General features: G+C 40.3%; 2 protein-coding genes across 2 annotated transcripts; one reads left to right on the top strand and one right to left on the bottom strand.

The window, feature by feature from the left end:
* Positions 1-24,647: 24,647 nt before the first annotated feature.
* On the bottom strand, positions 24,648-31,348 carry RPS28 (ribosomal protein S28). Its single transcript, XM_075204871.1, has 4 exons — positions 31,237-31,348; positions 28,422-28,469; positions 25,558-25,693; positions 24,648-24,742 (listed from the first exon to the last, which is right to left on the bottom strand). The coding sequence occupies exons 1-3, from the start codon at positions 31,273-31,275 to the stop codon at positions 25,571-25,573; spliced, it is 210 nt and encodes a 69-aa protein (XP_075060972.1). The 5' UTR covers positions 31,276-31,348; the 3' UTR covers positions 24,648-24,742; positions 25,558-25,570.
* A 288-nt stretch (positions 31,349-31,636) lies between these two features.
* Positions 31,637-56,936, top strand: NDUFA7 (NADH:ubiquinone oxidoreductase subunit A7). The gene is made up of 4 exons (XM_075204868.1): positions 31,637-31,775; positions 39,335-39,384; positions 41,115-41,264; positions 56,763-56,936. The coding sequence occupies exons 1-4, from the start codon at positions 31,725-31,727 to the stop codon at positions 56,857-56,859; spliced, it is 348 nt and encodes a 115-aa protein (XP_075060969.1). The 5' UTR covers positions 31,637-31,724; the 3' UTR covers positions 56,860-56,936.
* Positions 56,937-72,089: the final 15,153 nt, after the last annotated feature.

Here is a 72,089-nt window from a genome sequence, read left to right on the forward strand (position 1 = left end):
TGCGCAGGTAATCATCACACTTGTGTTCACCTGTCCCGCTCATTCATTGGTTATCTCTCATTTATAAGGCTCCTCCCAGCACCTCTCAGTGCTGGTTCTTCTCATCAGACTCCTAGCCTGGAAGCAGCTCATGCACTCTGCTGCTGCTGCAATCACATATTGCTTGCTCCACTCGTTAGTGGCAACTCCTGCAGTTCATCGCTGTCATCTCTCCAAGTGTATTGCTGAAACTCACCTATTACCTGCTCCACTCGTTAGTGGTAACTACTGCAGATCATCGCTACCATCTCTCCAAGTGTATTGGTGCAACTCACCTATTACCTGCTCCACTCGTTAGTGGTAACTACTGCAGATCATCGATACCATCTCTCCAAGTGTGCTGCTGGAAATCACCTATTACCTGCTCCACTCATTAGTGGTAATTACTGCAGATCATCGCTACCATCTTTCCAAGTGTACTGCTGCAAATCACCTATTACCTGCTCCACTCATTAGTGGTCACTTCTGCAGATCATCGCTATCATCTCTCCAAGTGTGCTGCCACAAATCACCTACTATCTCTCTGTGGACTATCACTGAGCTTCACTCAGTAATCCTACTCATTTGTGGCTATCTAGTGCCTACATTCTTCTCTGTACTAGGTTTTCTATCACCGCTCACTGGGAACTCCCCTAGAGGGCCGCAACCTGTAGGGTGGAAGCTGCCAAGCCCAGTGGTGAAAACCTTCCACTCTGTTAGATTCCGCACCTCTGGGTGAAGTACCATCAATCCCAGGCAGAACAGAAGGATCCCAATCATCCTAGTGAATCCTGACATAAAGAGAGCTCACATCAGTCCCCTCCTCATTGGAGTTTACAGCCTAAATTCCCTAACATACACACAGAACAAGAGAGACTAAGGTCAATTTTAATAGAAGCCAATTAACCTACTAATATGTTTTTGGAGTGTGGGAGATAACCGGAATACCTGGAGGAAACGCACGCAAACACCATGAGTACATACAAACTCCACACAGATAAGGCCATGGTCAGGAAGTGAACTCCTGACCCCAGTGCTGTGAGGCAGAAGTGCTAACCACTAAGCCACTGTGCTGCCCAAGTGACTTCAGGTTTCTCTCTGCCCAGGAAATGTTCTTCACTACTTCTACCATCAAGGTCCAGCTTCTGGTACATTCCTGACTGTTAGAGAAGGCTAACACTGTCCTGCTGTTTGAGAAGATTCTGAGACATTTCTGCTTTACATGAAGATGAAAGTGTTGAATTGCTTTCCATACTGCTCTCCTTTTCAAGACATCTATGTGACGACTTTTCTCTTTCCATGACCAATTGCCTTGTTCCTAAAGATGAGCTCACCAAACTTTGGCATTAGCGTCTGTTGTATTATCCATTCTTGCTCCAAAAGTGACATTGTTTCTGTCTTTAATCTCTGACTTTGCCACCACCTCAGAGACTGATGGCTTTTGACAGGATGATGGCCTAATTCAGAGACATCTTTCCGTGAAAAGCACCTGATGACTTTCTGACAAAGAAGAGTCTGAATAAAGAAGATTCCTTCGGATACTGATGGAACTGTATCTTGTACACTTTTCTTACAATGTCAAACACCCGTTGATCTGACGGAGTGAGACACTTTTAGATATTTTACTTTGTTGTTTGAGGTAATTTATTTTAGGATATTAATATTAGGTTTGTTTTTAAGTGAGTTGTAAACATTGGCCACTTATACATGCTGTGCTATTATGCTCCCTACTAATGGTAATGGAGGCTGATCTTGACAACAGTCATTGTGGAGTACTTTGATTTGACCTCCCTTCTTTGGGTCTAAAAGTCAATAAGGACTTTTCTGGAAGTGGTAAGCATATTTTTTTATTCCACATTGTCTCCCTGATTAATAACTATAAACTTCTCTAAAGTGTGGACAAGCTGAGGAAAAATACTTAGTCTTCCTATCTTGTGGCAGGAAGTTAGACCTAGCTCCCGAGGATTTCTGTATAGCAGGGCCCTATTTGTCTCCAAAAAGCAAGGATCCTCCAAATGGGAGATTGGTTACAACCTTTTTATTGACTGAGCATCTGCTGCCCAATGGTGTAACCAGAGTGCTCCCCTTGCCACCACCATTGTCCTTGCTGAAAACCCAATTGCATCGAAGGATGCTTCACACTAATATGATATGACTTTCTCTATAACCATAATGCTTTTGAACATGTGTTGTCTACTAGCTTTATTTTGGACATCTGTATAAAATGTCTCACCTCATTATCAAAGTGCTCTTGCCACTGAAGCCATAGCTACACTGTTCAATGTAGTTCCTGAAGAAAATTAATTAAGTTTGTCTCCATCTTCCTATTCATGGATATATGAGGGGACCTCCATCTTAAATAGGAATAGTAGTTCTGGATGACATAATAGTCACAGGTATGTCTGCATTTGGTACCATGCTCCAATTCTGAGCCTCTTCATCACTAAATAGATACATATGTTCTAAACTATTTACGTTACAGTGACACTTATCCACCTGTGCCCATTCTTCTTAATCAGTTTGTTCACCGCCTGATGTACAGGGAACCCTTTTTTTTTTTTTTACTATGGTCTTCGAAGTTGGATTTTTGTATTTCTGTGGAAAACTCTTCTTCGTCCAAACCCATAGACATGTAAATATGCTTACGCAAACCTTCCACTTAGTCCAGAGCAAAAATTCTAGATGACTAATTTCCCCCAGATTCACCTCTGGAAGAATCATTCAAATCAACTGGAGATTCACATTCGATTGTGTCCTCTACATCTATGCTTGTCCCTTGCTTTATTTAACTCCTGTATAGCACACCTTCTTCAGCTACAAAAGCCTCTTTCATCAAAGGTATAATTTCCTTATACTGCTACAGTGCAATTTTACCCTTTGACTGGATATTGTGCAACAAAAACCCTCCAACTTTATTCACTAAAGGCATGTCACAGGTTCCACAGATTGTTTGCATATTGTCTCCACAGGCTCAAAGAGTACTGAGGAGACCTAGGGGTATATTTATTAAACTGAGATGTTGCCTATAACAACCAATCAGATTCTAGTTATAATTTATTTAGTACATTCTATAAAATGACAGTTAGAATCTCCACTTTTTCAGACCCGCAGTTTAGTAAATATATCACCTAAAGTTACTAAAATACCATGATACATAATGCAGCACCCCTTTATTAGAGGCATACTTAGAGTGGCTGTTTAGGTCTGATTCAGACTCCATTCCTTTGTTGGGTGTAGCTTACTCAATCAGTGTCAATGCAAAACATTTCTCAGATGCAGGAAAGGTCAGAGCAGCGCCGTGCCACCTATAAGCCTTGTCCTCCATCTTGGTGCGCATGCAGACCAGCGAAGTCCAGGAAACTATACAAGATCTTTTACTGGATGTAGCCAAATGGGTATCCAGTATGGTCCTCAGCTTGCAGCACTTATGGGTGCATTGCTGGGATCTCAGAAAAGATAAGCCCCTACACTACAATAACTGTTGAATAACTGAGGCTTGCAGGGGCAGAGTCCACATAGTCATTAATTAAACAGACACAGATTTCCAAATAGTGTCTTGGGAGACCATAATCCACAGCACACTAAACAAAACAATAAGGCCATATAAAAATGTTAATTAAGGCAACAAATATCCTAACAAACAGAAACTTTTGACTGTGTTCCTTAGACTGTCAGAAAGACATGGGGCCTGAGTCATTAAGGAGAGCAAAGCATAAAAAATGAGTAACATTTGCACCTGGGCAAAACCATGTTGCATTGGAGGTGGAGGTAAATTTAAATTGTGGGGACAGATTTATAGTTGGGGTAGAGCATGTCCTAGATCAACTTTAAATTTCAGTGTAGTAATAAAGCTATTAAGTATTTGTGTGCTAGATGAAAAAACAGCCAGTATTTAACTTATGTGTAAAATAATAAACTAACTTGCACTCCTTGCATTGTAACATGGTTTGTCCCAGAGAACATTTACTCCTTTTTTGCCTTAATGACTCAGGCCCATGGAGAACAAGGATATATCATAAAGTATAGAATATATTACTACATTCCACCTTGGTTCATTGTGACAGAGACTTTGTTGGTTTTGCAAAATTAATTTATAATTTCGTAAAAGAACTTCATGCAAACTACTCATTTGTGCTGTACATTTTCTTAAACTACTTGACAGCAAAGTTAAAGAAAAAACACACAAACACTTATTTCAGTACCTTATATATCATCCAGGGTGTGTTTAACCTACCTCTCGTTACACTGGAAAGGGAATCTACAGAGTTATGGGTAGAATACATACATGCTATGCTTCACCTAGTTTCAGATAATCATACAAATTCTACTGCTCTCTAAAAACAGTTTAATTTCCTAGATGCATAGTCCTGTTAAATATGATTTTTTGTTAAGGCCTCATAAAGCCTTTGTTCAGCCATTTATTGTAACTTGCATAGAAATATTATTTGCTAAAAGAGATTATTCATTTTTTTTTTTACAAGATGTAAGCCCATGGCCTTGAGTTTAAGCTGACATAGAGAACTCCAGAAGAAGAAATCAAGATATGAGAACAATAAGTAGCTTCATTTTCAGCTCGTAGTGGGGGAACTGTGCCCTTGATGTTGGACATGGCACAGGAGATAAACCTCCAGCTCCCCTTGATATAAGAATAATAGACTCATCTGTCCTTAGAAGGGTGAGAAAGTAAACACATCAAGAATACGTGAGATAGTTAATTAGCAGCGCTTCCCATAGACTATTGTATGCTTATGACGTAGGATTCATTTATTCAGTAGGCTATAAAAACTTGTATCTTTGTATCAATAAATCAGAGAATATTCCTTGTATACAGAACTTGGTCTGTGTCAATTCTCTCCAGCTGATTGAAGCGCTTCCAGCTATACTTGACACCACAGGCAGACTTGGATCAGAATTTTAGATCTAACAACTTGGAGGTCGCCACAGAGATTCGCTGTCCAGCAGACTACAAGATAGACAACGGAGGATTCCCAGGACATTGAACCCTGACAAATCCATGGTGAGTAGATTTCTACTCGTTGGTCTTCCTATTCTGGGTCACCTCATGTCTGTATGAGGCACCTGACGCGCAAATTTGTGAGTCTCAAGTATAATCTGATTAATATAAAACAGTATTAATCCAATTTGTTTACTGTGATTGTATTGTTAATTAGATTTTTGAAAGATGAGAGAATTTTGAGTGCATGTGTTTGTGCCTATTGTATGATGTATGAAGGATAAAAAGTCAAATAAGATATTGATCATAAGACCTCACTTTGCGGTTGCTACTGAGGCTTGCCCTTGTTTTCCGCGAACTGTGATAACTGGGTTATGTCTTAAGACTTACTAGCTCATACAGGGCTGAATTAAGTGATGACTAATAAAACACGGTAGAAGTGTTAAGAAAGTCGCCCACTGTGTCTGGTCAGCGTCCTCCGCGTTTTCTTGTTGGTACTCGTGAAACGGGCGCCAGAGGCTGGAGGGTCTTTGTCTAAACAATAATTTGTTGACAGTTTCCCAATATCTAAATACTAACAAAGCAGATGGACATAGATTTCCTACTTTTTTAATAGTGATTGTTTTGGTTATTTTGGGTGCAATATACATCTTTTGGAAAGCACGTAAGGGAATAGAGGGAATCAGAGAGTTACTGTTTTGAACATCTATTCATGTCACAATTTGTTGGTCTCTATCAGTGTAATCAGTGTACAGGACTACTCATATTACAGAAGACCAGTTGTTTTTTTAAGTCCCAATTTATTGACGGTCATAGACAGTTTTGGTAGCAGAAGCAACATATATTACTCTGGTCATAGTTCAGCCAATTATATTGCTATAATAGGCACTCATACAGACGTGACCTATGTCAAAACAAGAACAGGAGAACTTTGGTAGACATATTACAGACCATACCAAAAATGTATGGCTTGTATTTTCATTGCTTACAAAAAGCCATCTAAAAAGGGACAGTCCAAATATAGGGGCGCCACAGGCTCAGTACAAACCAAAGACAGCATAGGAAAACGGCTCCCAGAATCACCTACTCCCCAGTCTAACTGTATTCTCCGGTTCCCATTGTACAATACCTCTAAAAAAAAGGGGACTAACTGAGACAACTGCATTGATAGATTCTGGGGCTGCCACTTCAGTCTTCCAAACTAAACTCCTACCACAGTCATTTATTTTCCCTGAAACAGTGCCCGCCACGGGACTAGATGGGAGAATACAATTACTACACAAGACCAAACCTCTAACTATAGAGTTAGATGACAATCGAACTATAGACACACAATTTTCAGTGTCAGACAGCTGCCCCATGAATCTATTGGGAGCAGATCTTTTGTCCGCCCTTAATGTCACCATACAATACAAAGATGGGCATGTGGAGTTGACAGTGAGTCCCGGTAAGATGGGACTCATAGCTTTTGACACTGCCCAGTTCCTTCTTAATGTAATTATCACCAACCCAGAACCTACTTGGTGTTTTTATGTAAATCTATATTATCTCTTTGCCCATGTAAACCCAGAGCTATGGGCAAAAGGAAAGATGGATGTAGGCCTTATTCCTGTACAAGCTGTACAAATTAAACTGAAACCAGGGGCACAGCCAGTAAAGGTTAAACAGTACCCCTTAAGACCTGATCAGACAACTGCAATAGGTTACCAGAACAAAGTCTACCTTCAGGCAGGAGTTTTACGTGAATGTCGATCGAGCTGGAATTCTCCACTCTTTCTCATAAAAAAGAGGTCCCCAAATTCAGAAGGTACGCCATCGTTTAGAATGATACATGATCTGAGGGAAATTAACAAACAGATAATGATCAATACACCAATAGTTCCTAACCCTCACACTCTGCTAAATCAAATACCTCCTACATCAGAATGGTTCACGGTAATAGTACCCATTACTGAAGAAAGCCAAGAACTTTTTCCATTTACTTACCAAGATAAACAGTACACTTGGACCAGACTACCACAAGGGGGGGCAACCAGTCCTAGTGAATACTCTGAAGCCATGGCCCTGATTCTAAAAGACTGGTTGCCAATCAATTCCTCTTCTGTGGTCATACAGTATGTTGACAATCTGCTGTTATATGCAGACACACAGGAAACATGTGAACAAGACACTGTCTCACTCTTGTAGTTTCTGTATAAAAAAAACTGCAAAGCATCAAAAGAAAAATTACAGGCAGCACAAAGGAAAGTTGAGGTTCACATCAGGCCAGACATTTAACAGAACAAAGAAAGGAAGTCATACAAAAAGTGCAGGTACCACATACCTACAAGGAGCTCAGGGCTTTCTTAGGCTTATTGACATACTGCAGAGACTGGATTTCAGCTGCGTCCAGCAAACTACAAGTATTGTATGAAGTCTAAAGGGCCCATGCAACAAGGACCTATACAACTCACACAGGTACAAATACACATGTTCCAAACATTAAAACAAGACACCCTAACAGCTCCTGCACTGGCATTATGACAAGCCCTTTACATTGTTCTGCCATGAAGTTAATGCACATGCAAATGGAGTACTGACACAAGAACATGCACGTTATTAAGGCAGGACCAACATGCATAAAAGCAGTTGCAGCTGCAGCAATAATACTGGAGAAAAATACAGATATTGTTTTAGGCCATCCAGTAACACTGATGGTCCCACATGCTGTCACTGAAATTCTGAACCAAGCACAGACAAAACATTTGTCAACTGCTCGACTAACCTGATATGAAGTAGCTCTTTTGACCCCCAGCAATGTTACTTTAAAAAGATGCACAGTTTAAAATCCTGCTACATTATTTCCGCAAGATTTAAAAGATGGGGAAATGGAACCAGATAGTAAAAATGAGCCTGAAGGGTTAGAAGAAGTCACAATAGAAACAGAAACTGAAAAATGATGCAAACAAAACTTTTTTTCTGATCATGATTGTGTTGAACTCATACAATTAGAGGCTTTGGGCCTAACAAACATAGATGATACACCACTCTCTGATGCTGACATAGATCTATATGTAGATGGGTCACGCTTCTACATAAATGGCACACCATATACAGACACACATATTGATTCAGCAATTCGTCAGCACAGGAAGCTGAGTTAAAAGCATTGACGTTTGCCTGTATATACGCCGAAGGACAAAAAGTCAACATTTACAGACTCACACTATGCCTATAGTATATCTCATGATTATGGCCCAATATGGAAAAGCAGAAACTTTATGGGGTCATCGGGCAGACCCATAAAACATGTAAACCACATAAGAGAATTGTTTACTGCCTTTCAGATGCCTACCAAACTATCAGTGATTAAGGTTAAAGCACACACCAAGGAAACAACGCCCGCAGCAGAGGGAAATAGACTGGTAGACCGAGCCGCTCGAGAAGCTGCTGTAACGCCAATTCCAGAAGGGGAAGTTGCCTACGTGGTAGCCCCAGATCCCAAGTTTGACCGTAACATACTCCAAGCTATGTAAAAGCAAGCAACGGAGAATGAGAAAAGAGCTTGGGCTAGACTAGGTGCACTAGAAGTGCAAGTGAATGGTGTAAAGGTCAGCAATTATGTCTGCCAAAAGCACTTTACCCGATTATGGCCAATATAGTACATGGGAAAGTGCATCTGGGGAAGGATGCTATGGTAGCACTAACAAATAAATACTGGATAGCACCAGGGTTTGACCAAGCAGCGCAGGCAATAGTGGCAGGATGCCTAATCTGTGCACAAAACAACCCGGGTAACTCTGTTCCAACTCCACAGAAAACCACCCCTCAGACACTGTATCCTTTTCAAAGGATTCAGATCAGACGCAGGCTGGGATAGGGAAGCCCGGGGGGCACACAGGCGGCCGCATCACATGACAGGGGACGCAGCCGCATCCCCTGTCATGTGATGCGGCCGCCTGTGCGCTGACGCGGCCTGATGTCATCAGATGCGGCCGCGGGGGGAAGTGTTGAATTTTGCATCCGGGGGCGGCCCGGCCGGCCTACCCCCCCAGGCCCGAGTAGCGGTCTGACCGAGCGGTCCGGGGGCCAGCCCGCCCCTCATTCAGATAGATTTTATTCAGCTTCCCAAATGCTCAGGGTATGAAAATGTGTGCGAGGACCTTTTCAGTCGTAGGTTGGAGGCATGGGCATGCAGAAAAGCAAATGCTAAAACAGTGGCAAAGAAAATAACAGAAGAAATAGTGTGCAGATATGGAGTGCCAGAAGTGATATGTCACTCCCCCAGTACGAATACTAACTACCCTTTTTGCCAAGAAAGTTGATTTTTGCATAACTATACTCCCTGTCCTAACTTGAAACACCTCAAGAATATAACCAGAGAAAAATAAGCCCGCGCTCGGTATATCCCACATTATATATGGTACCAGCTGCTTGGCAACAAGCCCGCGGTCGGTATATCCCATATTATATGTGGTACCAGCTGCGTGGCAATATAAATGCCCATATATGTATACAAAACAGAAAGAAAGTTGTCAGCGCTTATCCTTTAAACTGCATATCTGTGTGTGTCTAGCAAAATGAAAACATGAGGTATTAGTTCATATTTTGATCAAAAGACTTAAGCCTGCATCCCACATCAAGGGTACCTCATTATATGCAGGTACTACACCCACCTATATGCTTTAAACACTATTAAAATCCTCAAGAATACACTTTACAGGGGAAGAATTTTAACAAAGATTGAGGGACATGGGAATTACCTCTGCTCTCCACACCCCCTATCGCCCCTAGAGCTCAGGATGTGTAGTGAGGCTTAATGTTACTCTGAAATTAAAAATCCAGAAAATAAGGGCTGAAACAGGGCTGACCTGGATATCATGCCTGCCCATAGCTCTACATTCTGTCAGAAATACACACAGGAAAGGCACAGGGTTAACACCCTATGAGATATTGTTTGGTTGCCCCTATAGAACAGGATACTATTTTCCACAACAACTGCAACATTCTTATGGGGATTTATTAAACTATGTAACTCTGCTATAAAAGCAATTAACCAAGATACACGGACAGGTGTTTTCCTCTATTCCAGATCCCAATCTTGACACTGACATGCATGCTTTGCAGCCTGGAGCCTGCGTGGTCATAAGGAAATACGTAAGGAAAAGCCTTGAACCCCGATACAAGGGTCCACACCAGTTTTTATTGACAAATCCCACGTCCGTGAAACTAGAAGGGAAGGATACCTGGATCCATGCATCGTACTGCAAGATCTTCTTACAAGGGGAGTCAGATTCTGACAAGTAAAAATGTGTAAAGAAAAATTATTGTAAAACCAAAATGCACAATAATAACTGGACTACTATTGATGTTGATAAGTATCATGGGTATAGTCTATGCTGTTGGTTTGTCCATAAAACATGGGAAAGATTCCAGACATGATGACGTGAAATCAAACTTGACTTTCAGAACAAGGAGAGAATTACATAAGACTCTTAATGACCCATGGGATAACGCTTTTGTTCAAATGCATTACACAGCAGCCAAAACATTAAATCTTACAAATTGTTGGGTTTGCGCATATTTCCCACTGTCAGCTAGAACCACGAATTGGATAGCTGTTCCCCTCACACTTGAGGAAGTGGCAGATTTAAATATAAATAAGGGAAGCAAGGTGACCCAATGTAAATATGTCACTCTCCCAGTACCAATACTAACTACCCTGTTTGCCAAGAAAGTTGATTTTTGCATAACTATACACCCTATATCGGAATCCTCCACTATGCAAGCTACTCAGAAAGGCAAAAACATCACAATAAAGCATAAGAATTATAACCTAGGGATGGCTCCCTGTCAAGCAGCCAGCCTAATATTTACAGATAATACAAACCCTGATAAAAGGAGAATACCTCCAGTCTCCGTTCATACCTGTAGGAATAACAGTATACCTTTACTGGGAGTCTGGATACAGAGCTCCTATCCAGACTGGATGAATCAATCAGACTGCAAGGGTAACATGACCGCAATCACTCCTAATATGACTAAAATACATGATATATTGAAGGCCATAAGCCACCTGGTGTTTAATATACCTTATGTCCTCCCAGATGATATATATTACCTATGTGGAAGAAGAGCATATAAGTGGCTACCATATGGAGGACATGGTAACTGTATATTGGGAAGAATATTACCAAGTACATATTATGTGGATGAAATGCTCCCTGAATATTACAATATACAGGATTTAAGAGAACACAGTATAATAAAACGTTCTCTGTCTCCATCAAAAAAATCAGACACTAATCTAATCAACCTCCCTTGGGTAAACAAATGCTGTATAAAGAAAGCTTTTTCATACATAATAGATCTGGCCAGCCTTATTGATAACATAATGGATCAATATGATGAGACCTTCAGATTAATGGTAAAGGAAATGAAAATGATCACAAAGGAGGTTGAGGCACACAGATTAGTATTAGACTACCTCACAGCCAGAGAAGGAGGTATGTGTATGATTGCCAAGGAGGCACGTTGCAATTATGTAAACCAGACTTATGAGGTAAATTTAGCTATAGAAGATCACCTCAACGAAGTCAGGAGACTAAAAAAGGATTTTGCAGAACAACATAAAGAGGAACCATGGTTGTTAGAAACCTGGTTCTCCTGGCTTAATCCTGCTAATTGGTTTAATGGATTAGGGGGATGGATATCTGGTATATTATCAATAATTGCAAAATGTATGGTTCTTCTGCTAGTCATATATGTGGTAGTGAAGATTGCTATATGGCTGATTAAGAAATTACTGATATTTGATTGTTGTTCATGCAGGAAAAAGAATGAGCTTCCTGAACCAGTAATGATCACAGACATTTTTACAAGATTAATGCCTTTACAAGATTTTTACAAGATTAATGAGACAAACAGTGAAAATTATGAACAATGGTCAGCGATCAAACTAAAGAATTGCACAGTCTGCAACAAGAGATTATCGACAACTGAACAAAGGGCATGCAAGGCCTGCAGAACTACTATAGACTCATTAAATACCTACTAAGAAACCACCATCTTTTCTAGACATGGACATTTGCCAAATTGCATCTCCTCATAAATCAAGTTAGGACAGGGAGGATCACAGGCTTGCTATTAGTGGGGGATGAGTTGACAGCCCCTAAGAGGAACAACTCTATACATGTGGCCTTCTAGGACACATGTATATACGCACCTACTTAATTGACAATAAGAATGTGGTTCTACAGATAGGCTAGATAGGTAGGAGGAGAAAAGGCCAAAAATTGAATAAAAGATGGGAAATGTTAAAAAAGATTTTTTTGTTAACGCCTCATAAAGCCTTTGTTCAGCCATTTATTGTAACTTGCTTAGCAATATAATTTGCTAAAAGAGATTATTCATTTTCTTGCTGATATTCAGTTTTACACGATGTAAGCCCATGGCCTTGAGGTTAAGCTGACATAGAGAACTTCTGAAGAATGTATCAAGATTTGAGAACAATAAGTAGCTTCATTTTCAGCCCGTAGTGTGGGAGCTGTGCCCTTGATGTTGGACATGGCAGAGGAGATAAACATCCAGCTCCCCTTGAGATAAGAATAATATACTCATCTGTCCTTAGAAGGGTGAGAAACACCTCAAGAATACGTGAGATAGTTAATTAATAGCGCTTCCTATAGACTATTGTATGCTTATGACGTAGTATTCATTTATTCAGTAGGCTATAAAAATGTGCATCTTTGTATCAATAAATCAGAGAATATTCCTTGTATACAGAACTTGGTCTGTGTCAATTCTCTCCAGCTGATTGAAGCGCTTCCAGATATACTTGACACCACAGGTAGACTTGGATCAGAATTTTAGATCTAACAGTGCCTTAGGCTTGTATAAAATGATTTATTTAAAAAGTTACTTGTGGATCCACAGAGCATAGTGATTTTTACAGAGAACTCAACTAAATAGAAATTTTTAGGAAAGTTCTGCTTACTAATGATTTCTGAGCTTAATCTTCAAATATCTACTTACAATGCAAATTGTTAATGTCACATAAATATTAATGCTATATAATGTAAATCCTAACTTTAAAATTAATGAGCAGTTAGTGCAGAGGCACACTACACAAGGTAGTGCAAAATACTTTTGTTTTGCATTGTCTCGATGGTCTGCCTAGCACACACCATCTCCTCTGTAGTCAACAGTAGTCTTCACAAAGTAAATGTGCACCTCTTTGTGCGGAGGGTTAGAACTTTTTTTTAAGAGGTGCAAGAGAAAACATCACACCAACGGCCAGACTTGTATTAAATTAGAGCAATCCCTTTCAATTGAAAAACTTTTCAGAGTTTCTTCTGAAATACTATTTAGTTTAGATGTGTATGAGGAGACATTGGGGTAAATTTATCAAGGTGCGTGTTTGATAAAGGGGAGATGTTGTCTATAGCAAACAATCAGATTCTCGTTATCATTTATTTAGTACATTCTGCAAAATGACAACTACAATCTGATAGGTTGTTATAGTCAACATTTTCACTTTTTCAAACCCGCAGCTTGATCAATATCCCCATTGAGTTTCTACATGCATCACTTGTGTGAAGCTTGCTTTCTTACATTGCTCTGAGTAGACTAAAGCTGGGTACACACTACACTGTTTTCGTCCAATAATCGGCTCAAACAGCCAACATACGACCGCTTGTTCAAAAGTCGGGTCAGTGTGTGCAGTGACACGAAGGTCGAAAGTCTGCCCAAATGGACGATTGTCGCCTCATTTGGTTGGTCGTATCTTTTAATATTTTTGTTCCAATCTCGTTACCGCTGTGTAGTGTGTATAAACTTCCGACAGATCCACGACAATCCTCCAATACTTCCTTGACCTGGGGGGCGTGTGTATGTAAATTTTTTATGTAAATTTTTTATGTCAATCCCAGTCCCACGTGGTGCGGAATCCGCACATCACATGCTTGTCATTTGTATAGATGTGTATTGCACCTGTCTGGCTGTAGACCGTTACACGTGTATAAAGCACGTGGGTTATTACCCTTTGCATGTATGTTGACATTAATTTCTCATTTAACCTTTATAAAGTTTCAAAACTATGAAAGTTATAACGCCATATTAACCTTTATTACATAATGAATATGCCCCAATATGTCTAAAATACTCTGAATAAAGCAACAGTTTTATTGCTGGTAAAAAAAATAGCAATATAAAATTTCTCTAGTACAATATGAAACGTGAAAAAAAAGTAGTATTACAGTGAAAGGGTGCTACTGGTTTGTGGCACAGCAGTTGCAAACAGCATATACATATCATCAAAAGTATTATCAAGGTTTTTGATTTTTCTATTAATGTTCGCAATATTGGCTTTCCTTTTTTTTAAATGATCGTAGAGCTCGGCGACATTTTTTTCCTCTTCCGAACTTTCGTCTGATATGACGATGGTATCTATGAAGCAAGAAAATACAAAGGTTTTACCATTTCGTTTCTATATCTGTAATAAAGTTAATACAAGTTTTATTCCAACACCAGAAATGTGCTGACCTTGCACACTGCTCGAGATCAGTTTGTGTTGTGGTCCCTCGGCACATTTATTTTTTCTTGTTTTATAACAGGTGTTATTACATCTATGGTATCTACAGTGGGCTTGTCACCGTTAATTCTTGCTTCTGACAAAACAATAATCATACATTTGCATTGGTTCATATGACAGTAGAATGAAATACATAAAGTCCTTCAAACAGGTACATTACACGACTACACGTGCTACTCACTTTTTTTTTGTTTTTACGGATGCGCTCCAGTCTCCTAGCCTCTTTATTTTTTGACCACCTCTTCTGGACTTGGAATTTATTTCTTTTCTTTCCAAGTTTTTCCTTCAGTAATCGCAGTAGTTTTTGCATTATCAATTCCTTTTGATTATTCACTTTTCTGTACTTTCGCTTTTGACAGTCGTAGTCGTACTGGTCCAGTACTTTTACCATCATCTCCATCTCTCTTGGGCTCATTGCTCTTTTAATTGCAGTACATTCTTCTTGGGCATCTCCATCCCCCTCTGTAACTTTTCCTACATTTGTTGGCCCTTCCGCCATTATTTGTGCCTGCGTCTCCATCTTCATTGCCTCAACCCCCACTAACACCTTCTCTTTATACTCCATCTTCTCACGTTCCTCTGCGCCAGACAGGCTCCTCTATAATTTTATACACTCAGATATGGGTGTTTGTTTAGAGAATGGAGCATTGTGGGTGATGCCTATTCGTGCATAATAACCTCATTTATTAGTGTTTTTTCTCTATAACTGTAACCTGTTCATGACCATTACATACGAAGGGATTTTACGATTCTTCGGAGCTGTACATTCGTTCACATATACGGTAAGTTATTTCTGATTGATACATACATGTGTACTTGCATTGGTGTAATTTACAGCACGGATGGGACTTATGTTTCTTTTTATTATACCCAAACAGATAATCATAATGGCATATGAAAGAAATGCTGACCTAATGAAGGATTTTATTGAGACCTACAGGGCTCACCCATGTTTGTGGAAAGTTAAATCCAAAGAGTATTCTAACAGAATGATGCGAAACATGGCGATGCAAGAGCTTGTAATAGCATGTCTGCCATATCACCCTGGAGCAACTGTTGAATGGGCAAAAAGCAAGATCCAGAATCTTAGGACTGTGTATAAAAAATAATTAAATAGAGTTGAAGCATCCAAAAAATCAGGATCTGCAGCTGAAGACGTGTATGTGCCAAAGCTATGGTACTTTGATATGTTACACTTTGTGAGGGACCAAGAAACACCACGTACGTCCACTAGCAGCATGCCCACAGACAGCAGTTCATCCCCAGAGGTAGAGCAAGCATATGATATACCTGCAAGCGGCACAGTAAGTACAGTACATTATGATGTTGTAATGTAACAGATTTATTAATGTTCAAACAATCAACAACACAATAACAATGCATAACATGTATATAAATAGTCATATACAATCATTTTGCCATGGCACGGCACCATCACCATTGAAATACGTAAGGTAGGCCTCACAATTTAATTTTGCCACTGAACTACTGTTTTTAGAGTGTCCACACTCTAATGGTGTTAAGCCCACTACCTGCATGTCCTCGGCATTACTTTCCACATTGACCTGAGTGGTACGTCTACTGTTGCTTTTACGCCGCAGAAAGTTATGCAGAACACAACAGGCCATCACAACTTTGTCGATTTTGTCCAAACGTAGGTTTATTGTTGAATGAAAAACTCGGAACCTGTTGCTTAGAATCCCAAAGGCATTTTCAACGACATGCTGAGCGCGTGACAGTCTCTAATTAAATATACGCCTTTCAATGGTCATATTTCTTTGAGGGTACGGTTTTAATACATTGTTGTGCAATGCAAAGGCGTCCTCTGCCACAAACGCAAAGTTTAATCCATATTTTGTGCTGCTCCGCGATGGAAGGTTTAGGGCAGTTTTTTAGTTTGTTATGGAAGGCAGTATGCTCCAATGCACCACCATCTGAGAATCTTCCATTTTTTCCAATGTCCACAAATAGGAATTCATAGTTCGCACCACGATGGCCATTAAAATAATGCTGAAAAACCCTTTGTAGTTGTAGTAGAAAAATCCACTGTTTGATGGTGGCATGATTCGGACATGTTTGCCATCAATAGCACCACCGCAATTTGGGAAATTCCACAGTCTCTCAAAGTCTTCCGCTATCACTTTCCAGTCTGCTTCAGTCGATGGAAACTGAAACATAAAGATGTGTAAATAGTTTACATTTGAACATACATGCAATTGCATTCCCTCATTTGTTTGCTCTTTTTCAGCCTGCCCTACTGTATGATGGGCTCTTGTTGGAAGTTGAAGACCCGGATGCTACAACAATTAATCCCACTCCACGTGAAAGCCAGCTAACTGCAGACAGGCAAGATGTGACCCAAGGTGATACACCAGCAAAAATAAATCAGAAGCGAAAGAGACGCAGAATAAATGAAATACAAGAAACTGATGCACTAGCAGAAAGGATGCTTGATTGCGCTAACAGTCTGCTAACACCAAGAAAGGAACAGGACACATTTGATTTACTCGCATCAACAATAGCTAGCAAAATGAGAAGTAGTAGCAAGCGCATACAAACTGAAATGGAGCGGCTGCTGTGCGACGTCATGTGTAGGGCTACCGCTGAAGATTTGTGGCCGGACACATGTCTTTCCTCAACTAACCAAAGACAAAACCAAGCATACACATTTCAGACCATGGGTGGACAAAGCGGCATGACTCAACCTTGTATGACATCCACGCCATTACCATTAGTAAGGATGCCACATTACGTTGGGGACACACCTGGTATGGACACAAGTGAAATTTTGCACTACCAACATTTATAAACTATTGCTCTGGTCCTAACAATTTATGCTTTGCACAGTCCAAGTTAAATGTATTTTTACAATGTTATATATGTTAATATGTAAAACCCTATTTTTACAATAAATACTATTTCTTTTCACCAACCTTCATATACTGGTCACTGAGAACTTCGATGATAGCATCACAGGTGTCAGGTATTATAATGCCAAGAGCTTGAGGTGAAATAGCCGTGCTGTATTTAAGATCTGCCAGTGTTCTCCCTGTTGCCAAAAATCGTGGTGTTGCCACCAGTCTTTGCTCTGGCAGTATGGGTCTCCTTAAATGGGTGTTCTCCCTCTGGATGAGAGGGGTTACAAGTTGGAGCAGTTCCTGAAAAGTTGAATCATTCATACGAAGAAAATTCTTGAAATCATCGGGGTTGTTGTCCCGTATCTCCTGTAGCAGGGGCATATGAGAGAACGTGTCTCTCCTCTTGAACCAATCTTTGCTCCAACAAGATCTATTCTTTCTCCTTCTTTCTCTTTGGTTCCGTACCAGCAGTTTTCTTGCCACAGCAAGCATGAGAAGTGCAGCTGCTTGTTCTTGTTCTGTAGCCATTGTACGTTTACAAATGGGAATGAATGAAGGGACAGTGTAGCCTTCTGTTTTTAAGCTGTTTTGGGAGTTAACTATAGTGCAGGGTCTGGTCCTTTATGCTAATGTCTTTGGTATCTCGTACATTTCCCGCAAATGTCGCTGCAGTGTGTATGAAATTTAAATCATTGTTCACGACAACATGGCAGTAAAAAGTCGCTAAAGGGACGTCCGCTCTTCCCTTTATCGTCTAAAACAAGGTTAGTGTGTATGCAGTCCAAGGACCGAGCGATCAGAACATCGATCGCATGTAAAATCGCTCGGCATAAAAAGTTGGTCGAAATTTCTGTAGTGTGTCCCAGCTTTACAGTGCAGTTCTCTGCTGATGGCTGGGAGAGATTGTTTCTTGTACTAAATTTTGAATGGGAAGTGGATTTGCATATGCATGATTTTGATTCCCGATCATTGCCTTATCTGTGTGGAGTTTGTATGTTCTCCCCGTGTTTACGTGGATTTCCTCCCACATTTCAAAGACATACTGGCAGGTTAATTAGCTATCAAAAATTGACTTTAGTATCTGTCGGTCTGTCTGTGTGTGTGTGTTAGAGAATTTAGACTGTAAGCACCAATGGGACAGGGACTGATGTTTGCTCTCTGTACAGCGCTGCAGAACTAGTGGCGCTAAATAGCCGATAATGACGATTGTAACCTCTAATAAAACAGTCCCACTGTTTGCACGAGAACACAAACTAGGCTGGTCCTTTGTGATGAATAGAACTGGGGCTCAACCAGACCAGAAGTGGGGGGCAATTTAATCAACAAGACTAGGACCAATGGTGGGTCAAAGCCTGATTATTTCAGTAAAATGGGCAGGTCATGCTATGCCCTGTGTTAATTACTATTATGGGCTAAAGAGTATACCACTTAAGCTACATGGTCTTTTCTCCATACCTTGCCAAGTTTAATATTTTCTCTTCAGAAAGTAGCCTACAGGCTGTAGGATAAAGGTATGAGCACATCAATGAGCTTACCATTGGTTCTCATGGAAATTTTCTCTATAGGACCTAATGTTCATCTTTTTCCCACCCATTTGAAGGACAATTTTGATGTTTCAGCATCTGAACTAACATAGGGCTTATACAAGAAAGGTATTTTACACACTGTTAAAATCTTTCCTCTCAGGCCCATACTTTCAGTGCACATCAATTCACCAGTTAAATGTATGCAAAATGTGGTGCTTATATGGATAAATATTTTGAAATCCTAATTTTAATTTTACCTTCAAATGTCATTATGCTAATCTAGATTCACCAGGCAGGTAGGGGGAGCTATCCTTTAATGTTATTTTACAGTCCTACCTAAACAAGAGCGACTTGTGAAATACAGATAAAAGGGCTATGATGAGATCTGTGTAACGGCCGCCCACTATTATACAAGGCACAGTTCCCAGGTATCCAACTGATGCAGCCACAGTACCAGCAGAAAGCGGTATGAGTGGCAGTCATGCTGTAGAGGTGCTCCTCTCGCCATACTGATAAGCTACCAGTGCAGCAATCTTAAAATGAAGGTGGACTAAGGAGCACCTGTGCAATGTAGCACAGGAACCTCTGCCCCAGACTACCTGCCCTCCAACTATAACAATAAGGACATGGAGCTCCGTATATGAACTAACCAGCTACTCCAGACCACCCACAAACTTTTTCCGCCAACCAGATCCATGATGCAGAGCTCACATAATGCCCACCGGACAAATCACCCACCCTCCATTTTAGAGCTGCCTGTCCACAATCTGTGTAGGAAAGTATTGCATGTGAGTGTTCTCCATCCCATGTTTAATATGCGAGTCTCCCCCTTCTGTTTCTACATTTCCCCCTCAGTATGCAACTCTGTATCCCTGCTCTCATCCTTAGCATGCAAGTCTCTCTCCCAATCAGCTTGTCAGACAGGCAGGGGTATGTGGGGATATTGTCACATGCAGAGGGCTGTTCATTTAATGATGTGATGAGGGTTATTAATGAAAAGGTAGGAGCTATTATTTTATTGATGCATCCTAAATGCTGCTCCAAGACTGATTTTCTTCTCTCACCACTCCATATCTGCTGCACCACTCCGTGTCCTGCATAACCCAATTGAAATTACTCACCCTTACCTACAAAACCCTCAACACTCGTCAGTGTATGTCCCTAACCCAAGTTGGTTATCATATCTAGATCATATCAGTTATGATAACCAACTTGGTATAGGGACATACACTGACGAGATATTTATTCTGATTTTTACAAAGGGCAGTATAGACTCAATGGGGGGTATTCAATTGTTTGTTTTAACGCGCTAAAACCAAAAATAAACGAGCGCTCTAAAAATATTACCGTTAATACGGTAATTACTCGCTAAATTTCATCTCGCAGCTCCCTGAGCAGCGAGCTGAAATTCAGCCCGCTGGCAGCGAGTAAGTACCGTATTAACTGTTTACGCGCGCAAATTTACCGTATAATATGAAGTTTTTTTAGAGCGCTCGTTTTTTTGGGTTTTAGCGCGTTAAAAGAAACAATTGAATACCCCCCATAATATATTGATCCATTCAATTCACACGGCTGTGAGATTGTTTGAGCAGTGCAGCTGTGACTGCATTTTAATTTACACATTTTATTATTTTTTCACACTTTTTCCTTTTATTTTCACTAATTGTATGGCAATCATATTTTAATATATACCAATAAAAATTTATATTTTAACCTTTTTCACACATCCCGGAGCGCCTCTGTATATATCTCTCTTTTTCTCTACCTTCAGATCTAAGCTCTCTAATGAGCAGGATCCTCCATGCCCTTTGCTTTCATGTGTGTATTTATTTTGTCTGCCTTGTATATCCTTGTTTTATGTATGTCCTGTTTTCCCTACTATACAGTGCTGCAGACATTATGGCACCTTACAAATCTATGATAATTGGTAAGGACATTGTTCTGCCTATTAATTTAAGGTGTGGTGATAGGACGATTTAGTACTACAAATAATTACGTGCTTTTAATTAAATGGGTAGTAGTTGTGGAGAAAAAGGCCTCTATGAAATGTGAAGGCTATTTATTAAATGTAAATAATGTTAAATTAATATCATGAAAGGCCTTATTAAACATTGCTTATTGATTTGATGCCAGGGTGGTTGGGGAATAGGGAGTCCTAGATTATTCACTAGTTTCTTTCAGGTGAATATTAATGATCTCTTTTCCAAATGAGACCCCAACAGGATCTAGCTAAGCAGCTTTTTTTTTACAATTTTAAGCAGCAACTGAGCCAAGATACCAGCAATAGGTAGAAAAGCCTGCAATAAAAGGTAGGGCAGAAATGTTGTAGAATGGGCTAGAGCCCTAAAAGGCTAGGCACAAATTCACAGTAGGGTGGCTATATGTCCTTCTGCAGTGTTCCATTTTTTAGAAGTAGAGCCTTCCAATGGTGGGAGGGGTGCCAGTGGTCTTGACCAGGGCACTAACATTTCTAGTTAAGGCTCTGCCAGATAAAGCCCACAAATCTGCACCAAAGTAGGGCTGTTTGCAATTCACTATGGGCTGTAGTGTCTCAGGGCTCTGCTCTCAGCTCTTTACTGTACACTATTTCCCTGGGTGCTCTCATCACTTCCTAGTCTCCAGTATCACCTTTACACCAACGACATTCAACTCTACATCTCCTCCCCTGGCCCTCACCCCTTCCTCTCTCTCGTGCATCGGACTGCTTCATTGCTATCTTCTCTTGGATGTCGGTACAACACCCATACTTAACAAGGCTATGAGACGCATCTTCCTCACACCTTTCTTCTGCCGTCCCTTCTCCTACAAGATTCTTTTAAAACTCATCACTTACAAAGCTTGCTCCAACTCAACTGCCCCTTATATCTCCAACCTCCTCCCCATTCATTTTCCCTCTCGCTTCCTGCACTCTGTGAATGACCTTCACCTCTTTTCCACATTGATAACCTCATCCCATTCCTGTATCCAAGACTTCTCCCAAGCTGCACCGCTCCACTGGAACAACCTCCTACGCTCCATCCAACAGCCTCGATTGTGCTCCTTCAAATGTGCACTTAAAAAACGCAACTTTTCATTAAAACCTACCACCCACCACTCCAGGCCCCTTTACTCGCTCCTCCTTCACTGATCCCCTCCCTTTAGGATGCAAGTTCCAATGAGAAGGCCCCTCCTCCTTCCTGTCTATACCTATTGCAACAGGATGGCCTGCCTAAGCCACCCTGTCTGTTGCTGCTGGGCTTACTTTGCCACCGTTCCCTTTTGCTGCAAGAGGGGCTTACAAATGGTGCCACCACTGGACTCCTTACCAGCTTCTAGTACTGGATTTCTTCTGGGTAACTGGTGCTGCGAGTGTACCCCGCTAGTGGCATACCTGGGCTGGTACTCCTGACCTACTATGGATCAAGGGTGCTGTGGATGATCTCCCTGGCCTCTCACACTAAGCAGAGCTGCAGGCAGAGTGGTGGTAAAAACTGGGTCCAACCACAGAAACTGCCAGAGAACGGATTCGATTTAGGGTCTAATCTGTAGATCACAGGAATACAGCAATATTAAAGATGTTTTCAAGCAGGTCTTTGAAGCAAGTGTTTATTTGCTCTCAAACTGGTTGAAGGTACCAGTGATCAGGTCAGGTCAGATGAAACAAGAACACTTCAGTGCACAAGACGGTGCTTTTTATACGGATTTGGACACAGGCTATTTTTAGAATCAGGATGCAATGTGTTTACACAAACATGGATTTACATACATTGCAAAGCCAACAATATTTCATAGATATAACACTTATCTATGAAATTCTAAAGATGCTGTGATGTCCTGCATCTGTGTTTCAGATGCAGAGAATCTAGGAGCCAGTCTTAATTAAAAGTTCCTGAATTCAATGTTGGACCTTCACACATCAAAAGATCTAATTAGCATGTGGCCCCTCTTCAGACAGTGCAGAATACACATTCCCAAAGAAAGGTATAAACCCCAAACAAGCCATTTCCCCACATCACAACACACACGAGACTTCCATCCATCTTATTGTATCAGATATATACCTAAGAAATCATGCATTCCCTCTAGCAAGGTTAAAACAAACAAGTTTTTTCCCTGGTCTCAGAAATAAGGATTTTCAATATCAAAATATACACAATATCAAAAATAAGTGCATTGGCAATTATATAAATAAGCGCCCTGCATTATTTCCTTTAAATAAATTTATACCAGAAGTTATTTATCAGTGATCCAGTCACACCTATTATTCTGTTCCAACTGTACTATAATTGCCATGTCTGGAGCTTCAGGAGTACTGGTATTACTCATTTATTGTTCTGTACTGTTTTATCCTGTATGGTCTACGGTTTGTACTGTGCATGGCGCTGCAGAAATCTGGTGGTGCCTTATAAAGAGAATAATAAAGGGTGAAATAAATTAGGTGCTAAGTCACAAAATATTACAATATTAAAACACCTCAGTGGTGTGAGCAAAAGCAGTGTTTTATGTACCATAAAACTAAAAAATGCACATAGGAGAAACTCACATGAGACAAAGGGACCTCACTTTTAAATGAACATGCCCCTTAGGGGGAATATTTTTGGTGCTTTATTTGCTTAATGTCAGACCTAACAAAGCACATATAACAAAGTTAACAAAACCAAAATTCTGATTTTTGTACACTGAAGGGATAAAAACTGACCCATGGTTGCTATGATGCAAGCAAATCCTTACTAGTAAAAAAAAAAAATGGTTCCAACAGATCATGGCTAAAATAGCATGCTGTTTGAACCACCTTGCCTGCCAGAACTGGAACAAAAATTAAAACCAATCCCCTCCCTTACAGTTTCTAACAGCACAGCCTAATCAGCAGACTAACTTCTAGATGAGCCCAATAAAATGATTGGCCCACTGCACCAACAGAATATTGGCCCAGTGCTGTTCAGCACTCTGCACCCTATGACTCCACTAGTGGTTGGGTACTAGGGTTAAAATCTAGTGCAACCATTGATAGCCCATTGGTTTTATTGCATGCTAGCACTTTTATTCATTTTACTACACATGACCAGATGAATGAAGTAGACGATCTAGAATCAGCCAGATTACACGTTGCATACACTTGATTGTAACGGCTGCTTATGTTAACCCCTGTAAATTGTATTTCAACCAATAACCTATATTTGTGGACCTTGTTTCCCCCATGTGCTCATTTTCACCACTTGCTCCTCTACTGCCAAAATTTTTTTAAAAAAATTAAAGCCAGTAGGTTAATTGTCTTTAGAATAAATTGACCGGTAGATGTAGAGCATCAAGACTAAGTTCCATTGGGACTGATGTATAGTGTTTTACAAAGACTATCTTTAATCATTTACAACAAGGCTAAGAAACCTAGCATATAGCATTTAATTTCCAGCCTCTTAGTTGCTAAACACTGGACTCCTATCTAGTTTATTAGCAGTCTTGATATCATTAAGCATAAATTACATCTAATACATAACATTCTCATACAGATATGAAGGGCAGATTTAGTTAAAGGTTTTTTACATTATAATGCTTACAGACATCTGTGTCACCATTTGTCACATTTAGTCGAACCGTTTTCTGTTACTTTACCATTTTTATTAACTAAGTTTGAGTATTGAAGCCATATCCTACAGTATGGCATCTGATCCAGCACCAACAGAACAGTTTGTCTACCACTACTCTATGGAAAATCATGAACACAGATTAGCACAAATAGACAATTTTCTTTCCAAATCTTTATTCTCAACCAAAAAGCAACGTGTAGCAAGGTGTATCAAGTCCATCTCCAGTCTTAAATAGACCAATCTCCAGGTATCTGCAAAAAAAATATAAAAAAATAATAATTTCAGAAATTAACACAAAACTACTGCATAATCACAGTATTGCAAAAGGTCAGACTAATTAAGACTAAATGCATTAAGGCCTGGGGTCTCCTTGTGCCATGCATTTTCCAAACCAAGGGGCCAAGACACCAAGCCTTGAAATCCTTTGCGTTTGTCTCACTTCCTAAGACTATGCAAGTGTAGAGCAGGAATCATGGCAAACTTACAAATGACAAAGTGAGTCAAACTAAAGAAAACTTGAAGTCTAACCCTTGCTACCTTGTTAATTTCATTGTAGGCAATAATGCTTGTCCAAGAATTTCTGAACACATTACTATGTGTTTGTGGACATCTGCTGGCTGGAATGGGTCCCTTAATGTAAATTAGTTCTAAAAAAAACCCAGGTGCATGCAATTGGTCTTTTGGTGAAACAGCAGGACTAGTTCACCCTGTGCTGCCAACATTAGTGGTCTTTATAGAACTATTTAACAAAACTTAAGACCCAAATTGTTAATTTTTGTAAACTGACATAACTTGCATAATAGATGGTTAGACACCCTTTAGTAGTTTATAAAAAGTATGAGAGAACATTTTTGAGATGGTGAAAGACCACTGTTTCTGCATAGGCCCTAACCCTTCATCCAGACTAGAACAAAATCATTATATTTTAATAGATAAATGGAGAATTGCACATTCAACCACCATGCATGTGGTTTTTTTTGTATTCAGTTCTGTACATAAGGAAGGCTGTCTGACCAAAATGCTTACTAGAGATATTGTGAAAAGAGCAAGAGAATAGGAGTTTTACCTAAAAGGCATTGCTAGCGTAATCTTCTAGCTTCACGTTCAGATTCCAGCAATGTTAGAACATCTCCCTCTCGAACTGGGCCCTTTACATTTCTTATAATGGAACGGTTGCTGTCATCCATGAACTCAACACGAACCTGTAATCAAAAGGGATTACTGACGCTTGATTAATTCCAATATTTTTAACCATCAACATTTCTGTATGTAAGCTTATAAATGTCATAAGCTTACATACATACAGAAATTAATTAAAACGTGTACAGGCATTAACACATTTGTTCAAATACAAGTGCTTAGTAAATGAGGCACCTACAGCAAGATGGATGCTTACACTTTCATTATGTACTATGTTGCTGCAGATTCAGGGTGCTGGAGCAGGAAGACAGGACAGAGGATTTATAATTGTTGGGACACCTGACAGACAACATAGCTAGTGTGTTTAGTTCAAAGTGTGAGTTACAAGTGTATTAAGATTAATATAGCATAACTCAGAGTAATATCAGAGAGAGTAGAACACTACCCGACATCACTACTACAAGAGGACAAAATCTAGCAGCACAGCTCTGGGGCCATAATTTTGATTCTCTACCATGGCCTTATCTGTGTAGAGTTTGTATGCTCTCCCCGTGTTTACGTGGGTTTCCTCCCACATGCCAAAACATACTGGTAGGTTAATTGGCTGCTAACAATTTGACCTTAATCTTTGTGTGTGTATGTTAGGAAATTTAGACTGCAAGGTCCAATGGGGCAGGGACTGATGTCCTCTGTACAGCACTGCAGAATTTAGTGGCGCCATATAAACAGTTGATGAGTACTATTACCCTCCACCTCAAGCACCTGCCTTGAACACTCCTTACTGATTTGCTAGAATTGTTGATAAGATCACTTCTGATTTAATGAACAACCTGTAAACCTTTTCATTTAAATTCTCAGTATGTCCAATCTGTTCATCAGCATTACCATGTTGTTCTACCAACTGCTTTTTGTAGGTCTATCCACACAGCACCATATTCCTCTCTGTACTGCCCTCCTACCATGTTATCCTCTTCCCCATTCTTCCAGTCCAATATCCTCATTGAATTCGATCTCCCCCATTGCCACTTCAACTCAGACTCCTTCCAATTTGACCATTTAACCTCCTCCTCCTGTTTCTGTATGCCATGCAAGTTCTGTTAATTATATCCATGCATGTATTAAACTGCTCTGTTCCATCATACGAATCATGTCTGTCATATTTGTAATATTTTGTGCGCCACAAAACCTGTGGTGCCATACCACAGGTGGCATGGCGCTTCAGCTGTAATAAACTATAATAACTTGGGGCTTGATTTAGAGTTCAATGCAATTTATATTGAAATCTTAAGTGTAAATTGCATCTTGTAATTTACACAGGATTCCAACTCGCCGCAGATCTTACCCATTTCACCTACCCAAGCGCATAGAGGCGCAACGGGGAGATCTGTGTCAGAGTGCGAACTGAGACAAATCTTTGGCCAAAAGTCTTTTTTGTGCTGATTAGTTGAACTTGCATCCAACTATACATGAGGCCCATGTGCTACCAAAATAAAACCCAATTTGTCTCTACTTTAAGAGCATTGAAACCTAGACAAAATAGGAAGAAAAGTCAGTTTTCAGTTCAATACTTGCCAGAGGTTATAAGCTAATTTTCCTGAGTGAGGTACGGAATAGGACAGGGTGGAAGGAGGAATCCAAATAGCTGGGGTTTTTTTGGGTTTTTTTTTTTTAACATATTTGGAATATTTAGATGAAAATTTACATTTTTTTATATGGCGTTATGGGTGGACTTGACTTCTAAAATAACCTGAATCTAATTGATCACGGACAAGCTAATGCTTCTTCCACCTTGCCTACCTGTCATTTAGGAAAAAGTGCAGTCACAGGGCTCCTTGTTTAATGCAAATATGCCAAGCGCAGTGGTTCCCAAACTGTGCATTGAGCCCCCATTTGGTTTCGCAATCTCACAGGTTGTTGCAACCAAGGCCAGTGGTAGGCAAGACAGGGTAATTAGTTTGGCTTAAGGGTGCCTTGAAAAAACTATGGAACCTAAGAGTGCCTCAAACTGAAAACGCTTAGGATCCACCGACCTAGCGCTTCAAAACATTTAGCTTTGTATGAGGCAACTGTATGGCCAGTAAAAAAAAAAAACAAAAGTTATTGGCCCAAGACTAGAAACCACAAGCTGTTGACAGCCAGGGTCCACCAATGGCAGCCATCTTGGATGATGTTAGTAGTTGTTTAATAACTTACAAACCAGACAGCGCAGTGATTAGCAATGCTGTCTCACAGCTCTGACTATGTATAATTGGACTTTGGGAGGAAACTCATGTAAACAAAAGGCAAACTTGTAAGTTGGTTTCTGACAAACATGGACACTGGGTGTGGGGTATGAAATTTGGACTACAAGTTCCAATGGGGCAGGGACTGATGTGTACGATTTAACATGCTCTGGAAAGCACTGTAATATGGTGGTACTTTACGAATACCATGCAGTGGCTTTTGAATAGTACCCCCAAAAATATCTCAGCCATCAGTACCAGGGGATAAAGGAGCAGAAGTCTGACCACTAGCAAAAAATGTAGGTTAGGGAAAATTGGCAACAAAGAAAGAGCAATTTAGAATAATTTCCATTAAACAGTGAGAATTTAGAATTTGTCACATTTACAAGTCACAAGCTGTAGGATGGTGGGTGATGTCAGCATAATAAGACACCCTGGAGTCTTAATGTGTACAATAGCATGTACTTTCTATAAATATCCAGTAAAACAGACTGTTATATTAATAATTAATGGCTATGATTGTCACGCTGTATAAGAAGTCTAGCCTTAGCATAAAAAAAAACCTTACCTGAGTACACTGCCCTTGAGATCCAGTTCTTCCAAGAACTTTAGTTACCTAAAAAATAAATATATTAATAATTTGAAACATCCCATCTATGCAGTAGCGCAATCACCAACTCTGGATGAGACAATACATGGCTGTAAAGTTCCCAATTGTGACCAGCACAAAGCAGCTTTCTCTTAATTGCATTGATTGGGAACTAATAAAAATGGTTCCTGGAGTAGAGTTTAATAAAACTATGCTAATACCGCACAAAGCCGCACTTCAATATTTAGCACTGTCCCAAGTTTAAATAATCTATACAGGCTTGGCCCAATTAACGTACAGTGCACTGTTCTGTCCACATTTGTAGCATCCAAAAATAGCACTTTGCCTGAACATAATTCAGTCCCAACATGCACTGCTCCTTGCATGGTGCGCAACACATTGGTGCCCCTGCATGTCATAGGATCTGAACATTCTTTTTAATTAGAAAAACAAAAAGACAAGGCTCACAAGGAAACAAAGTAAGCTGAATAAGCTGTAAGCCCAAATACATCATTACATATCCAAATACTTAAAAAAATCCAGAAGAGTTGTCAGGGAATTTAAGACAAAAATTGTACATTGCATTTCTTGTTACGGAGGTATAGCAACTGAATTCCAGTGGTGTCTATTTTCCCCAAAAGGAGTGATTTTCACATTTCTAACAGTTTTATCAGGATAAATGTTAAGCCTCCAAAGAGTGGTACGGTAATACAAGTATTTCGTAAAGTATTGATAATGGAGTTTATGAACGTTTTTACAGATGTATATTTGTATAGCAACCATATAGTAAACCATGTCCTTATTAGTGTTTACAACCTAAATTCCCCAAACACTAGAGCACATTTAGGTCAAGATAATTAACGTACAAGTGTTAAACATTGAGAAGAAACCACAGTATAACTGAGAAACCATTGCAAACATGGAGACATCACTGAAAACAACTGCTTAGATCTACCAAGGAAGCAGCTATGGCTAGACAATGGCTGCCACAGCTTCCTATCTTAGACCATGAACCATTTTGTTTTGTTCCAATATTTAATTCGAAGAACTCAGTATGTCTAATGGACAGGCAAACCCGTTGACGACACTAGGACATCCAATAACATGTAGGCTAAGAAACCTGAAGGATTGACCGTTATTAAATGGTTTATATTTGATTCATAAACATTGCAAGCCCACCCCTAGTTTAATATATAATGCAATAGAATCCTTTTTGAGAACCCTATACAAAGATTCCAATTAGGTTAAGAATGTAAACATACTTTTATCCCCAACTAATGAAAGTAATTTTATTAAAGCATGGGGCAACATGTTTTCCTGCAATTAAAATAAACCACCTCAAAAACACCCCAATTTGGCTCTAAAAAGGCATGTACTAAAAGGATGCACAGAAAGGGGTGATCAGAACGATTTCCTGCAGTTCATCACCACAAGACTGGATGACAGAACTTGGCAAGTTACAACATACATATACACACACACACACATACATACATACATACATACATACAGTCTTTGCATCTAAGTGACAGCCCAAAAATTTAGGATCATACCAACTATAAAGGACAAGTCACATGCCTTCAATGAAAATGAATGTATATTAAGTTATACACACTATTTTTATTTACGATTGCTTGTGTTCAAGAGTGTACATAAATATCTATGCTTTTAATGTTTTAATGCCATCAACCCATGGGAAACAGATATTGCTATCTTCCAACTGGAAACACTAAGCGAAAATCCTAGGTTTCATTACACAAATAAAAATGATGTATTGCTAGAATCAATGCATGTAAATTACTACATAATGGTTTTTATTATCATGTATGTATATTAAAGTGTAATTTACTCATTGTACATATTTAAATTTTGAAACACTGCAAACATTTTTCTTAGTTTAAATACAGCTACTTAGACGTGTAAGTTACTTTCTCTATTGAAAGAATTAGGTGGAAGTAAAAAAAAAGTTCGTGCCACCTAATGGCAGAAAATGTAACTGCAGGCAAAATCCTTTTCTGTGATCAACCGTTTAGTACAGGGGTAGGCAACCTGCGGCTCTCCAGGTGTTGTGAAACTACAAATCCCAGCATGCCTTGCCATCTATCTGCTGGTTATCTACTGGCAAAGCATGCTGGGACTTGTAGTTTCACAACACCTGGAGAGCCGCAGGTTGCCTACCCCTGGTTTAGTACATGCCCAAAAAGTCTATATAAGAAAAAAAAACACATCTCAAGCGTGAAATCGGTTATAGCCTTGTCCAAGTATTACTGTTAAGTGAAAATCCTTAGGTATGACGACAGCGGAGGAGTACAGTTAATAGTGTTTAATTTATAAAAGCATTTCAGCTGCGCCTTACAGACTTTCACGAGCAATATATTGGAAGCTCCTCAAACTAGTATTCGTTTAAGGTAAGCGTGGCTCAGGTTCTTCGTCAATATTGCGCGGTTAGAGTGTAACACGTCTCTGCTGGCCCCCTACCTCCTGATAAACCCAATGCCCCGCAGCCAGAAACACCCAGATGCTATGTAGAACTACCGGCCCCTGCCGCTGTCTCCTGTTCACCAGCAGGCGCTCAGCATGTAGGAGGCGACAGTAGCCAGGGAACTACAGGAGCTCAGGGGGTGAAGGAGGCCTAGTGTCTACAGTAGTTCGGTGAAAGTAAACCAGGAGAGGCTGTGTCAGAAGGAGCAGTTATTCCATCGGGAGGAGACAGAACGTCACAACTGACACCGCTAAACGGGCACAAGCAGTCACACGTGTATGAGCAGAAAAAAGTAAGTGAGACTTCCATTACCCGAGCGAGCTTGATCGGCTGCACGCGGCTGGCTTCCATTATGGCGGCTACTCCAGGCACAAAAAGAGAATCACGTGTGTTCGCTTCGTTCTTTTATAGACTTCTAGCTACGTGGGCGGGGTGCAGGAAGTGTCGTCATGAATAAATACCCATCTGAAGTATACTTTGGCGATTTAATGGACAGCCTGAAAGTGGAAACATTTTACCCACTGTCCAGTCTCCGATCTTGTTTTCTAATCTTTCCTGCAGTTATAATTTAATTTGATAGTTACGCAAGGTTACCAATACCACCTAACAAATACTCCAGTTATATGCAGTGTTAGCCATTTTTCTGGAGACCACATTTCGTTGTGGTTAAGTCTTCCAGGATAGGTACAAGGGAAGTGTGCTACAGTACGCGCTCTTGCAAATGTGGTTCGTGGTGATTTAGGTATACGCCCAAGCGTTCTGTACTCGTTTGGTTTTGTCTGCTGTCCTTGACAACTACAATGGCTACTGCAACCAAATTTATCCAGCGGTTGAGGAATTGGGCATCCGGGGTAATGTGTTTTGCACTTCTTATGGGTGGACTTTTTTTTCTTCCTAAAATGGTTATAATTAATAACCTTGAGATTAAGGAAATGTGCACAGGCGTGTTGGACTGACATGGCATTTTTAGTGTTGTACATAATATATTGTTAGATGTTTTCACTTGTTTTACAAACGGTTGGCGAAAACTTAGCCAATGCTCACTAACGTTTGTATAGCGACAATAAAATCACAACTAAATCAAAGTAGATGGTTCATGCGTTAGTGTTTATGTTGTATACGAGCAATGAGCTGTATTGTCAGATCTTTGGCAACAATAACTGCTTAAGTTAATCAAGAAACGACAGTTTATGTTTTCCAAGTCACACGTGAAATTATTAGTAGCACCTATATGTCAGTCAATAATGAATATACCTGTGGTCAAGCAAGGAGGTAGGAAAGACATACACTGTTCGTGCTGCCTGAGGGCTGAATTTGGGAAACCTTAAACTAATGAATACATTGTCATGTTGGCATCATTATATGGATGGATTTAGCCACACTTTATCAGTTTGTACTTGAAGTTAATTGTGGTAGGAAGAGGGTAAAAGGTGGAAACATTGAAAGCATGGAAACCATGTAAAGTGTTTTGAAAAAGCCAGCAAACATAGTAAATAAATTGAAAAAAAAAAAACGGAAATCATATTAAATGTATTGAAATAGTTGGAAACTATAGAAAATGCTTTGAAAGATCCTCACAAAAGTCAAGACCTCATTCTATCGTTGATAGTGAGTTTTAGCGGGTTTATGAAATAATATCAACCGATATAATGTGCTTTGGTACAATACCACATTATCGTGGGTGTGTAACATAGAATTTGACGGCAGATAAGAACTAGTCTGGAAATTTTTTAACCTATGGTAACCTCAAACTCTATTTTATCCTTTGTTCTTTGTAAAGTTATCCTTATGACTATCCCAAGCATGTTTAAATTGCTCTACATTATTAGCCTCAGCCACCTCTGATGGGAGGCTATTCCACTTATCCACTACCCTTTCTGGGAAGTAGTTTTTCCTCAAATTTTCTCTGAACCTACTTCCCTCCAGTTTCAGTGCACGTCTTTGTGCTTTAAATTTTATCTCCCTTTGAAGCATGTTTTCCTCCTGTACCTTGTTAAAACCCCTGGAATATTTGAAACTTTATATCATGTCCCCCTTTTCTCTTCTCTGCTCCAAACTATACATATTAAGATCTTTTAGTCTTTCAGGGTAAGTTTTGTGCTGTAGGCATGTACCATTTTAGTTGTCCTTCTTTGTACAGTCTCTTATGTATTTATATCCTTTTGGAGATATGGTCTCCAGAATTGAACACTGTATTCTAGATAAAGCTGTACCAATGACCTATTCAGTGGCATTATTACTTTTTTCTTACTGCTACTGATTCCTCTCCCTACGCAACAAAGCATCTGACTTGCTTTGCGTACACACTAACGTAATAGCTAGTGTGTGTAGTTACGAGTCTATTAAGATTTAAATAACATAATTTGGGGTTATGCCAGAGTTAAAGAGGAAGAAAAAGTAGAAGAATATTCTACCTGTTACCACAGCTATACAAGGACAACAGTCAACATTCACTTGAAACTCCATATTCTACTCATGATGTTTCCATCTCTCCCTGGCTGCAAGCTTTACACCACAAGAAGTCTGTTTTGGACTGTGATCATCTTTCCTTCTCAGCTCATGAAAGTTTGTTTTATCTGTCAGTTTATTTTCCTGCAACACCCCCTCTGTTTAATTAGCCTGCTGTACTACTTGCTCAGCCACCCACCCCCTCATCGCTGCAGCTTTTTCAGTGTTCTATCTCATCATTGTACTTTCAAGGCAACTCAAGGCTTTGTCTGTCATCACAAGTATGAAGAGTTGAAACAGAGTTTGAACTGATTTGGCCCCTTCTCCTATTTCATGACTCTTCAAGTACTCAGTTTCTACATCACCTGTGCCTTATTGCTCTCCATTCAACGCTTCTACCCACTGCCCCCACATGGCTCCCCACATCATTACTACATGTCCAAGATTATCCCCTCTATCTGCTTTCACTCCCCCCCTCCACATATCACCATGTCCCCCCTGGACATCCAATCTCACAAACCTTATTCCCATCCTTCCTTTCACACACCTCCCCCTTGTCCTGCACACTCTGGAATGCAAGATCGGTCTGCAATAAGCTTACTCCCATTCATGACGTCTTCCTCTCCCACTCTGGTCTCCTGGCCCTTACAAAAACATGGATCTCCCATCTCTGATACTGCTTCCCCCCGCTGCATTCTCCCACAGCGGTCTCTCCTTCTTCCACACTCGCCATCCTAGGGGCCACCAAGGAGTTGGTGCAGTTGTCCTACTGTTTCCTGGCTACACCTTCAGTGTTAAACCCCTGAACCCTCCCTCTCCTTCTCCTTTGAAGCTCATTCTATCCGTCTGTTTTTCCCTATCTTATATACCTTTATGTTGTTGTCATCTATCGTCCTCCTGGCTCCTCCTCCCAATTTCTTGATAACTTCGTCACCTGACTTCCCATTTCGTCTCTTTTGATCTTCTCATGATTATTATTGGTGATTTTAACACCCATACCGACTTTTCTATTACTACAGCTGCCTCTAAACTTCTAACTCTCTCACCTCTTCCTATGGCCTCTGCAAAAGACAACTTCTGTCATCCGTGATGGTCACTCACTGGACCTAATGTCTGACCCATCTCTGTGACCTCTCCAACTTCTCCAATTCTGTCTTCCCTCCTCGCTCCCATTCTTTCCTATCATGCCCCTATGCTGCTGTCACTCTTTACATCTCCTCACTCTCTGTTGCTTTTGACACTGCAGCCACCCCACTCCACCTCTGCCAATCTAGACCCCAACCCTGGAACTCCCCTCTTGCTTGTCTTTCCAAAAGTGCTCCGGCTCCTCTGAACACCAATGGAGGAAATCCTGCTCCATTGCTGACTTTAAATTCATCCTTTTCTCCTACTGTTCTGCCCTCTCTCTTGCTAAACAAACTTATTTCACTTCCCTCCTCTCCTCCCTGTCCAATACACCCCAATGCCTCTTCACTACCATTAATTCTTTACTGTCACCCCCCTGCCTTGTCCATCACCGCTCTTGACTTTGCCACCTACTTCAAAGACAAGAATGACTCTATCCACAATGATATCTGCTCTCCCTAGACTCACCTGCCCCCACCTGTCCTCTCTATCACTCACTCTCATTTTAAAACTCTTTTTATGGGCTTTCATATAATATAGAACACAGCAGTATGTTTCAATAAAAATTAAAAATGTAACATTTTCAAAATTTAGATTTTTCTCCAAAAAGCCATATTTTTACATTTTTGAAAAACATCTCAAAAATTGTTCATACTGTTGTTAATAAATCCCCAAAGTTTTATTTTGAAATCATGATGGGTTCATCTGCTACAAGAACTTTCACTATGGACTGTTTATTAAAATAATGAAAATGGGAACTATCAAAGCCTGTTCACTAAATTTAATTTATCTCCTTAAACAACCCCTTTGATGTATATTATGTACTGTGACATGGTATGTTAATACTGAACTATATAAAACATTTGTGATAATTTTATATCTTTCACGCATTATATTCATTTGTTTTTAGTAATCCATTTCAAAAGGGGGTACATTTGACCTGTTGGAGTTACCGTGCACAGAACATCTACCACAGAAATCCATAAAACATCCAGATTCCTTGAGTATCATAAAGATGATGATGGACCATGTGGATGGTGGAATGTTACTTTCACTTCATCAGTGGTTTCATCTTTCTCCTGAATAAATTTCTTGTAATAGACAACATTTACATACCCTCTGATGTCAGTATGTGGGAGCTGACAGAACATTATCTTGAGGCACTGAACAATGATCCTCTTGCTCTTTTCAAAGTGTCCTAAGTTGTTTTCTGCAGCTGGCACAAACATTTGCAACTTTTGGCATTTCAGAAAATATTTAACAGTTCTTAACCCCTTCTTATTAGAATTATGATTAACCTGTTTAAATGAGTTGAAACAAGCTTCCTGTTACTTTCCTCCATCTTTATTCTTCTTTACTTCTCTAAACCAATTTAAACACCGCATCAGCCTCGGACTGGGCTGCCCGGGAGTCGGGGGAAATAATTCCCATGAGACTCTGCTGAGGGGTGAGAGGAGCATGATTGGATTGGAGGAGCTCATCACATGCTCCTCTGACCCGTCGAGATCAACAGCAGGCTCATGGGCTGTGCCTTCTCTTCTCTGCCTGGCCAGGTGACTGAGGCTTCTTCTAGTGAGTACAGTGTTGCTCCCAGTCTGCTGGGTCTCTTCCTCCCAGCACCCCTTCTCCAAGTTGCTGTTTCTCCCTGCTCCCAGCATACATTTTTCCAGACTGATACTCCTCTGTAATTAAACACTCTGCTTTTTCAAATGTGACACAAATGGTCCAGGGTTGAGTAGGCTTAAATTAGTGACGAAGGGGCTTTTCTTTACTAATTACAGCCCAACCAAACCTAACCTGTCCCTGTAAAAGGTGGGCTTATTCAACACAATTGAAGTGTGTATCCACGTGGAGTAACTTTTCACAAGTTTACACGCCTGAAAGAAGTGGGAGCAGGCGCTGTCTGTAAAATCTCGTCTCAAAACACACCTGAAGAGGAATGTGCATTCCACTAATGAAGTGAACTGGAAAAAATATGTTTTGTTCATCTTCTCAGATGTGTAATGCCTCAATAAATACAATTTTTTTGAATCACTCAAAACTGAAAGCTATGGTAGCAGATGATCGAATCATGATCCCAAAATAAAACTTTGGGAAGTTATTAACAACAGTATTAACAATGTTTGAGATGTTTTTTCAAAAATGTAAAAATATGGCTTTTTGAGAAAATCAAGATTTTGAAAATGTTACATTTTTAATTTTTATTTAAACATACTGCTGTATTTTATATCATATGAAAGCTTATAAAAAGAGTTTTAAAATGAGACCTTGCCCAACTATCTAGCTCAATCAGGTGAGCTACAAATGCAATTTAAAGAAAGTTAAAAGCAAGTTTTGCGTTAAAAAATTACAGCTTTAAAGGCATAACTTCAAAACCATTGTACATATCAGCCTAAGATTTAGGAGTTTTCTTTACACCCATGGCAAACAAACTGCTTTCTGTTACAGCCAAATATTTAAAATGTTGACTCCTCAGTCTAGAGAACCTGCTGCCATTTTTCTGCACCCCAGTTCCTATTTTTTCGTGCATAGTTGAATCGCTTGACCTTTTTTCCATGTCGTAGGTTGGCTTTTTGGCCGCAATTCTTCCATGAAGACCGCTCCTGGCCAGACTTCTCTGAGCAGTAGATGGGAATACCTGGGTCCCACTGTTTTTTTTCAGTTCTGAGCCAAAGGGCTGGAGAGCAGTACAATAATGACTGGCTGCAGGCAACAGTGAAGCATGATGGAGGTTCCTTGCAAGTTTGGGGCTGCATTTTAGCAAATGGATTTGGAGATTTGGTCAGGATTAATGATGTCCTCTATGATTATAAATACAGGCAGTTACTTATCCATTATGCAATACCATCAGGGAGGAGTCTTGCTCCAACCTTATTCTGCAGCAGGACAATGACCCCAAACATACAGTCAATGTCACTAAGAACTACCTTCATCATAAAGAAAAACAAGATGTCCTGGAAGTGATGTTATGGCCACCACAGAGCTTTGATCTCAGAATCGAGTCTTTCTAGGATTACATGCAGAGACAGAAGGATTTTAGCAAGCCAACATCCACAGAAGACCTGTGGTTACTTCTCCAAGATGTTTGAACAACATCCCTGCTAAGTTCATTCAAAAACTGTGCAAGTGTACCTAGAAGAATTGATGCTGTTTTGAAGGCAAAGAGTGGTCACTCCAAATATGGATTTGATTTAGATTCTTCTTCCGTTCATTGCATTTTGTTAATTGATAAAAATAAAATATTAACAATTCTACTATTGAAGGCATTCTTACAGCATTTTTTCCCACCTGCCTATAACTTTTGTACAGTACTGTATGTGTGTCCGTAAAAAAAATAAAGTGTGTATATATATATATATATATATATATATATATGTATCATCAATCTATACAAAGGTAGGAGGAATAGTGGCGCCAAATAGAGCAGTGTTAGCTGGTTTAAATCACCCAGACAGTCAATAAGTACTGTAGTATAACGGAAATGCAGACTTAAATATATGTCTAGCTGGTAAGATCAATATCGTCCAGTTTCCAATAGATTCCAACCATATACCAAAACCTAGACAGAGAAAAGCAAAAGAAAAAATGTCAAAGGCACCCGTGAAATATAATAAAAAGTAATAGGTGGCAGCGTACCAAACAGGTATAAATAAACAGCTTATCTGTATCTGGAATGCCTGAACGTGGCCTCCAAACTTGTAGGTCAGGAACAGATGTATAGATAGCTTGCGTGGATATAACTGGATCACCGGTCACAGCACAGTCACAGCTCACAAACTCCACTCAGCCGATGTATTATAGGAGGAAAGAGCCATATAGTGTAGTATTTATATACAAATAATTTATTCAGCATATAAAAAATGTACTGGCTGCCTCTTTTATGAAACAAGTGTTTATTTCTATTGGACTATATTGTTTCCAACTCACTTGTTTGGTGTCTGAGCGCCATTATTTATTATATATATATATATATATATATATATATATATATATATGTGTGTGTGTATCTTGTGTAGATTTTTCAAAGCATTTTCTATGATTTCTGGCTTTTTCAATGCATTTATTATGTTTCTGGTTTTTATCCATACCCTTTGTGGTACCATTTGCTTCATCTGTGTACCAGGCTGTTTAAAATATTAGTCACTATTGTGATGAAAATTAGGCCTTATTTAGGTATAAACAATAGATATTTGTTGCACTGGGTAATAAAATTTTTACTACATGGAACATAACGTACTGCTCTGTATATCGCGCAGGCAAAGCATGGGGAAGCCTATTTACTAAGTACTGCCACTATCCTCTGATTGCTAAAGCCATCTCGGGATGGCGTTAGTTGGTGGTGTCCAGAGGATAATATGCTTTGAAAAATCTTTAAACATGCTTTATTTTAATAATAAAGTTATTTAATTTTGTGTTTTATATAATTTTTTACTTTAACAAAAAAAATATTCCAAATATGGAACTCAAGAGCACTTCACTTTTTTTTATTTGTAAATTGCCTGATAAGATGGACAATCTTGGCATCACAGGGTTCTTGGTCAATAAACACCTGTTTGCCAGAATGGTATCGTAGAGTTTTGCAATGTAGTTTAATTGAAAACTATAAATGTTTAGCAGCTTATTTACATTAAAAAATCATTGGAAATATAATTATTATGGTCTACAAATTTTAAAATGTTTATCAATGTTTTGTGTACTTATCAAAAACAATTACCAGTTTGTGGAGCTGGCCATGTCTATTTAATTTATAATTAATTTGTCCTTTTAACCCAAGTAGCAAAGGTTATATAATTTGCTAGGATGTGTATTCACTTATTTCATAATTCTCTTTTAACAGCATAATCTTCAAGAAAAATTACAACTGCGCTATACAGAAATGGCAAGCAGGTAAGAACTAGCCACAGAGGAAGAGTAACCTTTCATTACTGATTTAGTCATGAGTGCGGTTAGATCTGCTTTCATATAGCACCTCTGTACTTGGATTTAAGCTATTGCAAACTAAATCTTTCTCTGCCATATATGCAGCTGCCATATCAGACAATACACATTACACTGTCACAGTACCACACCAATTACAGTAGATTTGGAAAACAATAAAATATACCTTTCTATGTGCCAGAATTTTTTATTTCAAAAGTTAAATGGGAAACATCTGTTTTCTTTATAAGGTCATAGACTAATGGAGTACAAAGATAGGTGGGGGAGGAGGGGAATAGAGAGACACTGAAGAGGGTGGTAGTTTTAGTGCTTGTACACACCCCTATGCTGTTAATGAGCTTTTCAACCATTAACCAACACCTGACAAGCACATTAAAAATAAGAAGAATGGTTTGTTAGGAGTTTGTTCCCATAAATATGCTCTAAAATATGTTTACCTCCTTTGTTTAACGCATTTTTTTTATTCCTTTCGGGCTTCTCACATTTCAGCTACAATATCGATCATTTTACTTTGCAGTACCCACACAATTTTTTTATTTTTTTTTTAGAAGACTTTGCATTTAACGTATGACTAGAAGGCACAGTATTTTCCATAAAGTAACAAAATACTGTAAAAAAACAGTTTTGTTTATTCAAACAAGTTTAGGGGCATATTCAATTGTTAAAAAGTACCGCGGCGTTAAAACTATTACTGTTAATACTGTAAAATCTAGCTGGATTTAAGCTCAGGGAGCCGCGAGCTGAAATCCAGCGAGTAAATTACCGTATTAACTGTTTTTCCACGCACGATTACCGTAATAACGGTAATCATGCGCGGACCGCGGGATTTTCGGCGTTTCCGCCGACAATTGAATACGCCCCTTAGGGGGGTATTCAATTGTTAGCGAGACCACTGAAATACTCGCGCTCCAAAAACATTACCGATAATACGGTAATATTGCGCGTTAATCCCGGTAATACGGTAATTTACTCGCTGGATTCAGGGAGCTGCGAGCTGAAATTCAGCGAGATATTACCGTATTAACGGTAATATTTTTGGACCGCGAGTATTTCAGCGGTCTCGCTAACAATTGAATACCCCCCTTAAAGTCAGTGATTTTCATACCTTTTATGAATAGCTGCAATAAAATGCAGATAAAAATGATATCACATTTGTATAGATTAACTTTGCATCATTGACTGCATTTTCACCACAACTGGACAGTGCTGTGCTTGACTTTAGTCTTTTTGCCACTTTAAATAGTTATACCAAGCATAATGCCTTTTTTATGATAAGGGTTCATTTGTAAGAATTGTTTTCACATGAAAGAAATCCTTATTTATAAGCCCGTCTTTCCTGGCACACTGTTAAAATAAAACATGTATTGCAACATAATTTTTATAATTAACCCAGTTTTTATATTTAATACATTTACAACTTTTTGTAGCACTTGCAACTGCTGGAGTTATATTAACAACTCTAATGTTCGGAGAATTATTTTCTGTATAAAAGTATTAGGTATTTAATTGTGTATTAAAGTTTCTCTTTCTTGTCATGTTGTGGTAATTATTTGGGTATAACAATCAAGGCTGTTTTAACATACAGATTAGCATACTATACAACATAAACTTAAGTATTATATGCTGGTGTACCATGAAATAAGTTTTGGGGACACTTCTGAATAATTATTTACTTTCAGGACTCAACCACCTGCAAATCTACCAGTGGGTCCTAGTCACAAATTTGCTAATAACTATTACTGCACACGAGATGGACGCAAAGAAACTGTGCCTCCTACTATCATTATTGCTTCTCAAAAGGCTCTATCTTCTGGGGGAAATTCCCTCAGGTAAGTGATGTAGTTTACGAATTCATGTCACAGTACATGCATGCAAATAAATAATTAAAAATGTAAATATTTTAACAGGTTTTGCTTTTTTTTTTCACTTTTGGGGGGAAATTAATTGGGCCCGCACAGTATTACCATTACTAAAATAATTTTAAAAGCAGATTTTTTCTTGCAGCTCACAGGTTTGTGAGCAGAAATTAGCGTTAAAATTACTGTACTAACAGTAATGCAGCGCACTATTATCTTAGTAACGGTAATAGTGCGCAGGCTGAGTTATTCTCCCGACTAACATGGTGGCTAAGTGGTTAGCACTTCTGCCTCACAGCGCTGGGGTCATGAGTTCAATTCTCGACCATGGCCTTATCTGTGTGGAGTTTGTATGTTCTCCCCGTGTTTGCATGGGTTTCCTCCGGGTGCTCCGGTTTCCTCCCACACTCCAAAAATATACTGGTAGGTTAGTTGGCTGCTATCAAAATTGACCCCAGTCTCTGTCTGTCTGTGTGTGTGTTAGGGAATTTAGACTGTAAGCTCCAATGGTGCATGGACTGATGTGAAAGAGTTCTCTCTACAGTGCTGCGGAATCAGTGGCGCTATATAAATAAATGGTGATGATAACGCAGCCAATTGACTCGGGCCATTATTATTTAATACTAAATAGAAAAATTGTTCTTTACCTGCTCATGCTTTGTATGCAAGTGTAGGCGAGCACTGTGATCAGTGCAAAGGATGCAAACTAATGTCTTTACATTTGTGTGAAGAAAACATTTTATTGTGGTAATAACACATTTTCTGAATAACACATACAATCATAAGTTAATTCAATTGCATAATAAAAAGAGCCAGGCAGGTCCAAGCTGCAAACCTAAGCTGCAGCCACTTCCGCCAAGGATTTCCCTTTACAAAATAAAATATGAAACCCTTTTAAGCGCAATTATTATATCCTAAAAAGGGAAAACTTGTATTTTAGCGTGATGCATTATCTTAGTTGTCTGATATCAATACGTCTCCGATGAAAAACCACTCAATAGGGTCATAATCACATAAAAAAGAGAATAAACTGTACAATAGTGTCATACTATTGAGATTTGGGTGATGTACAGTCTGTTTACCGATAAGAGCAGAAAAAAAGTGTCCAAATGAAGGAGCGATAATCCCCAACTCGTTGCCCCCCAATGTCAGGCTCTCACAAGACAGAGGCAAAATATGAGCCTTTGAGACAGATCTTTGGAATTCTACTTAATTCAATAATTCGTAGTCATAACACCAGATGAGGTATTGATTTTCATGCCTGAAATTCACATTCATGCGAGACAGTATCTTGTAAAAAGATAAAAATTATATCACGTTTGTATAGGTTGTCCATGGTCATCCAGGCTGGTCCTATGGGTATGGCTTACGACTTGGCAAGAGAACTTGGTAAAACCAGTTATTTACATACCACATGGAACTTTGCTTATCAGGTCATTACATACGGGTGTATACATAATGGGGCATATTCAATTAGGTTTCCAGTCCGCGGTTACCGCAATAACGGGGATTTTCCTACACAACCCTATGGGGTGCGCACGAAAATCCACGTTATTGCGGTACCGTGGATTGACTTCGCGGCCCGTTCCGGCGTGTTACCGCTGACCGGAAACCTAATTGAATATGCCTCCTAGTGTCCTCTTAATAAAACACATACATTGAACATTTTCAAAATGAAGATAATTATATTCATTATACAATTTGCTATTAAATGTATGCTTAAAGATAATTATATTTCAATGAAGTTAATTAACATAGCAAGACTTGCTAAGCTCCACCCCCTATATTTTTATTTATTTAGAAGCGTCCACAAAAGGTCTGCAGCGTCGTACATGACATAGATCAGACATCTTGATTAAAATGCACACAAAACTTGATCTGCATTACCAAGTTATTTACGAGACAATGAGTGAGCGAGTCCAATGTGTAGTAGGCCTGGGCTCAAGAAGGCATGGCTAGGGAAGCAGGTCTAGAGATAACGAGGGTGATGGTATAGTAGGAGAACACGAGAAAAGAGGGCCCTGCCTTTGTAAAGCACATTGTGGAGCCGGCGCCTCCTTAAATTAATACCTTAACAGCAAAATTAATAAAAGTTGTATCCATGATGTTTATTAAATGGAATCCTTTCAAGTGTGTATTTCAAGTAGTCGCTGTCAAGAGCCTGTCGGGGAACACACCATTGGTATGTTCCTGTCTAGATGTGCAGTGTCTGATTTCTCTCAATCAGATTAAGGTACCCAACCCCAATAGATTATAAAGTAGTGAATAAGAGCTCTCTCCCCGGATATCCCATTATTATCTGATTCAGGGGCTCTCCTGCTGGATCCTGTACTGGAGAGTGGCTGAAACAGTCAGTGGGCCGCGGGCGGCCTCTTCCGGTTTGTGGCTGCACACTTCCGGTCCGCTGCAACAGAGAGGTGAGAACGGGACAGACGGACTGCTCACCAGTGCTCCCTAATATAAATCTTAGCATACGCCAGGATTGGACACCCAGTTGCCTCACAAACAGGGGAGAATCGCCTTGTTGCCGGCTGGCGCAGCCACTGGAGGTCTTTGGCTGCCCACCATTCTGCAGTACTCACTTGTACTTATACCACTTTTGTCAGCATAGGGCCTAAACAGTATAACATAATATACCATACCACATTATACCATATGTGATGCTACAGTGCATTCTACAGTCTTGTTTAAGCACAGTTTATGGACCAGCATGTTTATGCTCCCTAGTAACTATTCCGGTTACAGCTGTACACTTGGCATTACAGTATATCGGCCCACTTGATGCCATGTTACGGGACACGACATTGCACACCTTCAGTGTTGATCAGCATGCTATTGGAAGCCTTTTGAACTAATATGTAGTTTATCCCTTGTGGCTCCCTAGGTATCAGATCGCTAGTCGGAGTCTATCAGCAGATCTTTAGCCCACTTCGCAAATGGCCATGCCTCCTAAAAAACTTTAGCCTAATGTTTTGGCTCCTCCAATTAAATTTCAACCTAAGACTAAGGGCTAGATTTACTAAGCTGCGGGTTTGAAAAAGTGGGGATGTTGCCTATAGCAACCAATCAGATTCTAGCTTTCATTTATTTAGTACCTTCTACAAAATGACAGCTAGAATCTGATTGGTTGCTATAGGCAACATCCCCACTTTTTCAAACCCGCAGCTTAGTAAATCTAGCCCTAAGTCTGCGATAAGCTCACCCTCTACGTCAAAAGCACCCCCCACCCCCCTCCGGCTTGGATCCCAGCAGTTCCTCTTTCACGTGCTCCTTTTCCCACTGACAGTTCGCACTCTACACCCGATGCTAACTGCCCTACAGGCTGCTCTGTCTTCTGAGTTGAGGGCGGTGATTGGAGGCCTGACAACTGAACATTGCTGAGCTTGGTGACCGCACGGATCATCTGGAGATAAACATGAGGGAATTGGTCGCCTCCCATAACGACCTTCTTAAAAGACAGAGTTGCAGACCTAGAAGATCACTTCCGCAGAAACAATATCAAGATCAGGTGCATTCCGGAATCCGTCTCAAATACAGATCTACAGGACTATGTTCTTCGATTGTTCAGGAAGCTTCTACCTTTTGTGGACGTTAAGAAACTTCTTAACGCCCTTGTTCTACCGCCATGAACTGTCCCGACACTCTCCTCTGCCTGGGTCCATTTCTTTCACATCGAGGAGGCTCTGGATCCAACCAATGCAGTGGGGCTTAATGACCTGCAACTCTTTTAAGACCTCTCACTCACCACCATCAACCAAAGAAGAGTTCTTCATCCAATCACGACAGCCTTGCGGTCAAACGACATCTCCTACACCTGGGGCTTTCCGGTCAAGCTGCTGGTCTGACATGAAAACTACTTATATCATCTCGTCCCTTGAAGCCGGTACTAAACTTCTAGAAGAATGGCAAATACCTCTTCCTCCTTGACCTGCTGCAAGCAAGCCAGCGCCTCTACCCGAATGGACTTTTGTTACTAAAGACTTAGGTTTACTGTTCTTGCTGGAGTCTTTATAACTGCTACCTTCGGCTAGATAAGTATAGCTAATTCTGATGTTAATGTTTGTTGCACTATGTCCTAAAAAAAATTATTTTTTTTTACATTCAGGCCATGCTGTTCTGCAATAGGCATACTTATGTGAGGTAGGATGTATGTATGTATCCAGTGGTAGGGTTTCTGGAGTGCGCCCCACCCGCCGCCAGGGTGCTGACCCCTCCCGTGGGCTGATAGGCCGCGGCGCCTCTCTGGTCTCAAATGTTACTGTTACCTGCAATATATTAGGGCATCACTTCTTGTTGCTATACTGTTTCTTTCCCCTTCCTACTTTGGGTGCTTCGTGGCTGGGGCCTTGTTTCACCACTCCTCCACATGACACCCAGTTTGCCACACGCTTTTCCCTGTGGAAAATACTCTTGACCCCGTTCCTCGGGTCAGTTCAGTTTTGGGTTTTTTTCCCTCCCTTCTCCCCCTGAACCTATCCACCCAGCCCCTTTCCCTCCACACCTGGTCAATCGGATACTATGCTCCGAGAACAGGCCTCCAAGCTACAAATCTTCTTCTCCCAGTTCCTTGACCCATGGTTCGGTTTTATTCTTTGAATGTTAAGGGACTTAACTCCCCCTCCTGGCGCTTACCACATTCCACAGATGCAGAGCAGATGTTATAGCCCTGCAGGAAACACCTTTTCATCCCGTGCTTCCCCCCAGCTGAGAGACCCAAGATTCCACGCTGGGATCCTTCGCTAATGGCCCCTTCAAAAGAATGGTGTGGCTGTCCTGTTTAGTGCCTGAGTATGTTTCCACCTCCAATTAAATATAGAAGATAAATCGGGAAGGTTTATAATTCAGGTTGGACTTTTAGAGGACAAACCGGTGACTATAGTCTCGTTACATGCACCTAACTCCTGTCAAGTTCCTTTCCTTAAGACACTATGTGAAAAATTACATAACGTACGCAGGGGCCACCTAGTTATAATGAGCAAATTCAACCTGACTCTAGACCCCAAAGACCAGTGGGCCCTGACCCCACTTTTGGCCCCTCTACCGCTTTCTGTAAATTATTAATGGAACATGATCTATATGACGTTTGGCGGTTCACTCCCCAGGAAATACACCTACCATTCCATGGGTCATAGCACGTACTCTAGAATGAATATGGTCTTGACAGATAAATAGACACTTCAGCACACTGGCACTATTAGCATACTCCCCATCACATGGTCAGACCACACTCCAATATAGTGGTCCTGGATCCTACAACTTACTAAAGTTCCCCCGAGATCTTTTCGGATACCAACTTATCTACTTGCTTCTTTGCAACCCAGGGTCGCCCTCTCGGAGGGGTTGTCACAATATATTCAGACTAATGACCCAGAGGATACTTTTTTCCACGCACTGTGAGCAATTATTCGAGGCTCGGCCATTCAAATAGGCGCCTGTTTAAAAAAACAGTACCTCTTCCACCAACAAACCCTCGAGTTCAGTCTGGCTACTCTGGAACTACAAAACCAAACGCACCCATCCAATGCGAAATAAATAGCATTAGGAAACATCTCAGTACTCTTCTTTTTTTTTTTTTTTATATCTCGCATGAAATCTTCTCTCGTTAAACTGCAACATAAATTCTACTCCACGGGCAACAGAGCCTGGCCTGCAAACTTAGAGGTAAATAAGTCAGAAATCGAATAAAAGCTCTCCATGACTTCAGAGGTAATAAGATCTACATCCCTGCAGCTATAGCCAACCATTTCGCTAAATATTACGCCAGACTCTATAACTTGCAGGATGACAAGGGCACTATACTGTTATGCACGTTTTGTCGCTATCCAGTAACAATTGTCGAATCTCGATTTGTGTTTCCAACGCACAAATATTTATTCTCAAAAAGTAGCAGAATAATTCAAGCGAAATAATAATAAGTACAGCCGTTACTTATCGCAGGCCCTCTGGATCCAGTGAACAGTCATTCAGGTCTGAAGTCTGGTCAAGATGACTGAACACTAGATGAAAAGCTCCTGCTTATATGCAAACAGAAATACAGTAAAACAATGCAGATGGTGTGGCTTGTTCTATTGGTCCAGGCTTCAGGAAGGTCCAGGGGGTTGCAGATCATAGGCTAGTTCAAACTAAAGAATCCAAAGGTGGGGGTCATCTTTCCAGGGGATGTGCTTCGATCTTCCCGCCAAGACTCCAGTTTCATCTAGTCCATTAGCAATTTATAGTTCGTATCACATTAAAGGTTTATTCCCTAACATCAATAACTCAAGTATGCAATGTGCGATCTCTTCGCCGAATGAACCGGACAGCTGCTGATGAATAGGTGATTAAAATAATACCAGACATGTACACCTTTCCTTTAACCTGAACCATATGTTTTACTAACATGCATATAACTTATAATATTACACATAAATACTACTATATTTCGACATAAATAACTATGTGTTGCAGCTACAATTAATGTGTACTAATTACAAATGTGTGTGTTTGTGCGAATGTATATGAAAAGTGTAAAAACTGTTATTACCACGTGTTGCAGCTGGATATGCCCTTCCACGCCGTAGCGTGCTCTACGCATATTTTCAGACAAAGACAGCCAAGTTTGATAGATATTAATTGAAATGACTTTATCCAATTTGCTGACTTCGACAATACAACCAACAGAAGCCTCCATATCTGCATTCCTTCAGCACCTGAACCTCATTAGATGTAAATAGTATGGAGTCACTTAACCTCCCGTGGTCCCAGCGGGAGGTCAAAGATGTTGTCAAATGCCTCCGGAAAGACAAGGCCCCTGGTCTGGATGGTTTTGTTAATGCTTTCTATACTACGTTTAGGTCAGAGCTGGTTCCGCTTCTTACCAACTTGTATAACAATGTCTTAATGGGTGGTAGCTTCCCTGCTGAGATTCTGCAAGCGAAAATTATAACTATCCCGAAACCTGGTAAGGACCATTCCGATTGTAAGGATTATAGACCCATAGCGTTGCTTAATACTCACCTGAAAATCTATGCTAAGCTGATAGCTGATCGTCTGAACTCTCTTCTACCACAGTTGATGCACCCCAACCAGGTAGGCTTCATATTGGGGCGTCAGATAATAAGCGTGGCATTCTGGATGTTGGGTCCCAGACAGGAGGTCCACAACAGAAGCTCGTTTTGCTTTCTCTAGATGCAGAGAAAGCCTTTGATAGGCTCCATTGACTTTATATGAAAGGGGTATTACTTACATTTGGTATACAAGGAAATATACTACATTCTATACTAGCCCTATACCAGGGACCTTCCGCGAAAGTATTTAGTAATGGCTTCCTATCCCCCTTTTCCGATCACCAATGAAACTAGGCACGCGTGCCCCCTTTCCTCTCTGATGTTTGTTCTTGCCATAGAACCTCTGGCCCTCACAATTCGAACGGCCTCTGATTTCCTAGGTATAACTCCTAACTTATACACACACAAACTGTGTCTGTTGGCAGATGATGTATTCTTATTTTCAGCCCGGAGACCTCGTTGTCAACCTTAAAACACATCTTGGACCGTTAAGTGTGGCCTCGTTCTACAAACTAAAAGTCACTAAATTTGAGGCCCTCACTATCAGCATATCGCAACCCTAATTATTGACTCTGCAAAAGCAAATTCCCCTTTGTCTGGGTTAAGGAGTCTTTGCCATATCTGGGTATACACATACCCCCTACTCTATCTACTATAATTGAAATTAACTTTTCTCTGATTTTCCTCCATCTCTTCTCCTTGGCTAAGAATTGGATTAACTTCGAGGTCTCCTAGCTGAGTCGCATAGTGACTTTTAAAAAGATGTTGTTAACCAAACTTATGTATGTCTTCCACACCATACCATATATTGTACCTAAACGACACATGTCTATTGATGACGTGTGGAAACAGAAATGCCCACTTCTTACCCATAAACGTATGGCCCTACCTAAACTATGATGTGGCCTAATGCTCCCCAACCTAACACCGTATTAAGAAGCCTGCATACTGAACCTCTTGCGGGGTTGGGCACTCCCTCAAGCCTCTAAACCATGGGTTGACACTGAAATGGCCCTGTGTCCAAGGTATCCTCTAAGTGACCTGACCTTCTTTGGACCTTCAAGCCTGCCCGTCCTTCAGCAGCTCATAGACTATTGTGCATCTCAGATGCCATGCAGGTGTGGGACAGGGTCATAGGGATTCACATGAATTTTGCATTCCCATCCTGAAATCTCTCCCTCCAAGCGGTATCCAAGCTCATTCCAGATCTGAATCTCACCACCTGGAGGGATAAGGGAACCGCATCCGTAGCGGATCTGTTTGCCCAGAGTCTTTTTCTGCCCTTTAACTTGCTCTAAGACCGTTATAGCCTCCCCTCATCTGAGACATTTAAGTATTTGCAAATCAGGCACTAGGTGGCAACTGTCTCTAGACCCCTTACTCTCTCTCCCCGCCGACAGCCACTGTATTAGATAGACTGACAAAAGCTGCTAGTAAAGGAGGAATAACGTTCTGGTACCGATACCTTCACTCCTTGACACCCTCCCCTAAAGCTCCAGCTCAACTTTGTTGTGAAGCAGACATCTGCCTAACCCTCACCCCGCAGCAATGGGAAAATATTTATTCAACTTCCCACCGCATGTCAAAATGCATTAATCATACAGAAATACAGGTCAAATTTCTCAATCGGTTGTTGCTCAGCCCCGGACCAGCTACACAGGATTTGACCAAACCAATCAAAATTCTGCTGGTGCCAATTTTCTCAGGTAGCTGATGTTTTCCACGTCTTCTGGACATGCCCGGTGCTTAAGCCACTCTGGGGTGAGGGCTTTGCCTTGATATCCACTGTTTTGAAAACCACAGTTGCTCCAGACCCTGCCTTAGCACTTCTTCATTTATACCCGACTTCCATTTCTAAACAAGACCGCTATCTCTTAGAGCACATACTGATAGCCGCTAGGGCGATGATAGGCCAAATCTGTAAGTCTCCCACCCCTCCTACCATATTCCGAATTATCTCAAAGATTCAATATAGCTTTGAGATGGAGACAATAGACATGCCCTATTCCACATCTGCATTAGCATTATGAGATGGTTTAGATGGTATGAATATGTTACAGACGGCCCTGGCGCAACTCGAGACTTCCTTGTTTCCTCAACACCCCCTTCTTCGGCGGCCCTCATAGAATCTCCCCAGACCAACGAACATGTTACACCCCACTGCACTCCTGTTATACCATGAATATTTTCAGACTGCCATAATATAGGACAATACACTTTGCTGTGCACTCATTTTTCGTCTTTTTCTGTATAAATATTGTTGATATTATAGCGTTGTTTCTCTAGACCGATCCCCCGCCCCCAGGTTTGGGGGTCCCCATGTATGTCTCCTTGTTTTCACCCTCCTTCGCCTTTTTTCTTTCTGTACCCCCATATACTCTTGAAAAAGTTTCAATAAAAGTTATTGACGTAAAAGTATATTTATATTTTAAATCTTGAGATTTGGTGGTCCTTAAATGAGTTTGATTATATTGGATTCCTTAATAATTTTAAAATGTCCTTAAATCAGATACAGTTTTAATAGATTTTACACTTTACAGAAAACAAGAGGCTTCCTTTTATATAGTAGATTTTAGATTTTATTATATATTAGTTCCACACAGACACGTTTGCTAAAACAACATAATGCAGAAAAGTATATAATGAAATTAGCACTCCTTCTTATTGAGGAGGAAAAATTGAGGGTTGTTGCCAAAAGCACCTATAAAGTAATGTCCAACCCCTTAATTTTTGGTGAACAAAATATGGAGAATGGGTGTCAAGCGCAAATAAAGGCGGAGGGGTGGGTATGTAATGAGGACAGTTGATGCAGCTTAATTTTTTTATAAGTGGGGTGAAATGTTAAAACTAAAATATGATACAGTTTGCTGAATAAGGACAGAGATGAGATGTGTAATGAAAAAAGTTATTTTGGTTGTGATAAACTTGGTAAAAATAAAATTGTTGATAAGTTGAGTTGGTGGTTCCCTAGCAGGTGATGTGAAGATAATATATATGCAGTGAGAAGGTTAAGCATTGGAAGGTCTGTATAATAATGCAATTTTCAGGATATATGTATATTAGTTCTGTTAATAGTAGGTAAACTTTAATATATAGTAACACATATAAAACATGAAGTTAAATGAAGTGCATTTGAAAGGTGAATGAACAATGGATAAGTAGAGCTATGATATAGCTGTTAAAAGATTGTTTTAGGCAGTATTTGAAGTATTCTTGAGGAAGGTAAAATAAGGGGGTTAATGATTCCAGTGTTCAATTCCACTTTTTCTGCAGTATAGTATAAATACTGTTTGTGTTATCATTGAGTGAAGAAATCAGAAAGGAGAGTAGATATTGTTATATGCACTAACCATAACTTTTATTGGAAATATGTGATAATAACTGTTATCTCGTACACCTGGGGTAAATGTATCATCTTGCGATTTATGCAAAGTCGCCAGAAATCGTCGACTTTGCAGTAAAAATTTAAAGCAGTGTTGGATTGTAAAGGCAAGTTTACCTTTGCAGTAAAAATTTTACTGCTTAAGTCGCCGATATCCGGCGCATAAAGCCACCATGCGTGCTACACTTACTGGCTTGTCAGCTGCCAGATGCAAAATCGACCTCGCACGCATTACTGAGCTGGCAATACAGCTTACATCTCTCAAGCACCTTGCATCAGCGGTTCTCAAAACGCAAAAGCCGTCTCAAACTAATTTCCCTGCGCGGTCAATTACACCAACCCCTCTCTGAAAAAGCCGCCAAAACCCTCCAGTGGGTTCATCAAAAATTCTATGAGAGGGGGGACTGAGCAGATAGGCTTTTGGCCCAGAAACTGAGGGACAAACGCACTCTGGATCATATTTCTGGTATTAAGACTCCCATTGACCTTGCATATGATCCCAAACGCATAGCTGATGTCTGAAGACTTCTACTCCACTCTCTATAATTTCACGCTCTGTGTTGCCGACTGCGAACTTCTACAATCTAAGATCTCAGACTTTTTGTCTTCTCTCCACTTGACACAATCTGATTTTCTGAACAAACCCATCACATCTGAAGAAATGAGTCAAAACTAAGAAATGCTTCAGCCCCCAGACCCCACAGCTTGATGGCAGTTTATTACAAAACATTTGCGAACTCCTCATGCCCCTGCTTCTAGAGCTTTTCCATTCTATACTCTTAGGCTCCAAATTTGATGCGGCCACCAACCGCACAGACATTGTGGTGATCCCTAATCTTGTCTGGGACTTCCAGTACTGTGTTAATTATAGGCTCATCTCTCTTTAAATATGGATCTCAAATTGTTTGCGAAACTCTTTGCCAGTCGCCTAAATAGTGTTATTACCTCATTGGTCCATCTGGACCAGGTGGGTTTTGTCACCAGTCTCCAGGCCTCGGATAACACATGGCGCGCCATTGATTTGACCTACAATTCTAATTTGCGCTGCACACCCACCCTGCTCTTAGCTTTGGACGTAGACAAAGAGATTGACAGAGTTGACTGGCCTTATATGTGGCAGACTACAGCAGCCATGGGGGGTCCCTGTCTGCAAGGCGTTGTGTCCCTGTATTTTAATACCACTGCATCTGTTCTAGCCAAGGGCTTTCAATCTCCCTCCTTCGCGATCCGAAATGCCACCCGTCAGGGCTGCCTGCTTTCTCCTCTCATATTCGTGCTCATGATTGAACCACTTGCTCATAAAATAAGGCTCAACCCTGATATATCCGAAAACTCTGTTTGCCCCTTGGAACATAAACTTTCCCTGTACGTGGATGACATCCTCCTGTCCATTGCCAACTCCCTAATATCCCTTCCTAACTTAATTAACAAACTTACCCTTTTTGGCAAACTCTGGCGATCTGTCCAACTACAAGGTCAACTCCTCCAAATCAGAAATCCTAGACCTCAACATACCTCCCGCACATCTGCAATGCCCCAAGTCTAGCTTTGATTTCAGATGGCATCCCAACTAACTAAAAAATTGAGGGGTCTACCTAACTCTCTCCTTTTATCAACTGAATGCTGCTAACTTCCCTTCTCTCTTGGCGGCCATTAAGGCTGACCTTACATTGGATAAACAAGATTTCCTGAATGGTAGAATAAATTCTCTCAAAATGAATGTTCTTCCACGTCTCCTTATACCATTTTCATATATATATATATATATATATATGTCAGCTCTTCTCAGTTGTCCGTGAAAACCCTATGGCAGGACAGGGAAGAGACCGGACACTGAAGCGCCTGGCACAGAACTTTTTCTGGCCTGGAATGTCTGATGATGTTCAGGCCTTCTGTAAGTCCTGTGATGTGTGTCAGCATCTTGAGCACCCCAGTGCTCGTGCTCCCCTCAGGTCCTTGCCAATATTTGGGGAACATTTTCAGCGAGTGGCTTTGGACATAGTAGGTCCCCTTCCTGTGCCCAGTAGATCGGGGAAGAGATACATCCTCACCATGGTGGACTACGCTTCCCGGTATCCAGAGGCTGTAGCTCTGTCCTCCATAACTGCGGAAAAGGTAGCGGACGCAGTGCTAGGAGTATTTAGCAGAGTAGGGTTCCCTAGTGAGATCCTAACCAATCAAGGGACACAGTTCATGAGTGAACTGGTCCCGTGTCTCTGGGCAAAGTGCGGAGTTATGGCAACTCCGTACTGCCCCCTACCATCCCCAGACTAACGGACTGTGCGAGCGGTTCAGTGGCACGCTGAAGCACATGCTACAGGCATTTGTAACTTCGGAGCAGGGGGACTGGGAACGCTACCTGCCGCACCTCCTGTTTGCTTATCTGGAGGTGCCGCAGGAGTCTACCGGTTTCTCCCCCTTTGAACTACTATATGGCTGCAGAGTCCGTGGACCTCTTGACCTGTTGCAGGAGTCTTGGGAAAGGGGGCTACCCACCCAGGATATCTTTGTGGTGGGGTATGTGTTGAAGCTCAGAGATCGGTTAGAGAATCTCATGGGGCTAGTGCAGGGTAACCTAGCGGAAGCGCAAGCGAAACAGAAGACTTGGTATTATCAGGGCGTGCGTGCCAGAGTGTTTGAAGTAGGGCAGAAGGTCCTTCTTCTGGTGCCTACGCGAAAGTACCCAATAACAATATTCCAAGTGTCTTCACAAAAAAATAAAAATGTTGTCTGGCAGCTTGATCTATTTATAACCTGTGGCTTGAGCCTCCGAGAGCGTGGAAAAGCGTCCTTACGGATTCCAGCCTGAGGCTGGTTGGTATCCTTGCAGGGTGTCCACCAGCTGTGGGTTCACCAACCACAGCTGGCTAGGGCTGATTGGAGGACAATAGGTGGTCCCCACGCTGTTTGTCCTCTTGATTTTCCTCTGACCAACACTATAGATTTATTATGACTGGGGGGCAAGTTTTTATTTATTGTTATCCCATTTTAATGCTGTCATTGTGGCTGTCTGCAAAGACAATGTCTGTATTTTATCTTTGTCCGTGAAAGTAGCATGACTGTATTTTGCCTGTCTGCATTTTCATGTCTGTATTATTTCCGTCCGTATTTCTAACGTCAGAAATTCATACACAATCCTTAATTTAGAGGTAGTTAGTCTGGACTACCTGTATTCATGTAGTCTTGCTACATGCAATCACTACTAATTATAATAATCAATTATAGGTTACTTCCGAATACCTAATTTTAGTAGTGTGCTTTTAGTAAAGCGTAGTATTGCAAAGAAAATGCACTCCTTTTCCTTTATATCAAACTGCACCAGAAATTCTACAAGCTGTAATTTTTAAGGATACTTACTGAGGCCTCAAGAGGTAGCAATTATACTATCCCCATAGAACCCTTGTGAAACATTATTCCACAACTAGTTCTAATAGCCGGCCCAGGGCTAGTCCGTTACCTACCCAAGCCCTGTTCTAAAGGGACATGTTCCAGTACTGATACATAGTGATCATCATAGCTGCATTATCACCATGGAAATGATCGGTATTCGCATAACTGAAAGCCAGAGACCTGTCCTGGCTAAAAAGATTTAAGACCCCAAGGCTACTCGGAGCTGGACTGATTATTATTAAAGAGGTTCAGGAAAATAGAGACCAGACCTCTACAAAGTGCAACCATCCCCAGGTCTTCTTTGTAATCCTTGTACAAGGGGAAACGTCAAGTAGTGACAACCAGGACATCTTTCTGGTCACTGTATAACAAATGTGCCTACTACTTGCCACCCCCCCTTCATGTTCATTTGACAAGGCTGGCTACCATAAGTTTGGGCCACAACATGGTGTTCCTTGATCACAGTGGCTAGCTTTTCTGGGCTCCTTAGTCCTGTCCTACACATTGTTTTTAATGAACGTGGCAGATAAGAGGATAACTTCATTGTACTAAATCCAGCAAGTGCATGGTGATCCCCTTTAATAGGCTCTCTGGGGTCCCACAATTAAAAAAGGTGTGTTCTTCAGGAATTCATGGTGCACTGAAATTGTTCACTTATGTTATTGATAGGCATAACTTTTTATATACTTTCTTTCGCAGACCAGTTAAGTCACCATTTTTACCCGGAACTGCTGGTCAAACAATAGTCCCATGTGTTAGTTGCTTCGGCTGACTAAAATCTTAGTTTTTAGTTGTAGGCTAATTGTCTGTTTAATTCAAGTTCCTTATTTTGAATCAAACAAAAATAAAACCGATTATTGGCACAATAGAATAATCCAGGAGAATATTAATTCACATTTCTGTTGAAAAAGGCTATAGTACACGAGTCCTATCCAAGCCATATTTTCCATTTACAACCCAAAGGCAACAACAAATGTGCTAAAACTGAAAATACAATTCGTAATATAATAGTGCTTGCTACCCATATTGGCAGATTTTAATAGGGGCAAATAGTGCATGTGCCACGGACTAGAGCAGTATTGGTGGCCAGGGCTCTGACCTCATCTGAGTGTCTGGCCAGATTTGTATCCCTGCTATCTTCCCTGCACACCTGTAAATGCCTTGTGGAAGGTTATTAGCGCCAAACCTGCCTTGATTTAAAATAGAGAGTGGGACACCTCCCCTAGCTAGATCTCCTGTTGTTTAGGTAAACAAAGATAGCTTTTGTTCGACGATTACATTATTATGGTCTTCATGACCTGATATTGTCAATGTATGGTTCCTGCAGATCTTGAATACAAAGACTCATTTGCCATAATTAAACAATATGAATTTCTAAGGTTAACCTGAATACCTTACCTACAATGTAACAGACAACATAACACAAACACATATTTTTACAAATATTAAGGCTGATATTCACTGTATGGGCTGAGCAGCGACATGCTATGGGGAATGAGAAAACACATACGGAAGGTAGGCAGCTATAATGTATGCCGGGGTAAGGCACACCATGGGGGCATGGGGATAAAAGTAAATAGTCAAAGGGTTTTGTCACATAACTTTTATACTTTACTGTATTGTAATATTATATATTTTTTTTTTTTTTTATAGTTTAAATAAGGCAGTCGAAGAATCTGTGAAAAAGCCGTTGACACCTGGAAATTGTTATGCCAAATTGGAATTATCACATGATCAGCCATATCTGTGAAGAGCTGCTGAAAGTGATTTACTGAGAATATGCACTTCTACATTTAATGCATTGTGAAAATAAAACTACTCTTGAAATTCTGTTTCTAAATGTATCTTTTATTTCAAATTAAGCTTTTTGAAATTGCATAGTGTTTCACATTAATTAAACTCAGAACTTAGTTGTTGATATTTTAAACCACTGTACCAAGAAGAAAAACTGTATGTTTGGTGAGTGCTCTTTATTGACAGTCAGTATTAAAAATAGTGTTTTCCGTTATCCCCCACCATACATGATGTTCTTGCCATTTTTGGCTAAATAAAATGGCTCTTAAAGCACACACATGCATCTATAGTGTTGTTTGTCCCTACCACTGAACAACCAGGTCATTGTGAAGTTTTATAATAGTCCAAAAACAACAACAAACTTATCAAAACAGATGTGGGATGTGGCTTGGATGAGTGTGAAGTGGTAGCACTTTTATTTATCCTGCCATCTTTATAGAACTTTGCCAGAAAGTGGGCACCCAGGACCTACTCACCACTTTGCATAATCGGAGTATCCAGCAACTCGAGCACAGTATTATCCAGCACTGGACTCTGCAGACAGCTACTCACAGACACTGGGTCCTGTGCCTCTTGCCTTCATCATCATCATCATCATCAACATTTATTTATATAGCGCCAGCAAATTCCGTAGCGCTTTACAATTGGGAACAAACATTAATAAGACAATACTGGTTAGTACATACAGACAGAGAGGTAAGTGTCACGGGCAATAGGAGTTCTGCCCAGGATTCACCAGTTGACTATGCTTACCAGAGGGGCGGAGTTTGCACAGCGGTCCTCTGGCAGCAGGGTGAATAGTGGAACGTATATAACAGCAGATGGAGAGAGGATGCCAATGGAATTGATGATAGTCAGTGACTTGCAGCTATGCTGGTAGATGAGTCAGCGACTTGCAGCTATACTGGTAGATAAGTCAGCGACTTGCAGCTATAGTGGAAGGCAGGTTTCAACCACGGAGAGCCGGGTGGACGTGAGCAGGTGAAGGAAGGTAATGGGAGAGTCAGTGGTCTGCGTACAGCAAGTTGTACCACTGCTGTGATGAGAAGACTTGTCCAGGTGCAGGTAGGGTAGCGGGAAGTCAGTGGTCTGCGTTCAGCAAGTTGTACCACTGCGAGGAGGTGAGGACTTGTCCAGGTGAGGATAAGTGGAGGAATGAATAGAGTCAATAATTGTATGAATACAATAAGAGCACAGAGGAACTTGCTCCAAACAGATATGCAGCGTTATAGCTAATAGTCTATAGCGGGTATGGATACCGCTGCTGAGTAGGGAAGCTTGTCCTAAGCGGATATGCAAGGTAACAGTTGAAAGTCAATAGCAAGTAAGCATACCGCTGATGAGTAGAGAAGCTTGTCCACGAGGATATGCAGGCACAGCAGGAGCGCTGAACGGCTGAAGCGGGTATGAGAACCGCTGATGAGCGGAGCAGGTAATCCAGCAGACAGCTGAGGACACGAGCAGGATACAGAAGTCAGTAGCGGGTATGTGTCACGATCCGCCTGGCAGCTCCTACCTTTTGGACTTTATTATTTGTATTTGTTCTTTTTATGTGTTTGCAGCAGTACCTCTGATGTCCAGAGGTGCTGCTATTGTGCATTTCTTGTGCCTTAAGGGTTAACTTTTCTGTTCTCCAATTATTCCATGCACCTGGGTGTTGTCTCTTTTTCCCTTTATATACCTGTTACTCCCAGCACACAGGGCTGGTTATTGTTGTCCCATATATTTGGCATCTGGTCTAGGAGATTAATTTTATTAATGTAACAACCATGATCGCATATTTGGTGTAATAATGTATATATATAGTGGTGGGCTGGTACACAACAACTTTTATGTTCAGCGATTGAGAGTAAGAAATGATATATAGTTATTGGGATTAATCCCTACTATACCCATTTTTAATTATATTTCATAAGATCATCTATAATGAAAAAAATAGGTAAGTATTTATCAACTATTTATCATAATAAGGGTTTATTAGTGGATATGATATAAAGAATCCTTGGTTCAATACCTAAAACAAAACCCATAAGGATATTAAAGTCACCGATTTACGTCGAAAACCACTTATTGTAATGCCCCTTCAATGTAAGATATAACAATTAAATCTATTAAAATGAACTTGGGACAGATTAATTATAGCCTAATCCTATATTTACTGCTCAGAATTGATGATTGAGCGATGACTGATGGATTTCTTATCAAATATCAAGATGTAAAGATATGACATCATCACAGATTATGCATCTGTGAAAAACCTCAGGGAAAACAAAGATATGTATAAGAATGTATACAGTAGACACCTTACCATATAGGAGTGAATAACATGTGAAGTGAAATATACATAGCGACATTGAGATAAAATTGAAGCATGTCTACTCATAATAAATTTAGTGCTAGATTATATTACCATATTGTAGAATTAAGTGATAAGTTTAGGACGGTCATATAACCTGACCGATTAATAAAGATGCAGTGAGCCATGATAACAAGCAAAGTGATACAGTAATAAAATAGAATATAAAAATTATTCTTATAATTAAAATATGTGGAGAAGGTGTCACATATTGATAACATTGGTCAATATGTAAAAAATATATATAAATATTTACTGTGACTATAATATATGTAGTGAATTAGAAACGTCCCCTGGATTTGTAATATAGACAGAAAATCTAAACATACTTAATTCAAAAATACTGAGTAATTGCTATGATCATTCAAACCATGTGGTACCATACTGTCCATCAAAAAAATCTGTTTAGTTTCTTCACGCAATAATTCACTGTTAATATTGCCCCCTCTTAGACCTAAATTGACCTGTTTCATAGCGAACATAAAAGTTGTTGTGTACCAGCCCACCACTATATAGTTAGACTGCAGTACTGCCGAGTGTTGAGACCTCTAGACAGTGTATTTAGAACCTTGAATGAGTGGCATAATAGACAGGTTAGATAGCTGATCGTATGGATGAGGAGTTAATATGAGCTTTACTCCTGATACTCTCTATATGATCTTATTGAGGTGCCTCTTTTAATTTGTAGACAATATTATCAGGATAAGGGGCTTTAGAGCAGGGATGTCCAACCTTTTAACTTCCCTGGGCCACATTGGAAGACGACGAGTTGGTTTGGGCCGCACATAAGATACACTAACAATAACGATAGCTGATCATCCAAAAAAACATAGAAAACATATATATGAGAAAAAAAGTGATATATATATATATATATATATCACTTTTTTTTCAAATCCCCCTATACTTACCTTTCAATCGCCCTGTTCAAAAAATCCTCTCTAGTTATTATACTATAATCACTTTTTGTATTGTTTCAATACAATATCAATAAAGTGCATTTAAGCCAGGCATTGTATATCAGGGTGCCCTGACCAGGCCTGCGGTACCTGACATATACACCACTGTGACCCCAAATTGTGACCTGTTTTTCTAATTACACCACTATGTTAGTTAAGGGATAACAACTTATAATGGGCCAAAGAGAATAATATATAATGCCCCATTAGTATTACAAGTAGAAGTATGTAGCAGGGAGATAAGGTCCATGATGCTCCAGGACCAGGTGACTTTTATTCACTGGTCAGTGTCCCTTGAAATAATAAAAAAAATCCCCCTTAACTTACCTTTTAATCGGTTTGTTCTCCTGTCCTCTTCTCTTCTTTTCTCCAATTCTGTGCTGCTGATTGTTCTTCTCGCACGGGTGACTCCTCTGTGCTGCGCTCCGCAATGGATGTTGGGCATGATGACATCACGCCCGACATTTACTGCGAGCACCGCACGGAGGAGGAGACAAGGGAGGGAGCCGGAGTACCAGCTGACGTGACCGCGTGACCGCAAGGTAAGTATTTTCTTTTCTTTTTTTTTTGCAGGATTTTTTTTTCCATTAACAGGGCTGCCCCCTTGCCACAACCAAAACTCCTTCTGGGCCACATTTACAAGCGGGCTGGGCCGCATGCGGCCCGCGGGCCGCGGGTTGGACAACCCTGCTTTAGAGCTTATTAGAAGTGATACTAACTACAGTCAGATTTAACCCCTTAAAAGCCCACTTCAGAGGTGGTACCTCAAGACCATAACTGAGGAAGATATATTTTGAGCAAATTAGCAATTAGAGTTTATTGTTACACCGTTAAGCGGTCCTATGAAATTATCAAGTTAATTATTATTAAGGATATCAGAGTAGCCTCGCGGCCAGACAATAAAGCATTGTCTATTTTAACTGATTCATATTTATGTCAATGTATGTTTACAATTACAAATTTTAAATATTTCGCTACAAGAAGTACGTTCCAAAAATTGGTACACATTAAAGAATGATTTTAATATTATTAACATATTAATATAATGCAAATATATATGTTTGGTTACTTCCATTCATGAGTGCCCCTTAAGGTCATTTTCTTTTCTTTGTTCAATAAGGTTATCCATTTATATGACTGGGTGCACCCCTCCTCATTAAAATATCTACACCAGGTTGGTGTCAGGGGGAATTATATAAGTGGTGGGGGTTATAAATGGTACACTTGGTGCAGTCAAACATTTCTCCTAATTGAGCTTTTAGAACAGTTAGAGTAGAAATCTTCACCTTTAGCAGCCGCCTTTCCTGTAGTGCTTTATGTGCTCACAGGTACTCAGACGCCCCCAGGTCTTAGGCGCAGAGTAGTAAAAGCTCATCAGAGATGGCCGCAGTGCAGATGGACCCGGGGGCACTAGCCCAGGGTGGAGCGGATGGTCAGAAGCAGGCCGAATACAGCGAAGTCCAGAATACAAGCCAAAAGGTGAGGGTCACAGGCAAACAGGCAAAGTCCAAGGTACAGGCAAAAGGTCACAATTGTAGATCAGGTATACAGGAATCCAAAAGCAGGTCAGCAACAGTGCAGGACTGGAACGCTATAACCGGCAGGGAGGCTAAGCCCTCCCTGCCTTAAATACAGAAAAGAGCCAATCAGTACCCTTGCCCAGTAAGTGCCCCCAGGGGTTGCTTAATAAATTGCTGCCTGATTAATTAGCCCACATGCTGCTCACTACCGCGCGCATGCACCCAGCTGCTCTGTGTTGCCTGGATGCGGCGCTGCTCAAAAGGCGTCCTGACCGTTGCCATGGAGACGGTCGGGACGAGGGGAAGTGATGTCCTGGCTGTTGTCATGACAGCTGGGATGCTGAAGTAGGAAGCGAGCTGCGAATCATGGACTTATGAATGGAGCCCACACGTCTCTATCCATTCGTGCCGCAAGGACCGTTATACCAGCTTTTTCTAAGTACCAAACAAAACAATCTCCCTGGGGTTTTACTACTTTCCCAGTGCTTCTGTCACATTGGAAACGTCCCTGCACGTCTGTAACTGCCATGAGATACTTTCACTACACTACATGTTACAGCAAGAGAAACAGTGCATTAGGGCTATTCAGTAATGTGTGATATTGACAACCGTATAGAAGAGCTGAGGTTGTGAATAAAGAATTCTGGTCAGTTTAGCTTCTCTTTCAAGTTATATGCTTAGATTAGCCCTGCTAGATATCATGATTATTGCTTATCTCTAGCACTGAAATAATTCCTTTTCTCCTCTTCCAGCATATTAATCCTGTACACTAAGTGCACAACTAGGTCAATTTCAGTGACGTATCTTTTAGCACAGTAATTAATTCCTGCACAAAGCAAATTTACAAGAGCCAGAAGATAAATCACAATTGATAGAGTAATATTTAACTTAATATTAAATGAGTGGATTATTTATCATTGGAGAATTTCAGATTAATTTTGAGCATTTTTTTTTTTTCATACTCGGGGTAATATGTATAGAGAGGGTGTTCACATTAATCTGAATAGCATAGGAAGGCTGCTAGCAGTAGTTGCCGCCAATAGATAATGAAAAGAAGCAGGATATTAGATGTCACTGTGCTACACAGTGGCACGGCTGTCAGTGCAGCATGATGAAGATGGCATCTTAAATCTACACCTACACTTTGGCTAGAATCCCTATTTCTGTCTCAAAATCTCTTTCTGCTGTTTAACCACTGCATTACCCTGACTACCTCTTGATATCCTGCTTATCTCCTAATTCCCCTGAAATGTGCTGTGCTCTCCTCTGATCACTGCATCTCATGGCCTCAGTTCTGCCTCTTAGAGTAATTTCTCTTGGCTCCTTCTATCTTTGCAACATTTTATCTGGCTTTGAGGAAATCACCCTTAGCTGAGCTCACGGTTAGCCTCCGTGGGATTAAGCTTTACATAGTAACATAGTTGATGAGGTTGAAAAAAGACACCAGTCCATCAAGTTCATCCTATTTTGGATCTACTGCAATCCCTCACTTATATTTGAAATTGATGCAGATTAGGCAACCGCCAATCTGTTTCAATCAGGAAAAATCCCTCCAGACCCAATATTGCAGTCCTATTTTTCCCTATATCCACTACTATCCTTCATTTTAAGTAACGGTTGTGTCCCTGGATACACTTTTTCTCTAAATATTTGTCAAACAATTTCTTAAAGATATATATTGAATCTGCCATCACAACCTTCCCTGGCAATTAATTCCATATCTTGACTGCCCTTACTGTAAAGAACCCCTTCCTTTGCTGGTTGTGAGACTTACTTTCCTCTAACCTTAGGGGCTGACCGCGTGTCTTGTGTATAGTCCTTGGAGTAAAAAGTTCCCATGAAATTTCTCTGTATGGACCCTTAGTGTATTTGTACATATTAATCATATCTCCTCTTAGATGCCTCTTTTCTGAAGTAAACATGCCTAAACTGGCTAACCTTTCCTCATAACTTAATGATTCCATACCCTTTATCAATTTTGTCGCCCTTCTCTGAACCCTTTCTAGTTCCAAAATATATTTTTTATAGAGTGCTGCCCGGAACTGTATTCCATATTCAAGATGAAGTCTTACCAACGATTTATACAGTGGCAAAATGACACTGTCTTCCCTTGCATCTATGTCACTTTTTATGCATGCCAATACTTTATTTGCCCTTGCAGCTGCTGCTTGTCACTGAGCACTATTGCTAAGTCTACTGTCTACGAGAACTTCCAGATCCTTTTCCATTATATATTCCTCTAAATTAATCCCATTTAATTTATAGATTGCGTGCTTGTTTTTGATCCCTAAATGCATAACCTTACATTTATCTATGTTAAACCTCATATTCCATTTGGCTGCCCCAATCCTCCAGTTTATTTAAATCCCTCTGTAGAGAAGCTACATCTTGCTCTGATTTTATTACCTTACAGAGTTTAGTGTCATCTGCAAAAATGGAAACTTTACTCTCTAGACCATCGCCAAGGTCATTTTTAAACATATTAAAAAGCAGTGGCCCCAGCATGGAACCTTGAGGTACTCCACTTAAAACTTTTGACCAATTAGAAAATGTTCCATTTATCACAACTCTCTGTTTTCCTATTCTCTTACCAGTTTACGATCCAAGTACAAATGCTGTTTTCTAGACCCAGTTCCTTGTTTTGTAAACCAACCAGACCACATCTACTGTGCTGCCCTGGTCTAAGTTTCCACTAACTTCCTCTTAGAAACCTCTTAGAAACTAATTAGATTACTTTGACATGACCTATCCCTCACAAATCCATGCTGATTCCCACTAATAATGTTGTTGTGCACCAAGTAATTCTGAATACTATCCCTTAATATACCTTCCAGTAGTTTTCCCACTATTGATGTCTGGCTTACAGGTCTATAATTCCCTGGTTGTGATCCCATCCCCTTATTAAACAACGGCACCACATCTGCTATTTGCCAATCCCTTGGTACTGAGCCTGATGAGATTGAATCTATGAAAATTAAAAATAGCGGTATTGCTATTTCTGAGTTTAGCTCCATAAGGGTATATGCCATTTTAACCTGGAGCTTTATTTATCTTAATATTCTCCAGTCGCCTTCGGACTTCTTCCTTTGTCAGCTAAGTATTAATTAATGGTACGTTCATTTACGTTTTTATGTATTATTCCTACCATTTGTTCCTCTCTAGTAAATACTTAAGAAAAGAAAGTGTTTAATACCTTTGCTTTTTCCTTAGTATCATTAATCAATTCACCCATGTCACTTATTAGGGCTCCTATATTATCTTTTTTAATCCTTTTGCCATTTATATACTTAAAAACTTTTTGGGGTTGTCCTATTTTTTTTTGCCACTTGTTTTCAATTTTCTAATTTAGCCAATCTAATTTCCTTTTTGCATGTTTTATTACATTCCTTGTACCTACGGACGGACTCCTCAGACCCTTCAGACTTAAACAATTTAAATACACGCTTCTTCCTTTGAAATTCTTCCCTTACCTTTTTATTTAGCCACATTGGTTTAAACTTAATTCTTTTACATTTATTTTCCATAGAAATGAACTTATACATGTATGTTTCCAACAACATTTTAAAGACAGCCCACCTTTCTTCTGTATTTTTTCCTTCAAAAACTTTATCCCAATCTCTGCTCTTTTTAGACTCCTTTAGCATATTCAATTTTGCCTTTCTAAACTTTAAAGTCCTAGTTGATCCCTTATACCGTTGCTTCTGGAAACTAATTTCAAATGAGACCATGGGCCTGATTCATCAAGGAATGGATCTGCCGTTTTTTGCGGATGATACGCAATTCGCCACTTCGCATGCCCAGAACCGGGAGATAAGTAGGGAAATTCATCATAATCCATTGCGTAACCATTATAATCCGTTGCGTATGCTAAGAATCTCTCAAAGTGAAATTTTATGACCACTTGAGGAAAAAAGGTTGGGAATGGGAGGGGAATGGGCGGTGATCTTAAATAAGTTGAGAAGAGTAGGCGTTACCTCCGGCTATGTCGGATAGTTAAGTTGAACTTTATCTTAACTCATTGCGGAAGCTTAAGGAAGCCCAGGGTCATGTTTAAATCCAAAGCAGCTAGTTAAATACCAACAATAAACTGTTCTAAAAGCATCGTTCGTTTAAAACAACTTAATATGCACAACATACATCTTAATACACTTTACAATTTTTTTTGGGGGGAAAATATATTTTAGATTTATATCAAACATTAAACATTGTGTACATTTTTTTAAAAGCAACCTCTTTTTACTTACATCCACCATTGTAATAAATTGTAATGTAAAGTGGTTGATATGTCAACAGTTACCGGTGTTGATATTTGGGGATTAGATTAAACCCGGAACTGCCGGAATGCCGAAACACCGGAATGAGTCAGTTTACTATTGTGCCCTCTGCTGCTTGGTGTCTTGATCAAAGCTTGCTGTGTTTTCTATGCCTTAATAGTGCATTTTGTTCTGCTAGACAGATATGTTCTCTGGAATATGTGGAACAACTATTGCACATATTATATTGCATATATATTGTATATCCCAGCTATATATTCTAGTTATCCGTTCTACCTGCTTTAATGTATGTCGGAATGGAGCTCTGAGTGCATTCCCCATCCATTCCGGCTGCCGGAATGGTATTTAGAGTACCCTAACCATCTATTCCGGCTGCTGGAATGGGGGCTTAGAGTACCATAACCATCTATTCCAGCAGTTGGAATAAAAATAAGATATTTTCTATGTAGCTCAAACATTAAACATTGTGTATTTTTTTAAAAAGCAACCTCTCTTTTATTACAATAACAATTGTAAAAAAAATAGCAATGTAAAGTGGCTAATGTGTCAACAGTTCATTGCTAGTGTTTGTAACCAAACATTTAACAATATACTAGTAATAATATTTAAAAATAAGTTAAGAGAATTAAATAGATTATTTGTGAGAACTTAAACCAAGCATATTCTTACACCAGGGACATTGTTGACATCCACACAAATATTATTGATCCCACAGAGACAAGAGCATTGGTGAGGATTCGAACTCAGGTTTGCACTGTTGTGGTGAAAACAATATGTTAATGAAATAGAATAGACTGAAAAGCTAAGCAGCAACTTCTCTCATAAGTTTTTCATGATTAAATTTTAATTAATGTCAATACTTAGAAATATTATACACAGAAATCTTTGCTACATGCACAGTTTATATTTTTGGATATGGAAAATCACTCATGTATACTAACAATAATACAAATTATCCTAATAATACTTGGACTTCAATTTTGTTTTAGAATTTCTTTGTTTTTTTGCCCACTTAGGTTTTTTGGGCTTTCATTTGTGGATTTGTCGTATGTCTTTGCAATCAAGTCATTTTAAACTGCTGCTTCTCTGTGTTGTAGCTGCACACAATTTTCAACATGCCATTTAGCCATATTACACAAAATGTAATAGGAATCAAACTCATGAACCCATTAATGAAAAGGGGATTGTATAACTATTACGCTAACGTGCAGGTGAAAACAGTATGTGCTTGAAATTGACTAGAAGGAAAAGCTGAGCATCACCCTCTCTCATATTTCGAAAAATGTGTCATAGTATAATGAATAAACGTGGATGCGGATGTAACGGCTAACAATTTGCAATCATAAATATGCACACTAGCCATATTATACTGCAAAACATATACTAGTGCACTATTCTACAAGTCACACAGTGGAGTACATCTACAGAAACATGGGCATATATTCAAAGTCAGCACAGATACAGGCATGAATCTGGGTTTGACCATACTGTTGCCAGATTGAATGGCTAACCACCACACTAACATCCAGACTAAAGAGTACATATATTAGATAGTCTATACTGAAATAATAGATCATGCAACATATCTGCAATTGCGAAACCTGATTCTTTACACAGAAGGAACACCTAAGTATATCAGCAAATGATGTAATCAAACAAACCACATAGACTTACATCATTTTTTTGAATCAAATGCAAAAATATATGTGGTGGTTGTTTAGTCAAAAACAAACACACTCGCTCTCTAAAGGCATCTGTGTCAGTCGTCATCTGAGCAGCGTCACCTGCTTATAGTTAATTAATTATGCTTCCCTTTAAAATAGCATTTGCTGCACTGCTTTTGGTTGGCAGTTCAGTGGTTTTGGTGGGTAAGACAGATGAAAAAGTGTAGTTTAGAGGTACTTGGAGCAGTACCTTTCACATATCAAAGTATGTTTTAAGAGCTAAAATAGCATTGCGATGTGTTTTATTGTTTGATACAACAATGCTAATTGAACTATAAGGTTCTCTGCTTTGTGAAGTAGGGTGTTTACATTTGATTGTATATATTGGATTTTTGATGGTAGGAGTTAAGTATTGAAAATTATTTTAGATTGTCGACCTTCTTGCACTGTGTATTGTCACTTTGAATAGGGACTGCATCTTGACAGAATTATTTATAGTTTGTTTTATTTTGTGACCCCTTTTCTTGTCTCTATTTGTTACCTGCTCCCAGTGCCATCTTAACAACATTATGGGCCCCCGGGCAAAGCAGTGCACCGGGGCCACTAGATATAGATATAGATATATAGATGTATACAGATATAGATATATAGAGATAGAGATAGATAGATGCCTGAGCTGCGAAATCCAGAAATCCAGCGAGTAAATTACCGTATTAACGGTTTTTACGCGCAGGATTACCGTATTAACGGTAATATTTTTGGAGCGCGGGATTTTCGGCGATCCTGCCATCAATTGAATATGCCCCTTTGAGTGTCCTAAAGTATGCCTCGTCATTTACTAGGTACCTTGGAGTTTGGGGGTATTGTCTTGTTGTGGGTGAATGCTTGGGTATGTGTATTACTTCACTCCACCCAAACTTTGCCTAAATAAGACATAGGATTAGAGTTTGCAAACATGTTGCAGGGCCATTTCGAACTGAAATGTATTGTAAGACACTTTGAAATGAGTGCTTTAAGTGATGTAGACTCAGTGTACTGATGTAACAATGTACTGACAAATGCCAATATCTATGAATTTGTCCACAAAGACTAATATGTCTACAATAACCAACAACCAAACAGTTATAAATTCAAATGTAATTTACTTTTTATTACACTACAAATTTGACATTTTAAAAAAAATGACAAATAATAATAATAAAAAAAAAACATTTTTTTTAAGTTTTTTGCCACGCTGTGGTCTTATAACTCGTGCCTGGCTTTGAGTAACCTGTGATGTGGAGGACTCAGAGCAAGCATCCAAACTCTCTTGGTCTGCAGGTTGTGACCGCCGGCGTGACGAAGAGCCAGGGGAATAGCCAGGGGGAGCAGACACAGAAGGGGCAGGGGCAGCAGACACAGAAGGGGCAGGGGCAGCAGACACAGAAGGGCCAGGGGCAGTAGACACAGAAGGGCCAGGGGCAGCAGACACAGAAGGGACAGGGGCAGCAGACACAGAAGGAGCAGCAGACACAGAAGGGCCAGGGGCAGCAGACATAGAAGGGCCAGGGGCAGCAGACACAATAGGGGCAGCAGACATAGAAGGGCCAGGGGCAGCAGACACAGAAGGGCCAGGGGCAGCAGACACAGAAGGATCAGGGGAAGCAGACACAGAAGGGTCAGGAGCCAGAGAGGTTGAAATAGGAGAATATTATGATGAGAGAGCTGGTGGCCTGGGGGGGAGAAGGTACCGTGTGTGGTATGAGTTGAAAAGGGTGAAGAAATGACAGTTGATGGAGGGCGTTGGGAGTGGTCGTGATAGATTTTTTCCAATAGGGTGACAATATTTGATAGTGTATTATTTAAAGTGGACAGTTGGGTGCCAAAATTGGTGAGTGTATTATTTAAAGTGGTGAGTTGGTTGTCAAATTTTTGCTCCAAACGGGTGAGGGTGGTTGAAATGTCAGCAACATGCCTGATGTGCGACAGTGTCTGCTGCCTCAAGAGTCGTGCAGCCTCCATGTGAGGGGCATCCACATCACGGACAGGCACCCCCACTTCTGGCCTGGCAACAGCCCCCTTCTCTGCCTCACGTCCTGCTTCCCCCTCACGTTCTGTATATAGAGAAAAAGAAAATAACATCAAAAATTACCTTCTCAACAAAGCAACCTAAAAAAAAGCTCATTGGCCAAATATTAATTCTGGGCAAATGTGATGCATCCATTTTGATGATGATGACTACAGGGAATTTAGCCAATAAACATGCCTTGGTATTTCATACTAGCAGCCATGTCTATTAAGTATATGTGGTTTGGAAATACCCATATATTTAATGCTTTGATTTAGATTGGTACAACACATTAACACTATCACTCACCGGAGTGTGAGTGCCTCCACTCTGGTACGTGGTTCTCCATCTTTCCCGCTCACACCTGTGTGGAACCGTGGCCATCCGCCATCCTGTCGCACTGGGCATGCGCAGGTCCCTTTAACAACTACACCTGATCACTAATGTGATTGATGGATCAATCACCCCTCCCTACTTAAGGCACCTGCAGCCTTAGGTAGTTGCCTGATCTTAAAGTCTCACTCCCAGTGAACTTCTATAGGTGTGTGCAGTTTCCAAACTGCTTCCAGCTCTACTCCTGTGTGCAGTGTCCAAACTGCTTCCAGCTCTACTCCTGTGTGCAGTTTCCAAACTGCTTCCAGCTCTACTCCTGTGTGCAGTTTCCAAACTGCTTCCAGCTCTACTCCTGTGTGCAGTTTCCAAACTGCTTCCAGCTCTACTCCTGTGTGCAGTTTCCAAACTGCTTCCAGCTCTACTCCTGTGTGCAGTTTCCAAACTGCTTCCAGCTCTACTCCTGTGTGCAGTTTCCAAACTGCTTCCAGCTCTACTCGTGTGTACAGTTTCCAAACTGCTTCCAGCTCTACTCGTGCTTCAGCTTCCACGCTGCTCCCTGCTCAACTCAGCGGCGGTTTCCATACCGCTACAACGCTTCACTTCTCAGCTGATTCCGGATCTACACAACTGGGTATGCTCTACTGACTATTGACTATTGTCTATTGCTCGCATACCAGTTGTATCCATTGTTGTTTGCTGCACAGGGTACAAGTACCCATATAGACTAGGGATGAGCGCGCTCGGATTTCTGAAATCCGAGCCCACCCGAACGTTGCGGATCCGAGTCGGATCCGAGACAGATCCGGGTATTGGCGCCAAATTCAAAAGTGAAACTGAGGCTCTGACTCATAATCCCGTTGTCGGATCTCGCGATACTCGGATCCTATAAATTCCCCGCTAGTCGCCGCCATCTTCACTCGGGCATTGATCAGGGTAGAGGGAGGGTGTGTTAGGTGGTCCTCTGTGCTGTTTAGTTCTGTGCTGTTTAGTTCTGTGCTGTTTAGTGCTGTGCTGTTTAGTGCTGTGCTGTGCTGTGCTGTGCTGTGTTCTGCAGTATCAGTCCAGTGGTGCTGTGTGCTGTGCTCTGTCCTTCTGAGGTCAGTGGTGCTGCTGGGTCCTGTGCTGTGTCCTGTTCAGTCCAGTGGTGCTGTGTCCTGTGCTCTGTGCTTCTAAGGGCATAGTTATTTCCCCAATATTCCCCTGTGTTTAAAAAAATAAAAAAAAGTTTTTTTTATAAAATACCAAAAACTACTTTAATATTTTTTAATTACCACAAAATTTTCACAACCAATCCTGCAGTATAAGCCCATTGGTACTGCAATATTACCAAGTTCACACATTCAGCAGTAAAAGTCCAGTGGTACTGCAATATTACAAAGTTTACACATTCTGCAGTATCAGTCCAGTGGTGCTGTGTCCTGTGCTCTGTCCTGCTGAGTTCCGTAGTGCTGCTGGGTCCTGTGCCGTGTCCTGTTCAGTCCAGTGGTGCTGTGTCCTGTGCTCTGTGCTTCTAAGGGCATAGTTATTTCCCCATTATTCCCAAGTTTGTAAAAAATAAAAAAAAAGTAAAAAAAAATAAAAAAATTAAAAAAAAAAAAAAATATATAATAATTATAACCAAATTTGCAAAACCAATCCAGCATTATAAGTCCATTGGTACTGCAATATTACCAAGTTCACACATTCAGCAGTAAAAGTCCAGTGGTACTGCAATATTACAAAGTTTACACATTCTGCAGTATCAGTCCAGTGGTGCTGTGTCCTGTGCTCTGTCCTGCTGAGTTCCGTAGTGCTGCTGGGTCCTGTGCCGTGTCCTGTTCAGTCCAGTGGTGCTGTGTCCTGTGCTCTGTGCTTCTAAGGGCATAGTTATTTCCCCATTATTCCCAAGTTTGTAAAAAATAAAAAAAAAGTAAAAAAAAATAAAAAATTAAAAAAAAAAAAAATATATATAATAATTATAACCAAATTTGCAAAACCAATCCAGCATTATAAGTCCATTGGTACTGCAATATTACCAAGTTCACACATTCAGC

The sequence above is a fragment of the Mixophyes fleayi genome, chromosome 1 (assembly GCF_038048845.1).
Source record: "Mixophyes fleayi isolate aMixFle1 chromosome 1, aMixFle1.hap1, whole genome shotgun sequence".
NCBI classification, from domain to species: domain Eukaryota; kingdom Metazoa; phylum Chordata; class Amphibia; order Anura; family Limnodynastidae; genus Mixophyes; species Mixophyes fleayi.

Excerpts from the sequence above, each read along its gene's own strand:
- RPS28 (XM_075204871.1), bottom strand. The coding sequence starts at position 31,275 with ATGGAAGCCAGCCGCGTGCAGCCGATCAAGCTCGCTCGG. Across the intron at positions 28,470-31,236 it reads AGCCGATCAAGCTCGCTCGG|GTAACTAAAGTTCTTGGAAG; the intron begins GTAATGGAAGTC and ends TTTATTTTTTAG. Across the intron at positions 25,694-28,421 it reads CTCAAGGGCAGTGTACTCAG|GTTCGTGTTGAGTTCATGGA; the intron begins GTAAGGTTTTTT and ends TTTTGATTACAG.
- NDUFA7 (XM_075204868.1), top strand. The coding sequence starts at position 31,725 with ATGGCTACTGCAACCAAATTTATCCAGCGGTTGAGGAATTGGGCATCC. Across the intron at positions 31,776-39,334 it reads TGAGGAATTGGGCATCCGGG|CATAATCTTCAAGAAAAATT; the intron begins GTAATGTGTTTT and ends CTCTTTTAACAG. Across the intron at positions 41,265-56,762 it reads TCTGGGGGAAATTCCCTCAG|TTTAAATAAGGCAGTCGAAG; the intron begins GTAAGTGATGTA and ends TTTTTTTTATAG.